General features: G+C 35.7%; 2 pseudogenes; both read right to left on the bottom strand.

Annotated features, from left to right (window-relative positions):
• Positions 1 to 17,959: 17,959 nt before the first annotated feature.
• LOC130680260 (olfactory receptor 14A16-like) lies at positions 17,960 to 18,941 on the bottom strand (annotated as a pseudogene).
• A 20,601-nt stretch (positions 18,942 to 39,542) lies between these two features.
• On the bottom strand, positions 39,543 to 60,417 carry LOC118928694 (olfactory receptor 5F1-like; annotated as a pseudogene).
• Positions 60,418 to 72,089: the final 11,672 nt, after the last annotated feature.

Here is a 72,089-nt window from a genome sequence, read left to right as displayed (position 1 = left end):
CACCCATGTACTTCTTCCTGAAGAATCTGTCATTCACAGATCTCTGCTACATCTCTGTCACTGTTCCTAAATTTGCTTTCAACTCCCTGATGAACAGGAACACAATATCCTTCCATGGATGTGTTTTCCAGGTGTTGTTCTTTTTGAGCTCTGCTGCTGCTGAATTATTCATCCTCACAGTGATGTCCTATGACCGCTTCGTGGCCGTCTGCCGTCCACTGCACTATGAGACCATCATGAACAAGGGGGCCTGTGGGTGGATGGTGTTGGTTTCATATGTCAGTGCAGGGATCTCTGGAGCCATGCATACGGCAGCAACATTTTCCATAACTTTTAGTTCCAATAAGATCCATCATTTCTTCTGTGATATCCCTCAGATTATTTTGATCTCAGACTCTAAAATGAACACGAATGAAGCATCAATGACTGCATTTAGTACAAGTATCTCACTAGCTTGTTTCATCTCTATTTTACATTCCTATGTGCACATCTTCTCTGCTGTGTCAAGGATCTCTTCCCTGGAGGGCAGGTCTAAAGCCCTCTCCACCTGCCTCCCTCATCTGGTTGTTGTGACTGTGTTTCTTTCAACAGGTGCTGTGGCCTACCTGAAGCCAGCCTCTGAATTGAAATCCATCGTAGACCTGGTTTTGTCTGTATTTTACACAGTGGTTCCTCCATCAGTAAACCCCATCATATACAGCCTTAGAAACAAGGACATAAAAGTAGCTCTGGGAAAACTCCTTGTAGTTTTGGTAATTAAATTAAATTAAATATATTTGGGTAATTTTGATTGAAATTTGCCCTTAGTCCTAACACATATCCCTTTCATGTATCATATTAATGTACTATCTTGGTCATTTGGGAACAGCAGTAGAGCTGTCAGTGCAGAAGGTTCTCCTGACAAACGGAAGAAATAAAGATGTCAGTGGAGCACTATTACTCTGGTATATTTTGGGCAGTGGCTAGCAAAATTTCTTAAGCAATATATGTTTTTTTTTAATCTACACTTCCTCATTATGAAATTACTCTAGGAGGGTATGAGTGATAACACAATATGCACTTTTTTTTTCAAAAAACTGGCCCTGCACAAGAGTGATCCTAGAGTTTAGAAAATATGTTGCTTACATTTCCTAGATTTTTATGGCCCTTACTGCTGTATCATTTCATGTCATGTGGATCTCACCCTGTTTTTATTGTGCCCAGAACCACAGATTGGAAAGCCTGGCCCAGGTATGAAACCATGGCCCTTGCTGTTCAGACTGTCAGAATGAGAGTTCATTTATCCTTGTAATGGAAAAGTGCAGTTTTCCTTTCTCTCTTAGGCTCACAATTAAATAGAAAATACAGAGGTGTGTGGGTAGAGAGACTCCTACTCTCTCCTAGTATTTTAACTTTCTTCCTCTTGCCAAGAGTCTGCCCAGTTATCTCCCACTCCAGGACAAGGAGGCGAAACCACCTGTGCACCACACTGTCCCACTGCACAATATTTTTACAATACACATTAAGTAAGTGCATCATGTCAATGGTGCTATTTCCCTGTGCTCTTCATGACACTTGCCATTACAAAAAAGCCTCCATTACAACTGTTTAAGAACATGTGATTATGATTGGGCAGTGTCAGAGTTAAAGTGACATGATACTTAAGGGTCATATCCTCATGGTCAGGAGCCCCTCATCCTCCCCACTGTAGTGCTCACAGGAATGCGGCTCTGGTGTGGAGGCATCTAGGACCATGCCATGGACATCCACTTACCCAGGACACAGCCATTTTTGGGATTCCAGCAAAATGCCTACCTACATTCATGAAAAGACATGTCCAGTAATTTATGTTGCCCACACTGGAAACTAACACAATGCTGAAACCCAGTTAAACAGTTATATTATGATTTACTGATGGTGACATTAGAAAAACATTGATTCAATCACAGTCATAATAAAAAGGAGACTGACAAAAGCAAACCTCATAGGATGATTCCATTAATAACAGATATGAAGTCATGCATGCTAATTGACAGTTTGAAGTCATTCAATTGTTTCACCTTGAAAGGTCAATGACTGAAAGTGGACAAAAACTATAATGTTGGAATGGTAGTAATTTTATTTTTGATTTGTTGGGCTATTTCAGTCCCATAGAAGTTTATAAAAATTATCAATCTGTATGGTTTACTTTTTTGTTAATTATTCATATTATACTTTGGTATACAGTAAAAACCTATAACACAGTATCCAAAAATCAAGAGATAAGATAAAATATCATGAGATGTAATAAAAATATTCTACAGTCTTTCTCATAGATATACCTGACTCATGATTAAGGAACAATAGTCTTGTTTAATTTTATTTATTAAAATTTTTAAAGGATGTGGAAAGAGGGTAACCATTCTACCCTGTTGGTGGGAATATAAATTGGTGCAGTCACTGAAATGAAATCATTTGCAACTGAAGAAAAATAATACAATTTTAAAATATTTTAATCATGAGGAAAATGACCTGTTTATTAAAAACTAAAATACTTTGACAAAGGAAATTTAAAAAGCACAAATAATTTTTGTGGTACTCCATGCTTGTAGATTAGAAAAATTAATATTGTTAAAATGTCCATACTACACAAAGTATCTACAGGTTGAATGTAATCCCTATTAAATTTCCAATGGTATATTTCACATAAATAGGACAAATGAGCCTTACATTTTTATGGAACAAATGAATCCAGATTGCCATAGAAATCTTGAGAAAGGAGAACAAACCTGGATATAACATGGTCCCCAGGTTCAAACTATACTGTAAGCCTATAGTAATGAAAACAGTGTATTTTCCTGAAAGGAAGCACATACATCAATGAAGAAACTAGAAAAGCTCAGATGTAAGCCCACATGTATAGTTGCTTAATATATAACAAAAGAGCCAAGAGTATACCTGGGATATTGCACAAATGAGGTTGGGAATACTGGACAGCCACAAGCAAGAGAATAAAATTATTGCCGTCTTACACATGATGCAAAAATAACTCAAACTGATGTCAACATGTCAATGTTAATCCTAAAATCATTAAACTCTTAGAGAAAAAGTTATGCAGTGAACACCTGGACATAGGTCTGGAAGATGATTTTTTGCATGTGACACCAAAACAAAGGAAAAAAATACCTAGTACACTCGATTTTTGTTGTTTTATTTTAACAGGTTAAATAAGTATGACTGAAGTACAATAAACTGAATATATTTCCAGTGCACAAACTGATAATGTACACAGTCAAGTGTATATACCCTTGAAAACTTTACTTCAAGTCAAAATAAACACAAACATGGACCTCTATAGTTTCCTTGGACCCTGTGGTCATCCCTCCATTTGGCTTTCCCTGTCTCCCAAACCCCCAATCTCTGATCTGCTTTCTCTGACTATATATGTGTTTGAATTCTTTAGTTATATATTAATGAAACAGGTGCTTGTTTTGGTTTGGCTTCATCACTTATCAGAATAATTTTGAGTGTCATCCATGAGATTATCTGAATCAACAGTTTATTCATTTATTGCAAAGTAGTTATTGAATGTAGGACATATTCACACTTCATTTATCCATTTTCTGTTGATGAACATATGTATTGTTTCTAGTTTCAGCCTAGTAAAAATAAACTTCTGGAAAACATTTATTGCCAGGTGTTTCTGGTTACCCTGCATAAATACTTAAGTGTGGAAGGGCTATACCATATTATTTGCCAATGTTTTAAGTTTACTTGTAATTGTGTGATGAGAATTATATATCCATTCTTCATTATATCTTAGATAAATTCTCTTATTTGGATATATTACTTGGAAAAGTTTCTAAAAATCTGTGGTTTGTTTTTTAATGTGTTATTTTTTCTTTTTGCATCATGGCAAAATTTGTTTTGACAGAAAAAATTAAGGAGTATTTCAGTGAACAACAAATATCTTACACAAAACAACAAAGGTTTAAAAACTGACAAAACATGAAACAAAAGGTTGAAATTCTTAATTCCCTTAGTTATTCAAGGAATTTACAAATAAAGTAATGAAACTATTATGAAGTATGAAGAGGGAAGAGACTCATAAATGTTATTATCTTGTAACTGTGGGTGTTCAGGTATCAGTTTGTATAAAAGCCAAGTCAAATCTGGAGGGGACTCCAGATTTCTGAGCCCTGAAAATATGACTGGCCTCTTTACTTGGGGACCTCAAGGCCCAGAGGATTCTATGATAATTCTGGGATCTGTGAGCTGGGTATAGAACAGTAGGAGCAAAAGTGCCCTGTGGGAAAGGCTGAACTTGTACTTGAGGTTAGCAAGTATTTCCCTGATGATTTCTTTTTTCAGCTCCTTGAACTTCCTCTAGTGGACAGAGATGCCAAACAACTTGAGAATTTCTTACAGAAGAGAATCTCCTTTTGATAGAGAGAAGGGGTTCTTTCTAATTCTTTGTTCTTGATTTCAGCCTTCTTGTAAATGTTACATATCTGAAAAGTATGTCACATATCTACACACTTTGGGAAGCTATTTCTAGATTTCTAAGCAGTGCATCCCCTCCTCAGACAATTTTCTCTGGAGTTGAGTTTTATGTTCTTTAGGTGGTTCAGGCAGTTTTAAAAGCATCTCCTACTCATTCCATATTTGCAATTACTACTCTTACTTTTCATCACGTTAAACAAAAGAATAACAGAAGATAACATGTTAAATAATAATCACATCTATTTCAGCATGAGCAACTAATAATTACATCAAATTAATCATCCCTCCAGAAAAACTATCACTAGATCCTTATTTTAAATCATTAATATCTGTTTGGAACATAAATAAGTAATATTTTAGAAAAACCAAGGTAATATAATTTTTAATGTAAAACCAAAGAAACATGCACAATGAAGACAGAAATTAGCTCAATGGATATATGTTGTGTAAGATATAGAGACATTTTAAAGACTTAATATATAACTTTTAATTATGAAAATTCTTATTCTAGACAACAGAAAAGGTTTTGCATTTCTAGGTATTGAAAAAATGAAGTTGGTAGATCAGCACTAGGGATTTTAACTCTCTTAGAGGCTTACTAGCTTAATGCTGAATTGCTTTGCTAAGCTGGTCTTTTTCCACCCAACCAGTGTCACAAAAGAAACACTTTTCCCTGAAGCAGACCTGTGGGTTTATTCCCTGGTCTGATTCCCCAGGTCCCTGACTGGCAACTGCCCCTCCTGGTCTGCTCCTCTCCTGGGAGTTCTTGGGAGGACTGAGGGGAGACCCCAGATCCTCAGAGCTGCAACAATCTGCCTTTTCTTAGGCAGCCAGGTAGTGATCTCTCAGTGAGAGGATTACTGAGTTCCCCACAGTTCCAGTTGAGATACAAGCCTAATACTATTTCCTGTTATAATAGATTGGATCAAATTTTCCTGAAGAGAATGTTTGAAGATTGGAGAGATCAAGTCACTTGCAAAATTACTGTACTAAGGAAACAGTCTCTTTTACAGCCAAGTTTTTCACAGATTAATGCATGGTCAAAATGTAAGTAACCTTTATTTAGCACTTTTGGATAGGATAAAATACTCCTTGTCTATAGAAAGGATTATTTTTCTAACATATGATCCAATTGAAAAGTTAGGTGTAATCCTTTCACCTGTAGATTTTTAGATCCTGATTCAAAACCTATTTGATGATCATGAGTTTAATTGAAAATTTTTATTATTTGGTCGCAGACACAGTTAAAGGAGAAATGTCCTATAATCAAAAAAACAGATAGTTGTGAGCATAAGTAAAAGCAGGCACACACATATACACATGCATGCATGCTAAAGCACACTCATACATGCATAAATAGGAAAGTATAAATAGGAATGTGGTATGGATAAAGCCGATTGCAGAAAATACACAGAAATACAGTAAGTAGTACTTTCTTCTGTCCCAATGTGTTCCCCAAAACAACAAAAAGTCATAAAGTTAAAAATCAGAATACCTTTCAGAACCTATAAGAATCTGTAGTTTTTGGTACCTTTCATTATGTATTCTTGAAACCAACTTCCAATTTCATTTTGAAAATAAATTATGACAATTTTTTTGTATTTAATTTATGAGAAAGATCGTAAATATTTTAAATTTACATTACATATTCAAAATGTATTCTGATAAGTATGTTTTTATTTCCATAAAAATTAACCATACAGTAAGTCAGAAAGGACAATGACTCATGAGCTCTTTCCAGTCAAGATTAAACGATGATTAGAAACATTTATCAAAATTATAATACAGGATAAAGGGTTTCTCTGTGATCATTTCTTTTTCCAATGCTCTTTTTAAAATAGATTTAGAAAGAAATATCTGACCCCAGAGTACACATAGACTGGGAGTGGCTCAACCTGGGAATGAGCCTGCCCACAATCTTTGACAAATTCTGCATCATTGGACAGTCACGATCCAGACTCCAGACACACCACAGTGTTCTAAGCCACAGAAATACTTGATGCTGACATACCCTAGGGGACTGAGTTATACTTGCTGATTCATATAAGCATGCAATCCATGTTCAAATGAGACTTGGAAATATATAAGTGTACTCAGGGTTTATCAGAAATGTTTCCATCACTTTCTTCATGGACACCATTTCATGGATGGATCCTTTGTCATTTGGACTTTATAAAGCCACGTAAAGATAAGGAAAGATTGCTGTATTATATCTGAGATAATTAAGACAGAGACACTAAACAAAAGTCAGAGACGAGTCAAGAATATTGTTTTCAATAATAGGCAATGGTATTTAAGGCTACGGCCAGAGGAGGAGGAAATGTAATTTTTGTTCAGTCCTGCAATTTTGAGTTAAAAGTTTTGCCATTCTTCATATTGAACTAAGAAAATTTCTTATAAATTGGAAAAAGCTGAAATTGCAGGTGGAGGATCCTGTCATCTAGACCCAGGGTGAAGTAAACAAATAAACCAGAAAGAATATATTCTGAAAGTGTAAACACAAGTAGTATGTGATGCATAATTAATTCTTATTAAAAACCAGAACAGAAAGAACTTGAACATACCTCAAATTGAGGCAATGTTCTCTTTTCCTGCCCTTTATACAAAATACTAAGTGCAGTAGCTGCACATGTACTTAAGCACCCTTTCCATCAGGTAGAATGGCAGGATCTACTGAGAAGAAGTTGTTGGCACCTATTAAATGGCATGGTTCTAGTTTTCTATACTTTAACATTCATGTTGGGCTAAAATTAAACTTATCTTCTATTGTTTTCTAAACTACATCTATTGCCTTCAGCCTGCCAAGATCTCCCTATGCTGCATGTCTCTTCAAAGAACAGGAATGCATAGAAGTCAGTGAGAAACCGTCCTCTCCCATCTCTGCCATTTACTGGTTATGTCCCTTTACAGTGGGGCCGGAGGTGGGGGAACAGTCACCCTCTCTCTGTCTTACTATCCTCAGTGGGGAAATGACAGTAGTATTGGCACCTTACTCTCTTGTTCACTGTGTGGACTAAAATTTTTAAGAAATAACAACTTCAACATCTTCAGCACTTCATAGTGATGATGACCATCACCACTGCCAAAATCATTTTATTAGTAAATTGCTTCAGAGACTTCTAAATATGTGCTAATTTAGTACCAAAAACAGTCCTGTATCAAATTCATGACTTAGGCACAGAGGGTTCAAGTAACTTGTCAAATGTCTGTAACTAGTAAGGAACAACAATAAGGGATGCATGAAAAATTCTGGTAGCCTTGCCTTTAACCCACCACATTTAACTTTACCTGATGCAAAATAAACACTGAGTAAATGTCTATAATCAAATCTTATAATAAATTATAATAGTAAATAATAAATGTCTAATAAAAATTCTTATTTTAACTGTCTTATTTACCAGATGCTAACAGACATTGATGTTTACTTAATTCTAGATGTGATATAAAAATAAGCCTTTTACTTTTTATAATCTCATGGAATTCCACATATAATCTTTTGCTAACTGTTGTAAAACTTGATCACATATAATGTAAAGCAAATACCACGAGGTAATTCATCCACTACATGACAGGTTCAGACTGAAAACAAGAACTTTTCTAATCCCTGATCTGTCCTTTCTCCTTTATTGAAAGAATCTCAGAGTCCTTCCATAAACCTGCAGAGAATTGTTTTTCCCAAAATTAGCAGACTAAAATTCAGAAATGGAATGAATTATTTTATACCTTCTGTACAAATAAGAAATGTTCCAAAAAAATCTGACAAAGTTGAAAATAGAGCATGTTGTTTTCTGCTGTGACTTTACAGTAAGAACTCATATTTTCTTTCTTCAAACATTCATATCACAGGAATCTTTTCTGAGTCTTAGAAAACTTTGGTCTATCAGTGCTAAATTACTTTTAATTGTGGTAAAATATAGGTAATAATTTTTCCATTTTAACCATTATTAAGTGTACAGTCAAGTCATAGTAACTCTATTCACACAGTTGGGCAACCATCTCCACTACCCATTTACAGAACTGTCTCTTCTTGCAAAACTGAAACTGTATTCATTAAACATTGACTCCAAGTTCCTTCATCCCCCCCAGCCCTTCCCATCACCATTAGTCTCTGTCTATGGACGTTTATTCCAGGGAAACCATAGACATAGAGTCATACAGTATTTGTCATTTTGCAACTGGATTACTTTAATGACCATATGTACTTAAGACTAACTCATGTTTTAAGAGAATAAAACCAAGAAAAAATGTTAATGCATTGTTATATATGCATATAATGAGAATATTTTAATAAGTTTCCAGGACGACCTTGGTTTTGCCTGTTGCTTGGGTTTTCTTGGACCTGTTTTATAGTGATGAGCTGGAGTTTCCTGCAACAGCTTGGAGAGAAATTTGCAGAATTTATTCCTTACTCTCTGTTAGGTATGACCCATTGGAAAGCTGACACAGCCGTAATGGTGATGACCCCCCACAGGACTAGACAACCATTAATTGGTCACCTCATCCATCCATCCCAGCCAGTCATTACACAGCTGTGCACCCATCTTCACAATAGAAAATCGATGAATCCCTGCAATTTGGAATCACTACAGTTAATTACACTGCTAGAATTACAACTTTAACATCTTAATTTTTTCTTGACACTATTCCTTTTATTTTCCACCTTCTTGACATTAAATGTCAAATAATATATACATATTTATTTAATGTGTATAACTGATATGGAGATACACATATGTGCTATGTAAATTCTTGAACAAATATTGTGAAATAATAACCAAAAAGAAGATAATTAATATATCCATTAGCACAATTAGGTACCATTTCCCTTTATTTCTTTGATTTTGATTACAGAAAACAGTTAACTCCTGGAAACATGCCATTGCAGGAAATGAGCAACCACACAGGTATCACTGAGTTCCTCCTCCTGGGATTCTCTGAGGACGCCAGGATGCAAACCCTCCATGGTGTCCTGTTTCTCGTGGCTTACCTGGCAGCCCTGTTAGGAAATGGACTCATCATCACACTCATTACTGGGGATCCTCAGCTTCACACACCCATGTACTTCTTCCTGAAGAACCTGTCACTCATAGATCTCTGATACATTTCTGACACTGTTCCTAAATTTGTTCTCAACTCCCTGTGGAAAAGGGAATGAAATAACCTTCCATGGATGTGTTTTCCAGGTGTTGTTCTTTGTGACTTTTGCTGCTGCTGAATTTGCCATCCTCACAGTGATGTCCTATGACCGCTACGTGGTCATCTGCCATCCGCTGCACTAAGAGACCATTATGACCAAGGGATCTGTGGGCAGATGGTGGTGACATCATACATCACTGTAGGGGTCTATGGAGTCATGCAAACTGCCGTGACTTTTTCCACAACCTTTAGGTCCAATAAGATCCATAATTTCTTCTGTGATATTCCTCAGATTACTTTGATTTCAGAAACCAAAATGAATATAAATGAAGTGGCAGTGACGGCATTTAGTGCAAGTATTGCCCTGGTTTGTTTCATCTCTATCTTATATTCCTATGTGCACATCTTCTCTGCTGTCTCAAGGATCTCCTCCCTGGAGGGCAGGTCCAAAGCCCTGTCCACCTGCCTCCCTCATGTGGTCATTGTGACTGTGTTTCTTACAACAGGTGCCTTGGCCTACCTGAAGCCCACCTCTGAATTGAGGTCAGACCTAGCTATCACTCTATCAGTCTTTTACACAGTGGTCCCTCCATCACTGAATCCCATCATTTACAGCCTTAGAAACAAGGACATAAAATTAACTGTGGGGAAAGTCCTTGGAATTGTAGCATTTAAGGCAAATTAAATATATTTGATTATTTTAGAGAGAGGTCCCTCCTTAGTTCTGAGATACATCGTTTTCTAATTATACCATTTAAATAATGGGGATGTATCTTAAAATTACCATAGTATTTTAGCCTCTCCAGAATGTTCTTCAGACACATGGAAATAACACCTGGAGACATCAGTGGAACACAACTATTGTGGTATGTTTCGGGTAGTGGCTAACAAAATTTATTTAGCAATATAAATAAAGATATTTCAAAGTAATCTAGAATTCCTACCTGAAAAGCCAGCATGAGAGGATATTAATAAAATTTTTATTTAATAAAATAGTTCTACCATGAGGGTAGAGCGAAAGCAGCAGCCAGAGGCACCTGAAAGAGGACAGGCAGGCTGTTAGCAAGAAAAATGGTTTCCCCCAGCCCACACTGACCCTTGAATTATTTCCATTTTACCAGTCCCATGGGGGATTCACCCCAAGCTGGAACCCCCTTCCCCCAAGAGCTACACATAGGAAAACAACTTTATGGCCTTGGGGTTAGGAAAGATTACTCCCACAAAACAAAGAAGCAATAATTATAACCTAAGAAGTAATGATGGTACATAAAATTTTTAAAAATACCGCAAGAATATCAGAAAACAAGTAGCCAAACACTGTCACTCTAAGAAAAGCTGCAAACATTATATAGGCTTATATATTTTTTGATGGCTCTGTCAGCACAAGGTGATATATATTTGGGCATTTTCTCCAAATCTCTCTTTTCCTTCATGGTTAGAAATGACTGTTAGAAACACACAAACACACAGGAGAAGATGCACACAACCCATCTAAATCTACACAAAATATACATTATATACAATATTTTCTTATCTATCAATTCTTATGAAATCAAGGAGCTATTTGCAGTGTTTAGAATGTCCAAGAAAAGGAGACAAAATTTTAACTATTAAAATACCTGTCTTGTATTTATGCAAATTCTCAACCTGAAATCCCTAGCCTGATATTGAAAAGTAAAGTGGCTATGGCTTTAGTGCATGGCTTTTTTTGGTATGTTGGCTCTAGAGACCCTGCACCTTCATACACTCTACAACTCCATGTTTATGGATACAAATAATCCTCATGTGGAGGGCAAAGATCAGTTGCCCACATCCATTAGTGAAAAGCTCATTTTGCTTAAGACAAACAATTCTACATTCTCCTGATACTTGCAAATTCCAGTGCAAGACCTTAAGCACAACACATTTTCCCAACTCTTACCTGGTAAGTGGGAGGCCCTGGAATAACAGAATCTGCATCTCTTGCGTTTGTACTGAGTAAAATGCACAGAGGCACAGTGTTGTAAAAGAAAAGTATATATTGATTGTTTTAATAAAAATGATCCTCATTTATCCATTCCTTAGTCCGACTTTTAGAATCAGGGTTTAAAAGAATATTCATGAAATACTATTCACAATCGCCTCAAATTTTAGGTCCAAGTATCAAAAAATTGAAAAACCAAAATTTCTGGTAGATTTGTTCAGTGTCTTAGATTTTATGACATTAAAAAAGAAAACTCTACTGATATGTGCAATAAGTACATAGTATCAGTGCGATCTCCATGTGTTCACTCCGTTTAAAGAAGATCAGAATAAACTAACCTATTCAGGAAAAACCCCAAGAGTTTTTGCTTATGTAGTGATAAATTTGTAGGTGACTGAGTGGAGCACGAGGATTCCATTTTTAAGTCACTTCCTGTCTTCTGGTATTGACTTGGAATGACCATCTGCATGTATTTTTGAAAACTCATGAAATGCTAGGTTTCTTACATGAAAAGTAAACAGCAATAAAATTCACTCAACATGGATCATATGCCAAATTGTAAAGCACAAAGTATAACCTCCTGGATTAGAGTTCAAGATGGCAGACTAGGAGGACCCTGAACTCACCTCCCATAGACACAGCAAATTTACCCCTAAATGTGGAATAGTTATCCTCAAAAAGACCTGAGAACTAAATGAACAGCACCTCTACAAGAAAAGACGAGACACATTGAGAAGTTAAAAGAGGCAAAAATGCAACCTCTCTTAGGAACCCACAATCAAGAGGGATCCCAAAATACTGAACTCTCATGGAGTGAAGGGACTGCCCACATCAGACACCTGGAGTCTGGAGTGTCCAGACCATCACCACATGGCAGCTGCAGCTATATCTCCACCAGCGGGCATTGCCAACCATAAAGGGACACCAATAGGGTGTCTGGCTCTTGTGGCAGGGGCAGACTGCACTTTCAGACCATACAGATGAGACACCAAAATGTCAAGTTTGAAGATCAACAGGATTTAATGGAGAACCATGGACCTATGGGGAGTTTACCAAATGGCCATAATTTTACAGTGACTGCTGTAGAGGCAGGAATTGCAGGGACTACCCTCAAGGGGAGAAGCACTGGTGGACATTTTTGCAGTCTCATACTAACTTGTGGAGATGGAGCTGATAGAATCCATTTCTGGTGCCCTCCTTCTGGCCTGCAAGACACAGCGAGTGTGTTCTGCCCAACTTGTGCTGTAATTGGGTTGGGCTACTGCCCCACCCACCTTATGCATAACTCAAGCTTCAGCAGGGCCGCCAGCACCAGCCCCGCCCCATGCCATGCAGAGACAGGCAGACAACTGGTCCTGAGCCCCAGCCTCCTGTATCAGCAGTGAAGGTGCAAACAGGCCATGTCAGTGCACCAAGCCCAGCTTCCCCATATACTGGCTCGACCCCAACTGGATTGGCAGTCACCCTGAGCATCATCTCCACTGTACAGGTAGCAAGTTGCCCTCAGCAGGAAGAGCACCCTGAGATCTGGCCAACTTATACAGAGACCCTAGTGCAACTGGGGTGAGAAAGCGGCCCAAACACCACTCTCCCTTTTTAGTGGCCAAGCTACAATCAGGTGGCCAAGTGCACCAAGCCCTGCTCTGCACACACAGCAGCTGCAGCTGTATCAGAACCAGCTGACACTCCCAGACACACAAGAGACTCCCACAGGGTTCCTGGCTCTGGCATCCAGGGTAGGCTGAGCTCTGGGCCAGCAAACAAAGCTTCTACAAAGACCACTTTTTCAAAATTGAAAGAGGTTGCCACTTCCCCTAATATATAAAGACAAACACAGAGAGATAGGAAACATGAGGAGACAGAGGAATATGTGTAATACCAAAGAACAAGTCAAATCTATAGAAAAAAAAGTATTAATGGAACAGATGAGCATTCTACCAGAGTTCAAACCAATGGTCATGCAGATGCTCACCCACCTCAGAAGAATGGGAGAACACAATGATAATTTCAATAAAGTGATAAAAAAAAAGGAAGAAATTACCAAAGAAAAGTTATAACTGAAATGAAAAACGTTCTAGAAGGGTTCACCAGCAGAATGGATAAACTCAAACACAAATTGGTGACTTGGAAGCCAAAGCAATGGGAAATACCCAGGCAGAGGAGCACAAGGACAAAGTAATGCTAGGAAGTGAGGCCACCGTTAGGAACCTTTGAGACAACATTGAGAAGAGCATTTTCATTAGAGGGGCCCCAGAAGGAGAAGATAGAAAGAAAGGGCCAGGAGAACTGCATGAATAAACAATGGTGGAAAACTTCTGTTATATGGAGAAAGGAACAGACATCCAGGTACAGTAATAACAAGAGTTCCAAATGCCAGGAACTAAAAGAGAAACACATGGAGAAAAATTATAATTAAAATAGTGAAAGTTAGGGATAAAAAGAAAGGAACCATAAATGCAGAAAAGAAAACCAGCATATTACCTATAAGGGAAACCACATAATACAGAAAGCAGATTTAACAGCCAAAACTTAACAGGCCAGAAGGGAGACATGGCATAATTAAAATAATGAAAGGGAAGAAATAATAACAACAAAGAATTCTCTAACTGGCAAGGTTATCATTCAGATTGATGAAGAGAATAATAAGAGTTTTCCAGATAAAAAAAGCTAAAGGGTTTTATCATCACTAAACTGGCCTTGCAGGAAGTATAAAAAGGAATTTTCTGAGCTAATAAGTGGAACTAGTTAAAAATAACAAGACATACAAAAGTAAATATCTAACTGGTTAAAGTAAATAAAGGTAGTTGATTAATCACTTACAAATCAAGTATGAAAGATAAAAGAACAAAATTATAAATTAAAATTACAATAGTTAAGGGATACATAAAATAAAATATCAGATGTGTCATCCAAAATACAACACATGAGGCAGTGAGTAAAAATGTAATGCTTGGGAATATGCTTAAAATTATGTTACTATCAACTTAACAGAGACTGTGATATACATAAGATGTTTTATGTGATCCTCACAGAAAACACAAAGATAAAACCTGTAGTAAACACACAAATGAAAAAGAGAAAGGAATCTAAACATAACACTATGAAAATTCTCAAATAACAAGGGAATCAAGAAAGACGAAAGGAACAGAGAGAAACTACAAAAAAAGTGAGAAAAGCAATTAACAAAATGGCAGGAAGTACATGCCTGCCAATAATTCATTTGCCAATAAATGGCTAAATTCTCCAATTGAAGACATAGGTGGCTGAATGGAGGGGAAAAAAAGAGGCCCTTCTAAATACCACCTGCAACAGACTTACTTAAATCCTAAGGACACTCACAGACCTAAAGTGAAAGGATGGAGAGTTACCATGCAAATGGGTACCAAAGGAGGCTGGACTCATATCGGACAAAATAGACTTCAAAACAACTACCGTAACAAAATACTTATAACAGTTACGAATATCTACGCAGCCAAGCTAAGAGCACCTAATTCTAAAGAGCAACTACTGAGATATAAAGGGATAAGGAGAAGCAACGTGATAATAGTAGGGACTGTAACACCTACTTACATCAATAGATGGATCACCCAGACAGAAAAAATCAGTGAGGAAATTTTGACCTTTAATGACCCATGAGAGCAGAGGGACTTCACTATATACATATATACATACACACACACACAGATCATTGTATTCAAGCAGCAAAATGCACATCCTTTCCAAGTGGAAGTGGAACATTGTCCAGGGTAGATCAGTGTTAGGCCACAAAAATGTCTCAATAAATTTAAGAGGACTGACACAATATGAAGCAACTTTCTGAACACGGTGGTATAAATCAAGAAATCAATTACAAAAACGAAACTTGAATGAAGTGCAAACACGTGAAGGCTAAACCACATCTATTAAACAACCAAGAAAAGGTCATCCTGTGTACACTACCCACTATTCCTTTGGAACCTTAGCTGAAGTTTTCCATATGGGGTATGTGGTCTGAAAGACGAAGGTCTCAGCTCCGGGTGGACACTTCTGTCAACTCAGTTCAACTCTGGGCGAAACTGCCGTATCAGCTTTCCTCTGGGAAGACCTCTCAGCCAGCTCAGCCATCCCGTGGGATTCCAGCAGAAATGCCTCCCTACATTCATGAAAAGACATGTCCAGTAAATTATGTTGCCCACACTGAAACAAAGTGTCTCTTCATTCTTTCCTTCTTTATTCTCTATATAACTTTATATTTTACTCATGTGTATATGTTTGTGTATGGGTGGGTGGTGGTAAAATGTTATTTCCTTCTCTGTAAAATGTTCTGGCTCATCTTCATATTGAGTTCATTAACTTGTTTTAATCTTTAATTTTTCATTTAATTTTTAATTTAAACAACAATCTGTTTCCATTTAGGTTAGTTCTAGTAAGTTTTTTCAAATCTTTATAGTCAATAATTATTATTCACACTTTGTTTTATTCTTTTTAATATTTTTAGTTTTAAAAAATATGGCATATGTTAATCTTATGAGTCAACTACTGGAATGAATGGACCACTTGAATACTTGTCTTTTTAGATAAATATGTGTGTGTATAAACATATATGTATTTTCATGTATTATTCTTTAACACATAATTATATGAACAATAAATTATAACCCATTAAAATTATAAAAATAAATAAGTGTTAAATTATCCATTGCTCATATATCATGCAAATGCTCCGGAATATCAGTGACATTAAAACAGGAAGCTATGAGCTATACACATGATGGATATAAAGCTGAATCCAACTGAAGCATATTTGCTGAACACTGAGGTTTAAATCACATTTTGTTGCACTTCTAGAGAGAGAGCAAAATGGGTAATCAACAGAAGAAAAATAGATGACTTGAAGTTCGATTACTTCCCTTCATATATACAGTATTGACATACATCTCTGTATTGAAAGAAGAAAATATTAGAGCTAAATATATGTATAAACAACATAATGTATTTACTTTAAAATATAGACTGAAAGAAAATGAGTACATATGTGTATATATGGAATTATAAGTAAGTGTAAAGTATAATGTGAAATTCAAATTAAGTGACCAGTATTGAAGTCATAAATTTATTAACGCTTGTACATTTTTGAAGACATGATCGTAATATGCTAAACTTTTCTTCTAAAACATAAATATTTACCAATTATACTAGTGGTGAAAAAATATTATACTCAATGTCAAAAACTAAGTGAATCATTTCAAAAGGTGAAGATTTGGTAATGTAATAAAAGCATAAGCAGACAAGGCTCTCATCATTACCACTCACTTTTCTCCAGTAAATTCTAACACTTCTTTCATTGTAAAGATTTATTTGATGCACATTAGCTAAGATCATGAGCCAGAAAAGTATAGAAACTTATGCACATATGTGTATATATATATAGATGTATATTTCAGCAATATTATCTGAGAAATTTGAGTTTGTTCTTTAGCAGATTTTTCTTCCTGTAGTTATTCGATATAGAGTTTGAATTGGCCGTGCCTAAAATGAACTCTAATAAACACACATCAAGGAATCCCATATCATTTATATTTGTGTCCTGGTCAGTTATAATGGAAAATTAACACCATTTAAATATGTTGTATAAGAAGTAGATTGTAAAGTGAAATTTCTTAAATAAATAAAACAACTAATTCTGCAATTAGACCACAAATTATTAATGCATTCTTAGTTGTTTCCATATGTTTTACAATCCAAAGTTGTTGAAATGATGTACACACATGGGTGTAGTAAATACAAAGTTTATGGAGAGGTAGAAGAACTGCCTGTCTATGGAGAAGTGAATCTTCCAGGAAGAAGTGTCTCTCCTCTTTTATTCTCTTTATGAATTGCTTTTGAGATAGAAGCAAATGTTTTATTTGCCACTGTTCCAGGTTTTAGATTTAGATAATACAAAAGAACCACTATAATCCGCCAGTGCATGCTAAGGAAAGATTTGTTAAACAGTATAGTGCAGGAAGAACACAGACATTTAAGGCAATATTAAGGAGATTCAGAACACCCAGACTGTTTCCAGGAGCCATTCTTAGTCACAGAGGACATGTTTCCTCTGGATTGCAAACCAGAACACCTGGGAATCCACATTCCCTTTCAAGTATGAGACTTTTCTGACTACCTACTCCAGTACCCAAAAGCAGGATGCATGATCAATAAACAAAAATCAAGACAGCCTAACAGAAACCAGGTACAAATATGAATGTGCACATTTTTTCTACCAATGCTTGAAAGCTGTAACTGTCAGACCTGAGGACAACTTCATTCATTTCCATTAGAATACTTTATTCCAATTTGCTGCAGAATCACCACCAGGGTTCCAAGTAACCCTGGAGATAAGCACAGATTTGCAACTGAGCAGCTAAATTAATCTTGGACTTACACAAATCTTAAGAATAAAATGCCTTTATTCTTGGAGAAAAATGATATTCCCTTCACCCAGAGCTTCTTAGTGATAAGCTTCTCCAAACCAGCCCTCATGGCTTTGTTTCTTAGGCTGTATATGATGGGATTAAGGGAAGGAGGCAACAAAATATAGAAGGATGATAGAACATGATCAGTGACTGATGTAGACCCTAAGATAGGTGTCAGATAAGCAATAAAAGTAGTTGAGAGAAAAAGTACAACCACTACCAGGTGTGGGAGGCAAGTGGAATAGGCTTTTGACTTTCCTTCTGTGGATGGAATCTTTCTGACAGTGGAGAAGATGTATATGTATGAGATTATGATGCAGATAAAGCAACCTAAATCCAAGACTGCATTAATAAGAATGAGCACGATTTCTGCAGTTACAGTCTGAGCAAGTAATAGCTAACAACTGGGGAATGTCACAAAAGAATTGCTGGATTTCATTGGGCCCACAGTAAGTTAGGGAAAAGGTTCCTGCTGTATGTATAACTGATATCAGGCCACTACTGAGACAGGACAGAGTCACCATGTGCACACACAGGCCCCTGTTCATGATGAGCTCATAGTGCAGAGGATGGCAGATGGCAGCATAGCGGTCAATGGACATCCCTGTGAGCAGGAACAGCTCTGCCACTGCGGCAAAAGGCACCAGGAAGACCTTCATGACACAGCCAGAGAATGAGATGGAATTAATGTGTGTCAAGGAGTTGGTAACAGTTTTGGACACAGTGGAAGACATGAGGCAAACATCAGAAAGGGACAGATTCTTTAAGAAGAAGTACATGGGTGTGTGCAGGCAGGGATCCAAGGATGCTATGGTGACAATGAGGCCATTCCCCACTAGGGCCATCAGGTAGATCACTACAAAGATCCCAGATTGTAAGAACTGAAGCCTCGATGGGCCAGAAAAACCCAATAGTAGAAATTCTGTCACCACTGAGATATTCTTCATTCTTGATGAAATATTCTGCATTTAAAAAAAGAAAAGGTATGTTTAAGTGGTCAAAATCCTACACCTACTTAATTTTACTTCAGTACAGCTAAAGAAAAACTGTGTTCCTATTTAATGTTTGTCACTTGAATGTGTGTGTGTCCATGTGTATTTGTGTTTGTGTGAAAGAGAAAGTGAAAAACAGTTTTAAGAGTATATTTTCTCCAACAACATAATCCAATTAATTAGTCATGTGTTGTATATGTACCTTTCTTTTCAAAGTTTCTGTTTCTCTAGGTGTCTAAGTGTTATAATGCAATGGAAGCATATGTACAAATTGTTTACCATATTCACTGCACCATGCTATCTATCCCTCATGGAGAAAAATCTTAATTTACATGTGGAAGGAAGTGAAGAGATAGATATGAAAATGCAAACATTGCATGCCATGTCCTTTATCCTTGTGCTTTACAATTTTTGACTTTTAATCAATGGATTATTTGACTAAAATTAATTGTTCTCATTTTCATCTTAAATATGAACTTTACAAAACAATGGGCATTCTCTAAGGTCATTTCATACAGTTTTGATATCTATATGCCTAGAAAGATGATAGAAAGATTGGCTCCCTCCAAAAGCCCTCTGATCTTTTAAATAACAGGAGTAAACAATAGCAATCATTTCAAGCCGGTATTTGTCATTTTCTTCAGTGCACAAGTTTTATTAAAATACTCCTTCACTTAACTCTCATAATACTATTAGTGTATCTTTTTATTTACTAGTTTTGGTCCAGGCTTCTTTTTATTTCATTATCCCACTAATGCTATGTGTTCTCTCCCACTCCCATTCTCTCTGCACATGTATAAATAAACACACATACACACAAGTTTTAGGCACTGTATGTGTGTGTGTGTCCTGTTTTATACTTTGAGTAATATACATAAATAATAAATACATACATAAATAAATAATGATTGCAATTGGATATTTGAAACACAATATATCTGCTCTCATCCTTTACTAGAAGAAAACCACTTAAAACCACAATTTCAAAATTATATTCAATACAGATTATCAGATTTAATAGTGGAGAAGAGATTTATAACTGAATTATACCAGAATCTTCATCACACATAATCAAATGCTTAGAATTTTAAAAGTATTTTTCTTATCTAACCCATAATTTAAGACACGTTCCCATTTCATATGAATCAAAATTAAGCAATGTTTAAGACACTAGCTTATGATCCAAGTTATATTCTGTATATTTTAGTGGTATTTATTTCCAAATTAGCTATATTTTAATTACTTCACATCATTATTTTACTTCATTCTTCATTACTTTCTGCTTATAACTGAAATAAAATGTACCTAATATCTTAACCGATTTTAATTGATTCCAGTGAACTCAGCATCCTTTTATGCTTTAAATAGTTCTGTAAATAACTGTTTCAAAGTCTAATATGTATTTGTATATAAACTCATGTTTTGGAACATAATTAAATATATACATATAGTTTTCCTGTGGTCTGTTAGCAAACCCATAGTTTAGAAATCTTAAAATTAACATGTAATGACCCAAGAAACTTTTGAAGAATTTAAGAATTTTCTAGCAGGTCTATGCTTTTCTGGCTGAAATCATTATCAACTACCAGATTAAAAGAAAATAAACTCACTAAAGTGTCTGTTCTGTAGAAGATTCAAGACATCAGCAAGATTTGAGTATAGTTTGTGGTGAAAGTATTACCGATGATTAATCCAGAAGGACATCACTAATTCTGACTTTCAAGAATTGAGAAAGTCTTTTTCTGAAAGTCACTTTGATTCTTGATGTCTCAACTTTCGCACAGTTTTCATAAAGAGCAATCAGAACGAGTATGACGATGATATCAGTTTTCCATCTCCCAAAGACTTGAACTCTGGAATATTCCAAAGGGAAATGATGCCACTTTCATTGGAATTGACTTATGTGATCTGTCCCTCACTGTTATGGGACAAATCTTGGCACTATGCAACCTGTGAAAATAAAGTAGCACAATGGCCTTTCCTTAATTAATGAGTCACTTCCTATGTTGGCATACAGTCAAGAATCTCCATAATTGGTAAGAAGGCACTGAAGAAATATATTTACCCAGACACGCACTGAGCTCTTATGGAGAAGAGCAATTTACCTGGCACTTTTCCAGGTGCTGGTCATCTTACTCCCAGTACAATTACACTTTTATTAACTAAGGATATTGAAATCACAAAGTCATATTTCCACTTGTAGTGTTGGAGTGTCCATTCATATTGTAGAGATCTGGGCTGACAAATACGTGATTTCAATGGTTGATATCAGTAGCAGTCGGGGACTGCGAAAATGAGAAACTGAGTCAGAATGACGTTTTTAAGCAGAGGGCTTAGACTTCTTCTGGAGACTAAGCACCAAGGCAGCATTCCCCTGTAGTTTTATTGTTACAGCAAGCAAAAAGACAGGCATTGATTAGCAATTATAGGATGAGTTTTTTCATCAAGCTAAATAATTGCAAGCTAATTATTTCTTAAGGTTTCTCTTATGTCTCATCAAATCATCCGGCCCCGTGAGCCTCATGGTGTGATCCTCATCTGAGTTTGCCTTGGAAAGGATCCCAAGGACTGTTTGCAGTCCTTGTCACACTGCTCATGACTCGCAACAGATTCCAACACGCAGCGCCTATAGTTCTTCTCTCTTAGATTAGTTTCAGCTGTAGACTAAGCTTAAGCAGGAACTAATTTACAGCAAGGTTAACTGCTGGGGTATCTACAGATATCAATCAATATTACAAACTTAAAAAAAACATCCATTCCATACAGGCAGTGGGGCATATGAAAGATAATTTAACCAACTAACAATTAATTTACTTATACTTAGCACTGACTACATAAATTAGCTCACATGTAGAGAATGTTCGATAATTGATAGGCCGTCATGTACACAAATTACTTGAGACTGAGTGCAATGGAAATGCACATTACTATCTATGATGTGCTAAATTCCAGAGTCAGTTTTAAAACTCCTGTGACATTTTTGGAAAAAGCTTAGCAAATACCAACTAACAATATTCAGAAAATAATATAAGGACATTTAAGAAGTCCTTTAAATTTGAAATCAAAAAGAAGTTCTTTGAGAAAAAAAGTTTCTCTTTCTTCAAGAAAGTAAAGTTATTCAAGTTCAAGAAAGAATCCACTTACTCAAAAGAGAAGATCTTTGTAAATCCAGACAGAGGAAAATTAACAACCAAAAAGCAAATGAAGAAAGCAGCCTTCTGCATTTATGGAGCTTCATCAGAGGAGTTAATATATGCTTTAAGGATGTGTAAGAAGGAAAACATACAGAAAAAAGGTAGAAAAGCTTACTTTGAAAATATAGTGACTGAAAACTTCCAAACTCTGGGGAGAGAGATAGGCCTCTGTGTACATGATGGATAAATGCCCCCTACAGGTTCAAATTGAAGACTTCATTGAGGCACTTTGTAATCAACAGTCCAAAATTAAAGAATAATAGTTTTTAAAACAGCTTGGAAAAAGAGGCTTCTCACATACAAGGGAATTCCCACTAGGTTAAATGGACATATTCATTTTATTGTGTTTCACTTTACTGAAATTCATAGATATTGTGTTTGTTCCAAAGTGAAGGCAAACCTGTATTGAGCAAATCTTTGGCAATAACGCTCATTCGCAATAATACTCATCTTTGCATTTGTCCACTTATTTCCATTTCCTGGAACTTAATAACTTTGTAAAGCATATAATTACTCTCTAGTGTCTTTTCATTTCACAACAAAAAACTCAGTTTAACATTGCTTTAAGGGAGGTTTTGAAGTAATGAGTCTCTCTGTTGAATTTCTGGGGCTGTTTTAATTTCTCCTTCATGTTTGAAGGATAGTTTTCAGATATAGCTCTCAGTTGACAGCTTTTTTATTTTCCTTCGGGCACCTTAAATGTATAATTTGGCTGCCTACTGTTCTATAGGTTTTCTGCTAACAGATTCCTTCATAGTCTTTTCTGTGTGTGATTCCTTCAAATGTCACTCTTCTCTTGCTGCTTGCAAGACTGTTCCTTTTGTCTTTCAACAGTTTGATTATAAAGCATCTCAGTGGGTGCCTATGTGAAGTTCATTGACATTCCTGGATTTGCAGATTTAAGTATTTCCTCGATTCTGAGAAGATTTCATTTATTATTTCTTCAAATAATCTTTGTGGCCTTTTCTTTCTCTCCTTTATTTCTGGGATTCCCATACTGCATGCATTTTTCCGTTTGGTGTTCTCCAAAATTTTCCTTAGGCTCTGTTCACTTTTTTCGTTCTTGTGTCTTTTTTCCTCAGCCTCAAAAGTTCAAAAGTCTTATCTGCAAATGCGTTCAATTATTTTTCCTGCCTGTTAATGTATGTTGGAAACCTTTACTGATTTTGTTTCAACACAGTTAATATTTAATATTAGAGAAAATTCTGTTTAGCTCTTTTATACAATTACTATGTCTTTGTTTATATTCTTTGTCCATATTATTTTCCTTCAGTTGCTTTTCCGTGTCTTTCCTTTAGCGTTTACCATATGTAAGGCAATTTAAAATATCATTGTCTTATATCTATTGCCTGCGTTCTTTCATGGGTAGGTTCAGCTGTTATTCCTATCATAATACATAATTTTGATTCCTTGCATAACTTTTGATTTTGATTGAAAATTGGACATAAAAAAGAGCCACCTCTCCCAAATAATCCAATATATATATATATATATTATAAATCTACTGTAATCAAAATGGTATGGTCATGGAATTAAGAGTTATGGACAAATGGAAAACAATAAAGAGTTGCATGTGTTAGCAACTAATCTTTGACAAGGACTCAAAGAGAAAACAATACAGAAAATATCTTCAATAAATTGTACAGAGAAAGATGGATAGTCAAATGCAAAGAATGAAATTTGACATATTCTATTCCTACATAAGAAGTAACTAAAAGTGGAAGAAAGACTTAAATGCAAGACCTGAAAGTAGAAAACACTTCAAGTAAAATATTGGGAAAACTTATATTGACATGGGCAATGATTTTTGAATATGACAGCAAGTGTACTGAAGAAAAAAAGCAAAAGTAAACATTGAGACTAAAGCAAACTAAAAATACTCTGTACATAAAAGGAATGAATAAAAAAAACTATAGTGGAAAATTAAGGAAGGGAAGATTATATATACAAATCATATATCTGACAAGGTGTTAAATCTAGAATATAGAAGGAAGTCCTATGACTCAGGGGCAAAAATACCCCACAGAACTTGATTTAAAAATGGGCAGTAAACTTGAGTAGAAATTTTTTCAGTGAAGACATACAAAATGCCAGCAGGTATATGAAAAAATGGTCAATATCAGTAATATCATAGAAATAAAAACCACACAGAAATGAAATAATAGGATGATTATTAACAAAACAACAAAAGATAACAGTTGGCAAGGATCTGGAGATTAGGGATTTCTTGCATGCTGTTGGAAATGTAAATTGTTACAGCATTTACTGAAAATTGTATTTAAGTTCCTCAAAAAATAAAAACAACTACCATATGATACATCAACTCCTCTTCTAAGTATAAACCTAAAAATAATACATCCACTCTCCCATGTTTTTTGTAGCATCATTCACAATATCCAAGACATGAAAAAACCTACCTGTCCAACAATCTATAAGGAGAAAAAGGAAATGGGATATAGATGTCCACACACACACACACACACACACACATACAGGGACTATTCAGGGGCTAAAAGAAATGTTGCCATTTGGACATGTATGAATCTGGAGGACATTATGGCTGTTAATTCAGACACAGTATGAAAATACTGTATGATTTTACTGATAAGAGGAATCTCAAAATGTCTAGCTAATGGAAGCAGTTAGAATGGTGACTGCCAGGGCCTAGGGGATCAGGAAAAATGGGGAGATGATACACAAAGGGTGAAAACATTCATTTATAAGGTGAAAAAATTGGGGCATCCAATGTACAGCTTTGTGATTTTAGTTAACAGTACTATAGTGTATACTGAAATTTGCTCAGAGAATGCACAAAATTGTGGTAATTGTGTAAGATGATGGGTGTGATAATTATCTTGATTGTGGCAGTCATTTCACAGAATATAAAGATATCAAAATACCAAATTGTGCACCTTAAATATATATAATATTTGTGAATTATATACCAATAAAGCTGGAAAAAAATAAACATATGGCCATCTCAATAGACACAGTAACAGCATTTGACAAAGGACAGCATATATTTATCATAAGAATTCTCAAAAAATTAGAAGGATCTTATCTCAGTGCAATTAAAGCCACCTATGAGAACCCTAAAGCTTAAACCATAATTAAGAGGGACAATAGAAAGTTTCCCCTATAAGATCTGGTGCATACAATGTAGCCAACACTCACCACTTCTTTTCTGAATAATAGTGAAAGTCCAACACAGAGCAGTTAGAAAAGAAAAATAAATAATAGACATCGAAATATGAAAAAGAAGAAAATAAATTGTGTGTTTTTTCAGATGATGTATTATATATAAATATGTAACACCAAGAGACTCAATTTAGAAAAGAGTACTGATAAATTCACTAATGTTGCTGAACACAAAATCAACATACAAAATATGGTATGTTTCTATAAAAAAATAAACTATCAAAAATTAGAAAAACAATCCCATTCACAATGCAAAAAAGAAGAAAAGAAATACTGAAGAAGATACATACCAAAAGAAGTTTGGTTTTATTTCAATATTCTTAAATTTGCTAAGACTCATTTTTGTTCCCCATGTATGATAGTTTTACACTGGGACGTGTTCTGTGTGTGCTTAGGAAGAATGTATATTAAGGGTCTGTTGGATGGCATGTTCCATATGATGTCTGTTAGGTCTGTTTGGTCTAAACTATAATTCAAGTCTAATGATTCCTTACTGTCCAAAGGATCAATCCAATGTTGAAAGTGGGGGGAAAAAAACTGTTTCCTGTTTCAAGGACTGAAGTTTTAACTATGCTATTGTAATTCTGGTATTTATTCTCTCTTCTGTGACCTGTTAATTTCATACTTTAAAAGAAGCCCATAAAATAGGATGAATCCTGCATAGTATGGTTGATGAAATAGAAGTATATTTAGATAATGTCATGAAGACCAAGAACTTCTTTCCTGAGAGTATCATAAAACTGGGTAGTTGTTTCCAAGGATAGCTCCTTTGGATGTGAGTGCCTCTTGGAAAGGAAATATGTGCTATTTTAGGAACAGAATGTTATATTTATATCAGTTCTCTTCAATTTTTCAAATATATCTAGGACATAGTCCAAGAAAACATACAATTGGATCATTTGGCTAATAACATATCTGATTAGATGGTCTGTTCAGATTGGGGATGATATTTGGCCTATTGGTTTAATCTAGGATCTATGGCTCTTGGCAATAGATTCAATTTTGTCTTACCAGCAGCCCTACTGATGATGTTTGTAAAGTCAGATTTTAGAGGCCAATTTGATGCCTGATATTATATATTGTGTCATTTGTCTTCGTGTATGATTTGTTTCTCTGACTACAATGTAAGTTTAAGTGTTATTTTGGATAATTTAACATGTTCAGTAAGTAAATAACCCAGTGATTAATTTTCTCTGATGAGTGTGATCTTCATATTAGAGAGACCTCTATTAACATTTTAAATAGTCCCTAACTTTTTATTTTATATACAATGGCTCTTTTAGAAATTGTGCTGTTTTCTCTCAGGTGCATCTTATTCTTTCTTGGGAATTTATTTTAATATAGTTAATCTAATTTCCTTTACCTGCATTTTAAATGTTTCCTGCTTAATATGGATTATATTTCTGAAGAGTGGTGGAATTTGGTATTTTATGTATTCAAAAATATGGTATTTGTATTTATAAATATTTTATTTTGCTGTTATTAGTTCTCCCCGAATAAGAAAACTGACTACAAGTTCCAATAAAGTTTGGAGCTTATCCACTTGTAAATTTCACCATTGTGTACATGGTGCAGGGCAGATAAATAGGTGAGACACCCTTTTAATTACATAAAAACTGGGCAAAATTCTTGGGAACCAGAAATTACTCTAGGATTCCAAGAATTTCATACACAGATTGTTGGCCTTTAATGGAATATTCATGTAATTGCAGATTAGGGAAATGCCATAATGTATAAGGGCTAGAAACAATGTCCAATACTAGAGGAATAGAAATTATATGCAATAATTCATCAACATAGACAGACAAACGAAAACCTCTCTTTGCCCTGGCATCAAATACAATTAAATAAAAACAAGCCAAAAAAAAATGCATATACTGTATTTGATCTTTGTGTAGGAAGTATTGTAAATTCATTTTTATTTTATATGACTGTACCCCTGACCTCCCCAAGATTAAATTGAGAAGAATATCAGGTAAAAACTGGACCTGTATAAAAGAAAACACTTTGAAGTTTTTATCCATGTAAACAAATAAGAACAGGATAGAAAAGTGTAGGTAAAATGTCAATATTTCCAGAATCTCTAACTTGGCCTCATTGCATCTCCATATCAATAGGTGTTTCCAGAGGGTGGAGAGAAGTAAGCCATCTCCATATGAATAGGTGATTACTTGGTGGATTGAGGACATATCTGGACCAGAGAGGTTGGATGGGGCCTCTTTTTGCAGCTGGGTCATGAGAGATGTGGGCAAGCAGAAGTGGATGACTGCTTGCCCATAAATGGCAATAAATGGTTTCTCCCCCTTTATTTCTTGCTTTGACTGATGTTTGGTTTTACAGATAATTTGCCCTGTGTTGGGAACAGGTTTCCTCCAGAGTTAAAGTAAAATAAAGCATTGTGATTTCTGAATATTTATCATTCATATAGCTTTTATTTTTTTAAACAAATGACAACTTAGAAAGGAAATAAAATAAGATGAATTAAATCCCATGATCTTATAACTGTGGATTATGTGAAAATACAGTTGAGCATAGTCTGACTGGCATGATGATTCCAAGCGTACATGTGGTTCTGCAGGAGTGAGTAGGGGCAGAAGCCCTTTCCATTTGCTTTTTCTTCTGGTTCACTGGTTAAAGAAGCAAAGAGAGGTACAGTATGGAGGCAGAAGCGATAACCTTTTTTCTACCTGTTTATCTTTGGCAAGATGAGTGAGGAAGTAAGGAAAGAAATAAGAAAGGCATATAGGTCTTCCAGTTCAGGGTGAATGGTTTAGTTTATATTGTTAAAGCAGGACAAAGATCTTTTTCCATCTTATAAGGAAGTAAATGTGTTCACATGCAGGTTATGTTGGATGACATCCTTAAAGGCAAGTGTCAGACCCTTGAAGAGAACACTGCTGTGTTCAAATAAAGACATATCTAGTACAGATTATGCTAGTGTCTAAGGAGACGAAAATATGTTAGTGCATATGAAAATAACTTGGCAACAAAAGTACAAATTTGTGATGATTAGCTATGAATAGTTATAAAACAGGGGATAACAGGGAAAATGCAAAGCTTCCAGGTTTCTGATAAAAATAATGAGGGGCCACTACACAATGTAGTTGTTTTATTTTTTCCTTGAGGATAGTGCCACAAATCTGACTTCAGTTTCCTACGTTTAAAGATAATCCATAATTCAACCCTCTGTTAACAAGGAAATATGAAGCAGACGTATTTTATGTGCAATTCAGTACACCTCCATTTCAAGGGAACACATGAGTGTAAACTTAATATTCAAAGTATAAATGGTTTTTATAAACATTTTTTAGCAAATTTAAGCCACAGGAAAAGGTACAGCCATATAAATAATATGTTTACAATTTTCTAAGTCAGGAAGTGGCTTAGTTATACAGATTACCTTATATACATTGTCATTCCCATTCATAAAATGTCTATAAATATATTGTCAAAATTTAGAAAACAATTTACAAGTATGTGTTATTCTCTATATAAAATATTCTTTATGTTCTGTCTAATTTCATCAACTACCCTTCTAGTGTTATAATCAAAATAAAATTAAATACTATTTGAATTAAATTTTTATTTTTTATTGGGATTTCTTATATTGACTCATGTTTGCATTTTGTTTTATGCTGTTACCATGCTTTTGAAGACCATCACCAAAACAGATTCTGAAATTTCATAATAGTCTGATTTAATGCATCCTTCTATAAAGTCATACTTACTTTATTTCCAAGTTCTCTTATTTCCAGAGAAACCACCATTATTTCAGCTTTTGAAAGTAAGACCAGACTTCACAAAAATATAAGAATGATATAAAAATGAATACATGAATCAAGCAGGCTTCTTTAGTATGTCTTTAAATTTTACTTGGTGTAGACAGCATACTATCTCCTTTATGAATATTTCAAAATCATGCACTGTTTCCGACTTCCCCTAGAAAAAAAACCATTTATAATTTTGGGATAAGTGGACTAATAAAAGGAGGAAGACTTATATGTACATTCTGCCAAGGAATTGGACTTGAATGATACCACCGTTACTGAGATCAGTCTCTCCTTAGTTGTGAGTAGTTAAGAACATGGAACATGGAGGGGCGGAAGATGGCGGCGTGAGTAGAGCAGCAGAAATCTCCTCCCAAAACAACATATATCTATGAAAATATAACAAAGACAACCCTTCCTAGAATAAAGACCAGAGGACACAGGACAATATCCAGACAACATCCACACCTGAGAGACAATAGCGCCTTTCGAAGGGGGTAAGATACAAGCCCCGGCCCCGCGGGAGCCGAGCGCCCCTCCCCCCAGCTCCCGGCGGGAGAAGAGCAGGCAGAGCGGGAGGGAGACGGAGCCCAGGGTTGCCGAACACCCAGCCCCAGCCATCCGGGCCAGAGTGCAGGGCCCTCGATACTGGGAAAACAGGGCAGCAAGAACAGTGAGCAGGCACTGGAGGCTGGGCGACAGAGGACATAAGAAAAGCGCGCGACCATTTTTTTTTTTTGCTTTTTTGCTGCTTTGTTTTGGCGAGCGCTTTTTGGAAGTCTTAAAGGGACAGGGACCCCAATACTAGGGAAACAGGGCAGAAAGACCGGTGAGCAGAGGCCTGAGGCTGGCACCGGAGAATAAAGAAAAACGAATGAACACCTTTTATTTTTTTAATTAAAAATTTTTTTTTTTTTAATTAAAAAAAGTTTTTTTTCTTGTTTTTTTTGTGGTCGTTGTTTTGTTTTGGCGGGTGCTTTTTGGAAGTCTTAAAGGGGCAGGGCGGGTCACTTAATCCAGAGGTAGGGAATCCGGGATCTCTGGGCACCCTAACCCCTGGGCTGCAGGGAGCAGGGAGGCCCCTTACGGAGATAAATAGCCTCCCAGCAACTCCTGCTCCAACGCGACTCCACCATTTTGGAGTAGCTGCCCGAGCCAGGCCACGCCCACAGCAACAGCGGAGATTAACTCCATAGCAGCCGGGCAGGAAGCAGAAACCCTGTCTACGTGCAGCTGCGCAGCACAAGCCACTAGAGGCCGCTGTTCTCCCAGGAGAGGAGGGCCACAAACCAACAAGAAAGGAAGTCCTTCCAGCCGTCACTCGTCCCAGTTCTGCAGACTATTCCTATCACCATGAAAAGGCAAAGCTTCAGGCAGACAAAGATCACAGAGACAACACCAGAGAAGGAGACAGACCTAACCAGTCTTCCTGACAAAGAATTCAAAATAAGAATCATAAACATGCTGACAGAGATGCAGAGAAATACGCAAGAAAAATGGGATGAAGTCCGGAAAGAGATCACAGATGCCAGAAAGGAGATCGCAGAAATGAAACAAACTCTGGAAGGGTTTATAAGCAGAATGGATAGAATGCAAGAGGCCATTGATGGAATTGAAATCAGAGAACAGGAACGCATAGAAGCTGACATAGAGAAAGACAAAAGGATCTCCAGGAATGAAACAATATTAAGAGAACTGTGTGACCAATGTAAAAGGAACAATATCCGTATTATAGGGGTCCCAGAAGAAGAAGAGAGAGGAAAAGAGATGGAAAGTATCTTAGAAGAAATAATTGCTGAAAACTTCCCCACACTGGGGGAGGAAGTAATCAAACAGACCACGGAAATACACAGAACCCCCAACAGAAAGGATCCAAGGATGACAACACCAAGACACATAATAATTAATATGGCAAAGATCAAGGACAAGGAAAGAGTTTTAAAGGCAGCTAGAGAGAAAAAGGTGACCTATATTGGAAAACACATCAGGCTAACATCAGACATCTCGACAGAAACCATACAGGCCAGAAGAGAATGGCATGATATATTTAATACAATGAAACAGAAGGGCCTTGAACCAAGGATACTGTATCCAGCACGACTATCATTCAAATATGATGGTGGGATTAAACAATTCCCAGACAAACAAAAGCTGAGGGAATTTGCTTTCCACAAACCACCTCTACAGAACATCTTACAGGGACTGCTCTAGATGGGAGCACTCCTAGAAGGAGCACAGCACAAAACACCCAACATATGAAGAATCGAGGAGGAGGAACAAGAAGGGAGAGAAGAAAAGAAACTCCAGACAGTGTATATAACAGCTCAATAAGCGAGCTAAGTTAGGCAGTAAGATACTAAAGAGGCTAACCTTGAACCTTTGGTAACCACGAATTTAAAGCCTGCAATGGCAATAAGTACATATCTTTCAATAGTCACCCTAAATGTTGATGGGTTGAATGCACCAATCAAAAGACACAGAGTAACAGAATGGATAAAAAAGCAAGACCCATCTATATGCTGCTTACAAGAAACTCACCTCAAACCCAAAGACATGTACAGACTAAAAGTCAAGGGATGGAAAAACATATTTCAAGCAAACAACAGTGAGAAGAAAGCAGTGGTTGCAGTACTAATATCAGACACAATAGACTTCAAAACAAAGAAAGTAACAAGAGATAAAGAAGGACACTACATAATGATAAAGGGCTCAGTCAAACAAGAGGATATAACCATTCTAAATATATATGCACCCAACACAGGAGGACCAGCATATGTGAAACAAATACTAACAGAACTAAAGGGGGATATAGACTGCAATGCATTCATTCTAGGAGACTTCAACACACCACTCACCCCAAAGGGTAGATCCACTGGGCAGAAAATAAGTAAGGACACGGAAGCACTGAACAACACAGTAGAGCAGATGGACCTAATAGACATCTATAGAACTCTACATCCAAAAGCAGCGGGATATACATTCTTCTCAAGTGCACATGGAACATTCTCCAGAATAGACCACATACTAGGCCACAAAAAGAGCCTCAGAAAATTCCAAAAGATTGAAATCCTACCAACCAACTTTTCAGACCACAAAGGCATAAAACTAGAAATAAACTGTACAAAGAAAGCAAAGAGGCTCACAAACACATGGAGGCTTAACAATACGCTCCTAAATAATCAATGGATCAATGACCAAATCAAAATGGAGGTCCAGCAATATATGGAAACAAATGACAACAACAACACTAAGCCCCAACTTCTGTGGGACACAGCAAAAGCAGTCTTAAGAGGAAAGTATATAGCAATCCAAGCATACTTAAAAAAGGAAGAGCAATCCCAAATGAATGGTCTAATGTCACAATTATCGAAATTTTAAAAAAGAAGAACAGATGAGGCCTAAGGTCAGCAGAAGGAGGGACATAATAAAGATCAGAGAAGAAATAAATAAAATTGAGAAGAATAAAACAATAGCAAAAATCAAAGAAACCAAGAGCTGGTTCTTCGAGAAAATAAACAAAATAGATAAGCCTCTAGCCAGACTTATTAAGAAGAAAAGAGAGTCAAAACAAATCAACAGTATCAGAAACGAGAAAGGAAAAATCACGACGGACCCCACGAAATGCAAAGAATTATTGGAGAATACTATGAAACCTACATGCTAACAAGCTGGGAAACCTAGGAGAAATGGACAACTTCCTAAAAAAATACAACCTTCCAAGATTGACCCAGGAAGAAACAGAAAATCTAAACAGACCAATTACCAGCAACGAAATTGAAGCGGTAATCCAAAAACTACCAAAGAACAAAACCCCCGGGCCAGATGGATTTACCTCGGAATTTTATCAGACATACAGGGAAGACATAATACCCATTCTCTTTAAAGTTTTCCAAAAAATAGAGGAGGAGGGGATACTCCCAAACTCATTCTTTGAAGCTAACATCACCCTAATACCAAAACCAGGCAAAGACCCCACCAAAAAAGAAAACTACAGACCAATATCCCTGATGAACGTAGATGCAAAAATACTCAACAAAATATTAGCAAACCGAATTCAAAAATACATCAAAAGGATCATACACCATGACCAAGTGGGATTCATTCCAGGGATGCAAGGATGGTACAACATTCGAAAGTCCATCAACATCATCCACCACATCAACAAAAAGAAAGACAAAAACCACAAGATCATCTCCATAGATGCTGCAAAAGCATTTGACAAAGTTCAACATCCATTCATGTTAAAAACTCTCAGCAAAATGGGAATAGAGGGCAAGTACCTCAACATAATAAAGGCCAGCTATGATAAACCCACAGCCAACATTATATTGAACAGCGAGAAGCTGAAAGCATTTCCTCTGAGATCGGGAACTAGACAGGGATGCCCACTCTCTCCACTATTATTTAGCATAGTACTGGAGGTCCTACCCACAGCAATCAGACAAAATAAAGAAATACAAGGAATCCAGATTGGTAAAGAGGAAGTTAAACTGTCACTATTTGCAGATGACATGATACTGTACATAAAAAACCCTAACGACTCCACCCCAAAACTACTAGAACTGATATCGGAATACAGCAAAGTTGCAGGATACAAAATCAACACACAGAAATCTGTGGCTTTCCTATATACTAAAAATGAACCAACAGAAAGAGAAATCAGGAAAATAACTCCATTCACAATTGCATCAAAAAAAATAAAATACCTAGGAATAAACCTAACCAAAGAAGTGAAAGACTTATACTCTGAAAACTACAAGTCACTCTTAAGAGAAATTAAAGGGGACACTAACAGATGGAAACTCATCCCATGTTCGTGGCTAGGAAGAATTAATATCGTCAAAATGGCCATCCTGCCCAAAGCAATATACAGATTTGATGCAATCCCTATGAAACTACCAGCAACATTCTTCAATGAACTGGAACAAATAATTCAAAAATTCATATATAAACACCAAAGACCCCGAATAGCCAAAGCAATCCTGAGAAAGAAGAATAAAGTAGGGGGGATCTCACTCCCCAACTTCAAGCTCTACTATAAAGCCATAGTCATCAAGACAATTTGGTACTGGCACAAGAGCAGAGCCACAGACAAATGGAACAGACTAGAGAATCCAGACATTAACCCAGACATATATGGTCAATTAATATTTGATAAAGGAGCCATGGACATACAATGGCGAAATGACAGTCTCTTCAACAGGTGGTGCTGGCAAAACTGGACAGCTACATGTAGGAAAATGAAACTGGACCATTGTCTAACCCCATATACAAAAGTAAACTCAAAATGGATCAAAGACCTGAATGTAAGCCATGAAACCATTAAACTCTTGGAAGAAAACATAGGCAAAAACCTCTTAGACATAAACATGAGTGATCTCTTCTTGAACATATCTCCCCGGGCAAGGAAAACAACAGCAAAAATGAGTAAGTGGGACTATATTAAGCTGAAAAGCTTCTGTACAGCAAAAGACACCATCAATAGAACAAGAAGGATCCCTACAGTATGGGAGAATATATTTGAAAATGACACATCCGATAAAGGCTTGACGTCCAGAATATATAAGGAGCTCTCACGCCTCAACAAACAAAAAACAAATAACCCAATTAAAAAATGGGCAGAGTAACTGAACAGTTCTCCAAACAGAAATACAGATGGCCAACAGACACATGAAAAGATGCTCCACATCGCTAATTATCAGAGAAATGCAAATTAAAACTACAATGAGGTATCACCTCACACCAGTAAGGATGGCTGCCCTCCAAAAGACAAACAACAACAAATGTTGGCGAGGTTGTGGAGAAAGGGGAACCCTCCTACACTGCTGGTGGGAATGTAAGTTAGTTCAACCATTGTGGAAAGCAGTATGGAGGTACATCAAAATGCTCAAAACAGACTTACCATTTGACCCAGGAATTCCACTCCTAGGAATTTACCCTAAGAATGCAGCAATCAAGTTTGAGAAAGACAGATGCACCCCTATGTTTATTGCAGCACTATTTACAATAGCCAAGAATTGGAAACAACCTAAATGTCCATCAATAGATGAATGGATAAAGAAGATGTGGTCCATATACACAATGGAATACTACTCAGCCATAAGAAAAGGGCAAATTCAATCATTTTCAGCAACATGGATGGAGCTGGAGGGTATTATGCTCAGTGAAACAAGCCAAGCGGAGAAAAAGAAATACCAAATGATTTCACTTATCTGTGGAATATAAGAACAAAGGAAAAACTGAAGGAACAAAACAGCAGCAGAATCACAGAACTCAAGAATGGACTAACAGGTACCAAAGGGAAAGGGACTGGGGAGGATGGGTGGGTAGGGAGCGATAAGGGGGGGAGAAGTAGGGGGGTATTAAGATTAACATGCAATGGGGGGTAGGAGAAAAGGGAGGGCTGTACAACACAGAGAAGGCAAGTAGTGATTCTACAACATTTTGCTATGCTGATGGACAGTGACTGTAAAATGGTTTATAGGGGAGACCTGGTATAGGGGAGAGCCTAGTAAACATAATATTCGTCATGTAAGTGTAGATTAGTGATAGCAAAAAAAAAAAAAAAAAAAGGGCAGTTCCTGTGTGGTAACCTCCAACAAGTTCTACACAAGGGTATAAAGGGCATATAAAAGTGTAGGCAAAGGGTCTGTTTGTGTTTATACAGAGGATCAAAGCCTAATTGGGCTACCCCGAAAATGAACTAAGATATGATATGAAAAAGAACTTCCAACATCTGCACTCTCTGGAAGACTCATGCCAGAAGATGATCATCAAAAAACCAAAACAAAGATCCACGCACTGCTACTGCTTTAGATGCACTCATCCCACCAGTTCCTGGACTTGTCATGGGAATGAGGAAGGAGATATCTAAGCTGGCCTGTGTATACAGTAAAACAACAAAATTGGACTGGATCTATACTGTTGGAACTCAACCAAGAATTTGGAGAAGTGCAAATTGTAGCACTCCAAAGTCTTACAACTACAAACTATTTACTGTTAAAAGAACATATGGCATGTGAACAGTCCCCAGGAATGGGTTGTTTTAATTTGTCTGATTTCTCTCAGACTGTTCAAGTTCAGTTGGACAATATCCACCATATCATAGATAAGTTTTCACAAATGCCTAAGGTGCCTAACTGGTTTTCTTGGTTTCAGTGGAGATGGCTGGTAATTACAGGTATGCTTTGGTTATGTAACTATACTCCTATTATGTTAATGTGTGTGTGCAATTTAAGTAGTAGCTTAAAACCTATACATGCTGAAGTTACTCTACAAGAAGATATATCAAAGAAATAATCAATCTTCCCATGTTTTCTCCCGCCTGCTACTTCTATAGCTTTTCTTCTTCCTTCCTAATTACAACGAATTCTTAAATAGAATTCGTGCCTCATATCAAATTTACCGAGTATCATAACTCCTCCAAGTGGTAAAGATACCTCAAGACAAATGCTGGGCATAGAAGCCACAGGGCATAAATATGCAAAGAAATAAAAAGCTAACCATTTCAAACAATAAGTCTTCTCTCTCACTTACCAACTTCACATTTCCCTGTATGGCCCCGGAAGATGACTGGTTAGCCAGAGACGGGTAAGATTCCTCAAGGGAGGAACAACCTAAGACAGGCACAGTCGCAGGGGATCATCAGGTGAGAAATTGGGGATCAACAGAGGTGAGGCTTAGAACCTCACCCTCCCTGTTCTGAGAGAAATCTTCTGCATACGTGGATGTTTTATTGCCCTGGTCTAGCTTGGATTAACACATAGTCTACAGGCACACACCTGATCATCTACATGTGCTCTCTTACAACACTAAACTATGTTTTCTACTTTTATCTTGTATCTACCTACCACTTCAGCATTTTATTAAAAATAATAATAATAAAGAGAGAAATGTGGTATCCACATATAAATCAAGTATAAAAACCAAATAAGTATTCATATTTGAACTGACTGTTTAGAGTTCATAATGCATGAGCAAAACCGAAAGTTTCTGTGATGACTGCCCTTGTACTGTTCACTATGTAACTTATTCATTATGTAAGAATTTGTTCTACATGTAAAAACTTGTTTGTTATGCCTCAGAAGATTGGAGACTGACAAAAATTAGGCTTGGGGTGGATTAATGATTGTGCATTGAGCATTGACTCCCCTATACAGAATTTTATTGTCGTTAACAACCATTTGATCAATAAATATGAGAGATGCCCTCACACACACAAAAAAAAAAGGACAGACTTCCAATGGTAAAATAAATTAGTAACCGGGATGTAATGTATAGCATAAGGAATATAGTCAAGATATTGTAACAGCCTGGTAGGGTGATATCTGGAACCTAGAATTATGTATATAAATGTTCTACCACTGTGTTGTACACTTGAAACTCATGTAATGTAATACTGTGTGTCAACTACCCTTCAATAAAAAATAATTATTTAAAAAAAAAAAAAAAAGAAAGAAATGTATGAAGAAATGAAAAAAAAAAAAAAAGAACATGGAACATAAAATATTCTGCTTTGGAACACTGAATATTTTGAGCTGAAGGCACTTGAGAAAAAGTGGATGCACTCAGGACTCCCTGACCTGCCCAAGTCTGTCCAAAAGCAGATCATAACCCTTGTTATTGGAAAGTGCTCTCCCTGCGAATCTTATCATTGCAAACTGGGAGTTGATGCCAAAATGGGCCAGTACAACTTATCTTTTTACTTAATTTTCTCTTTATATTTTTCTATTTCTTGGTACTTTCCTATAATTTCCCATCCTGATCTCAAGCCCTTTACTTATTACACACCCACAGCTTATTATTCTTTGTTAAAAGTATATACGATTATGGTTATAACAGCTTCTTCATGTTCATTTTCCTTTTGAAGTCACCTATGGACACATACAAAATAAAATAAAATGTGCGTGCTTTTCTTCTGTTAATCTGTCTTATGTTAGTCCAATACCTAGTTGAGGCATACAACCTAAGACAGTAGAAGCAATCTGGCCTCCCCTACACGAGGATGGCACACAGAAGTTCCTGTGTGAGAATACGGAATTTTTCCCTGTTATTGTGAGAGTTTGCATATGGATTTTGATATTCTGATGGAAAAGGAAGGGTTGGGAAAAAAGGGTAAGGTGCAGTATGTTTTCCATTCAGATGTACAGGTATTTTTTATGATAATTTCCATTATGTGTGCTATTAAAAAAAATTAATTGGATATTTGAGAGAAAATTTAGATTTAATTTATCCTAGAAAATGATGTGATGAAGTTAAACTAAGAAAAATTTCAAGTATTGGCATGTACAAGAAACTCCTGATTTCATTATATCCTTTTGCAACTACAGTAGGCAATTTAAAACTTTGGTTGTCTAAAATGGTGCTTTTAGTGATTTAATCTGCCTACGAGGCAACTGGGGATCTTGTTGCCATGCTTAGTATCCTTCAAGATGTCTGGGTTTTGATATGCATTTCTAACAAGTTCCACATTACTCTGATTCTTCTAGAACACTGTTTATGCTTTGAATAGCAAGATTTCAGGAGGCAATTGAGTGGAGAACATTCATCCTAAAAAGCTTGGATAGTTTTTTCTTCCAGCACCCTTGTCATTTGTTTTGTTACACACTGTGCTGAAAACCTGAAAATTTTTGGTTGTTAATTAACATAGAAAGTGAACATAGCAATGGAAAAACCATTTTCTTTTCTTTCATTTTTATTCTCCACTGGTAAATTGAAATGAGTGCTTGAACATTTTTGTACTGTCTGTTCTAAGTTTTTCCTTTTGGTCTCCCTCCAACATTAACCTTAACTTCTGGTTCTTAAAATCTATATATGTTGATAATCAGTTATATTATCCAGAAAAAATCCTAATTAATACTTTCCTACTATTTTGTAAGAAAATCTACATTTATGTTAAATTCACTATTAAACACATCCATGTATAGAACACATGGCTGATCATATACATTTAATACTTTTATTGAATAAACTTTGAAAAACAAAATGTTTATTTAATCAATTATATGAAACTGTTTTATATATGTTAGTCAACGACCAGATTCCATGACTCTGCACCATTTAGCAGAAGTAATTTTTGTCCCATGATTGCTGATAAGATTAAAATATTAAAACATTCAATGGAAACATTGCATGAGACTAAGCCAGTCTATTTCTGACTGGGGATGGCTTGTGGGCAGTGAGTTTGTAGTATCTACATCTTTATCACTGAGCCGTTACACAGTGACAACATTGAAACAAGATATTTACAGAATTTCTACTTTAAAATAATTCAATCCAAAATGTAAAGTGCAGAGAGATGTCCATATCAGGTGGTATCAATCTCATAATTTTCAGTATTTACTGTTTTGAAATGTGGTATGACAATCCATTCTAAATTGCTTCATAGAGTTGATCCCTCAAATCTTATGTATGTTTCTGACCAAGAGGAAACTATTTTGTGCTACAACTTTGCTGAAAGCTTTCTTCACATCTTTGTTTGTCAGGGTGTATATGAGAAGATTTACCAACAGGGTGACCACACAGTAGAACATGGAGACCACTTTACCAATGGTGAAGTTGCACTTGGCTGGAGGGCGGACACTGGCAAAGATGATGGTGCCATAATAGATGGTGATGACAGTGAGGTGGGTGGCGCAGGTGGAGAAAGCTTTCTTCGAGCCTCCAAGGAAGACAGTCTGATTATTTTTACCACAATGTGTTCATAGGATGACATGGTGAGAAGAAAAGAACTGAGAATCACAACAGAGCTACATGTGTTGCCCAAGGCCTCCACCAAGAATGTGTCTGAGCAAGAGAGTTTATAGATGGGGTTTGAGTCACAAAAGAAATGGTTGATCTTCTGGGGGTCACAGAAGTTCAGATGAGAGATTAGTATGGTAGGCACAAGATGGGTGATGAAGCCCCCAGTCCAAAATCCAGCAGAGAAGTGCAGGCACACTGGGATCCTCATGAGCAGTGAGTATCTTAGAGGGTTGCAGATGGCCAGGTACTGGTCATAAGCCATCACTGCCAGGAGGATGCACTTGGTAGTTCCCATGGAGAAAAAGAAGTAGTACTGGGCTATACAGCCAGACACAGAGATGGTGACACCCATGACAGGCAGGTGGCCAGCAGTTTGGGTACTGTGACTGCGGTGTACCAGATCTCCAGGAAGGACAGATTTCCTAAGAAAATGTACATGGGCGTCTGGAGTGTGGGCTTCATCACAACAGTGAATATGATGAGGGTGTTTGCCAGAAGGGACAGCAGATACACAGTGAGAAACATCACAAACAATGCGAGCTGCAGGTAGAGAATACCAGGAAACCCAATAAAAATGAATTTGGTCACTGTGGTCTGGTCTGTCACCTCCACAGCTCATCCTCCCTGATCTGGAACCAACAAAGCCCGGATAATAGATGAGCAAGAATGGGATATTTTAATATTCATTTACTTCATGATGATAAAGGCCTGCCAAACATTATAATTACTGGCTTCCAGAAACATAATTGCTGTCTTTATAAACAGTTTGCATGAATTAGCTCATTTAATTTAAATAATACATCTCCAAAGTAAATAATCTAGTAATCTACTCTGCAAATGAAGATATTAAGGGAGGAAGCAGTTTTCCTTCAGTTTCATCACATTAAGTGTTGGGGTAGAATTTGTATCCAGGTAGGGGAATATGAAGGGTCACAATCTGAGCTAATCCATGCAGAAACGTGGCTACTAGAAGAACATGGCATTGTCCGTCCTGGAGGAATACACACCCTAAACATTAGATGATGAATATATCCACAACAATGCTGGTCAGAGACCTGGAGATCCAGTAAAGAGGACTTTAGAACAGAGGTCCTAAGCCATGCCAGTTTCCTCATGAAGACAGAGGGCTGCTTTGGTTTTAACATTGTGACTCTCATTATATGCCATCTTTCAGAATTTAGGAGTAAATTTATACATGAATGAACTGTATATCTAGAAAACAGAATAGTAGTCAGCATGTATATGAAATATATTTTGTTAAAAAGAAATACAAGTAATCCAGATTGGTAAAGAAGTCAAACTGACATTATTTGCAGATGACATGATATTGTACATAAAACCCTTAAAGACTCCACTGAAAAACTACTAGAACTAATATCGGAATTCAGCAAAGTTGCAGGATACGAAATTAACACACAGAAATTTATGGCTTTGCTATACACTGATAATGAACTAACAGAAAGAGAAATCGGGAAAACAATTCCATTCACAATAGCATCAAAAAGAATAAAATACCTAGGAATAAACCTAACCAAGGAAGTGAAAGACCTATACCCTGAAAACTATGACACTCTAAAGAGAAATTAAAGAGGTCACTAACAAATGGAAACTCATCACTTGCTCCTGGCTAGGAAGAATGAATATTGTCAAAATGGCCATCCTGCCCAAAACAATATACAAATTCAATTCAATCCCTATCAAATTACCAACAACATTCTTCAATGAACTGGAACAAAAAGTTCAAAAATTCATATGGAAACACCAAAGACCCCGAATAGCGAAAGCAATCCTGAGAAGGAAGAATAAAGTGGGGGGGGATCTCACTCTCCAACTTCAAGCTATACTACAAAGCCACAGTAATGAAGACAATTCGATACTGGCACAAGAACAGAGCCACAGACCAATGGAACAGAATAGAGACTTCAAACATTAACCCAAACATATATGGTCAACTAATATTCGATTAAGGAGCCATGGACATACAATGGGGAAATGACAGTCTCTTCAACAGATGGTGCTGGCAAAACTGGGCAGCTACATGTAAGAGAATGAAACTGGATCACTGTCTATCCCATACAAAAAAGTAAACCCCAAATGGATCAAAGACCTGAATGTAAGTCATGAAACAATGAAATTCTTAGAAAAAACATAGGCAATAATCTCTTAGACCTAAACATGGGTGACCTCTTCTTGAACATATCTCCCCAGGCAAAGGAAACAAAAGCATAAATGAACAAGTGGGACTATATCAAGCTGAAAAACTTCTGTATAGCAAAATACACCATGAATAGAACAAAAAGGTATCCTACAGTATGGGAGAATATATTCATACATGACAGATCCGATAAAGGGTTGACACCCAAAATATATAAAGAGCTCACACACCTCAACAAACATAAAGCAAATAATCCAATTTAAAAATGGGCAGAGGAGCTGAATAGACAGTTCTCTAAAGAAGAAATTCAGATGGCCAACAGACACATGCAAAGATGCTCCACATTGCTTGTCATCAGAGAAGTGCAAATTAAAACCACAGTGAGATATCACCTCACACCAGTAAGGATGGCTACCATCCGAAAGACAAACAAAAACAAATGTTGATGGGGTTGTGGAGAAAGGGGAACCCTCCTACACTGCTGGTGGGAATGTAAATTAATTCAACCATTGTGGAAAGCAGTACAGAGGTTCCTCAGAATTCTCAAAGTAGACTTACCATTTGACCCAGGAATTCCACTCCTAGGAATATACCCTAAGAATGCAGCACTCCAGTTTGAAAAAGACATGCATCGCTATGTTTATCGCTGCACTGTTTACAATAGCCAAGATATGGAAGCAACCTAAGTGTCCACCAGTAGATGAATGGATAAAGAAGATGTGGTACATATACACAATGGAATATTACTCAGCTATAAGAAAAAAACATATCCTACAATTTGCAACAACATGGATGGAGCTAGTGCGTATTATGCTCAGTGAAATAAGCCAGGTGGAGAAAGACAAGTACCAAATGATTTCACTCATATGTGGAGTATAAGAAAAAAGAAAAACTGAAGGAACAAAATAGCAGCAGAATCACAGAAGCCAAGAATGGACTAACAATTACCAAAGGGAAAGGGACTGGGGAGGATGGGTGGGAAGGGAGGGATAAGGGCCAGGAAATAGAAAGGGGCATTATGATTAGCATGTATAGTGTGTGGGGGCACGGGGAGGACTGTGCAACACAGAGAAGACAAGTAGTGATTTTATAGCATCTTACTATGCCACTGGATAGTGACTGTGAAGGGGTATGTGGGGGGGACTTGGTGAAGGGGGGAGCCTAGTAAACATAGTGTCCTTCATGTAATTGTAGATTAATGATACCAAAATAAAAAATATATATATATATATATATATATACACATATATATGTATATATTATGTGCATGTAAGCAAAGAAAATAAAAATATTTTGTAAAAATCTTACTATTCTTAGATACTTGTTTTTTAAGTCAGTGTATCCCCCAGTTTTTCTACATTGGTTGGAAACAATCGACCATAAAATTTTCTTTTTTTAAATTGAGAACTACTTAATATACAATACTATATTTGTTTCTCATGTACAACATAGTGACAAATGTACATTACCAAATGATCACCATGCTAAATATAGTTATACACTGCTAACACACCAAAATATTTCAGTATTATTAGTTATATTATCTATGCTGTGCTTCCATTCCTATGACTACTTTATTTTATAATTTGAAGTTTGTGTGGAAGAGGATGAAGTGGTGGGTGGTAAAGGTGAAGGGGATAAAGAGGTACAAACTCCAAGCTAATAATTTTAAATTCAAAAGTCCATTAATCCTTTAGAGGACATAGAGTTTCTTTCCACAGCATAAGAACACTTTATATGAGACATAGAGTCATAGCAAATATAAGAATACAATATGCTAGTTATAATTATGTTGCATTTTTATCAAAATAAAAAATAGATAAGTATCATTTTTATAAAAACAATTTTTCCAATGGATACATGTGCTTTAGGGCCAAAACATCCAGATGGTAGCTGTAAAGTATAGTGGTAACGTATTAGTAGCAATAATAAAAGCTTTTTTTATATATATGTATTATTTTCATACATAAATTATTTCATATGCAATATGCTAATGTTAGGGGGCTTCGGTTTGCTCTCCTAGGTTCCTGTTTCCACTGCACCAGAGAACTGAGGGGCGGAGACACAGCAGGGAAGCAGAGCAGCAGTTTTACTTGCATACAGTCCAAAGGAGGAGCAGACGAGAGGCAAGGTAGGTGAAGACAGACTTATCATAGGGATTTTTATATATAATAATTTTTATTACAGGGATTAACTCTTACTTTTCTGGCTCTCTAGTTTTATCTTGTTAACTCTTTGAGTCCCTTTTAGTGAGCTTTACTGGCCTATTCTCTCTCCACCAGCTCATATCTATTTCTTCCACGTAACAATAATACATATTTTTTACCATTTTTAAAAATTCCTATAATAAAGATACAGACTTACTATCTCTTATATCATAATGAAAAACTGGCTGAAAAAATTGTGAAGACTATTGGATTCATATTCACATATTTCTGGATTAAACTTTTATGGAGATTTTGAATCTCGAAATACTATTGAAAAATATGTACAGATTTTATGCAATAATATTAATGGTCTCTGAGGTGCCCTGTTGACACCACAGAAGTTTTCAAAATATACATTATAAAAATTTTAGTTACATCTGGTTAAAATTTAAATTAGTATGGCCAAGGGATATTTTATTTGTCTCGGAAACCCAATCTGTAGATCTTAATACTATAAAAATCCTGACTTTTTGTAAAACTAAAATTTGTTTCTTGCAGGCTATACCACTATTCAAAATCTTTGCAAAGTATTATGACTAGCAACCAATGTAGAATTTTAAATTTAAGAAAATTTCAAGGAAAGAACTTAGACTTGTTTTTTAAAAAACCTTTCCCTGATTTTGTTTTTGGTTCCATTTGTAAATTATTAGCATTTATATTATTAATTTACTGTCAAGATTCCAAAGTATTTCTTACTGCTATTATGAAAAGGATATTACATAACACTTCTTCTCCTACCTTTAATCACATATTAACTATTTGGAAATTATATAAGTGGAGGTTTAGAACAGAATCAAGGGCACATCATCACAAAGAGAAATCTATTTTCTTTTGTAAAAGATGTGATGGTTATCTAACTCTGCCTATAGCAAAGATTAGGGTTATACACTGTCTATCTATATAGAACCTTAGGAGGAAACTGGATGATGGGGATATTTCATTTTAAAAAAATATACACTTTTATAAAAATTAAATAACTTTTACTTATAAAAAGTATCTTACATAGAATTTTTATTTATTTCGTGTTTTAATTTTTAAACTATAGTCACTCATCCTACATGCTAAATGAATACCTGAGAAAGTATATTGCCTTAGATTACACATTATAAAAGTTATAAAAGAATTGCTATAGAACTCTATTACTCTAGACAAATGAATTACACAGATTAACGCTCACAGATATACACACAGCATATATTCTGTTTGAAATATTTTTCAGGACTGGGATGTTATTAGTTAAATTTCTTTTAAATCCTCCCTTTCAACAAGGCTGTACAATAGAGTACACCACATTCAATTGGATCTTAATGGAATTAGCCATGGAAGCTCCTCCCTGCTGTGCCTTTGGCTGTGGGTCACCATCTGTGCTATAGATAAACATCAAATTTCTTTATTTTTTTTCTTTTTCTCCTCTGCGATCAAGCTGCAAAGAAAGGCATTACCTCAGATCCCATTGTGAGAAGAATTAGGATTTCATCAATCTTGAGTTTCATTAATCTGCTCTCTCTTTTGGGACGTCCACATAGATTCCCTGAAGATTTTCGTGTGGTGAGGGTCAGAGAACTTTCCCCTTCGGATCAAAGGAAGAATAAAGAAACTTTGGGAACCATTAGAAATGCCTTCATGGTAGTGGAAAGAATGTCTTCCCAACTGGCGGCATTAGAAGCCACTGCCTCTGGTATTAACCCTTCAAAATATGATTGTAGAATGGCATCTCTCAATATTTCAGTCACCACAAGCCATGACCAGAATATAGCATTCTCCAACATCCAAAGTACAACATAGATCAGAAATAGTCTTCTTTTCCAATAAGAAAGCCACAAAACAAAGTCAAAACCAGACAAGCAAATACGTCTCTCGTTACTTGACATCTCTTTATAGCAAATAACTAAACTGAAAAGCACTTGCTGACTGAATGTGGAAACTGTCATCCACTCTAGCAGATGGAACCATTTCATGTAACAGTTATGTTCTAGGGCCTTAGTGAATATGTGAAGAGGGTATAAAAGTCTGTAAAAACTTGGTATTAAAAGAGAACAAAACAGCTACCTATAAGACTGAATAAAACAAATCTAGATGATATCTTTATGTCTATTAAAGAAAGTATCAACTAGAGGCTGTCAGGAAGTGTAAGTCACCAGGAGATATTTGAAAATGTGTGGAGGTGGTGTGTTTGCAATAACATGGAATGTCAATTTCATGTATTGGAATGGGCATGAAGAAAATTGTCTTGAAAATACCAAAAGCCCTCTGAAGGTATTAATAGAGATCCCACTAAGGATCACTGTGCTAAGGGTATAGAGGATAATTTTTAAATGAACTTTTAGAGCTCTAATTGGCATATGATAAAATATACCTATTACACATATAGGTTTGATGTGGCAAATTTATGTAATTACAACTGCTATCAAGAAAGATACATTCTTATTCATTCCAGAAAGTCTCCTCATGCCTCATGCACTCATTCAATTATCCCATTAGGCCCAACCAACCAAGGCTCTCGTTTTTGTTACTATTGCTTAGCCCTGCTTACTCCAGATTTTCACACATACAGAAGCATAGATCATGTATTCTTTTGTGTCAAGCTTCTTACAACATCATAATTTAGAGATTTTTCCATGCTGAGTTGTTTTGTAAGTCTGTTCAATTGCTGAGTTGCATCCCTTTAAACAAGTACACAATAATTTAAGCATCTATTTACCTTTTGGTAGATATTTAGACTGCTTCCAATGTGGGATTAATAAGAAAAAAGCCACTGAATTTTCATGTACAAATCCTTGTCACAATCATTCGCCCTTCCATTTGATTAAATAGCTAGGAGTGCAACTGCCAAGATGTGGTAAGTGCCTATTTTGCTTAGTAAGAAACTACCATGGCTTTTCCAAAATTGTTGCAAAATTTTACATTTCCATATTCTCATCCACCCTTGATATTGCCCCATTTAAATTTTAGCTGTTCTAGTGTGTGTGCAGTGTATCTCATTTCTCACTTTTCATTTCTGATGACTAATGATACATCTTTTCAGGTGTTCACTGGCCATTTATTATGACATTTTGTCAAGTGCCCAAATGTGGGCATTTAAAATTGATTATTTTACCCCATTATTTAATCATTCTAGTTCCATTTATAGGTATGTGTGATGTGTTTGTGTATATTTTTCTTTCAGTTTTTATTTTCTTTTTCATTTCCTTGGCAATGTTTCCTAAAGAACAAAAGTTTTAATTTTCATGAAGTCAATATTACCATTTTAATCTTTTATGATTTATACTTGGTGGTGTGGGTCTTATATAAGACATACTACTACAAGTTTATGATGTTTTTGATATTTCTTCTAGAAAATTGTAGTTTCAAATCTTACATTTAGGTAATGAGTCTTTTCTAGTGAATTTTGTGCATGGCATAAAGGGAAATTTCAGATTTTATATTTCCAGAATCGATTTTCTATGCTATTTTAACAAGTACAATTCTTTATTCACTGAATTTTTGCTTTTTTATTGGAAAATTATGAAACGGTGGGTCTATTTCATGACTCTATATGAAGCATTTGTTTAAATTTAGGCAAATAATAGTGTTTACTAACATCACTTTATATTTCACCTGGAAATCAGTAAAAATCCTCCAACTTTATGTTCTCAAAATAGTTTTCCTATTCTAAACATTTCAGAAGCATCTCATAAATTTACACACACACACACAGACACACACACACACTGGAATTTTGAGTGATCTGATGCATGAATATGGTATATCTTACCATTTATTTGGCTGTTTGAATTTCTCTTAGCACTATTTTATATATGTAAGCACAAAGCTCCCCCATATATATTTAAAATTAAAGACCTTCTATACACTTTGTTAAAATGTGTTCTATTAAAGTAGTGTTTTTCATATTTCACTTTCTAATTTTTGTTATAAAAATGCAGTTGATTTTTGTTTAATGACCTTTTGATCTTTGATCTAACTAAATTCATTTTCTAGTTCTGGTAGTTTTTAAATACATTACTTATGATTTTATATGTAAGCAATATTATATACAAATAAGCCTATCTTCCTTCTTTCCAATCAATATTCCTACTTATAAGAATGATTATATTAAATTAACTTGCCATATTATGCTTCCCAGGACCTCTAGTAAAATATTATGATTAGATATTGCTCTCTTGTCCTTAATCAGAAAATAAGGGATTTAGTGGTCAACTATTAATTGTTGTATTAGGTACAGGTGTTTTGCTTATTTTTTAACAAATAGGATGTCTTTCTTAAATTCATGAAAACCATTTTTATTATAGTTTGATAAGTGTGCTTTTTGCTGTTAAAACACAAAAGGTTTGAATTTTTCCAATGCTACAAATGCTTCTATTGAGATATTTATAACATTCTTAAGATTTATTATTTCTATGTGCTTTATTTCTATGTTAAACCCCCTTCACATTTCTTGCTTACATTCCTTTTGGCAATGATTTATGATCCTTAATATATTGCTAGATTTTATTTTACTGTGTTTTAATGAGGATATTAATGGCATATTCATGAAGATATTCCTCTTGCTTTTATTCACATAAATGCCTGCCCAGTGATACTATTTGGGAGGATATTTAATTACAGAATATAGTTACAAAATATGACTAATCAGGTTTTGCACGTTTTTATAGAGGAAATTGCCATAATTTGTGTCTTTCAAGAGATTTTAACGTTTCCGTGATATTGCTGCAATTAGATACTGAGAAGTGACTGCTGGTTACCGTGGCGGAGGGGCTGGAGTGAGTAGGTGAAGGGGATGGATAAAGAGGCTCAAAATCTCGATCAAAAAATAAATTGCTCATGGGGATGAAAGTACAGCATAGAGAATACAGTCAAAGGCTCTGTAACATCTTTCTATGTTGACAGTATCTACACAAGTTGGGATGAGGATTTAATAATGTGTGTAACTATTGATTCACTATGTTGTATATTTGAAACCAATATGTTATTGTATGTCAACTACATTTTAATAAAAATATATATAAATATTAGCTAAACCCAAACTATAGTGAACTAAAGCACAAAGAAGCAGTAAAACATAAAGCAAAAGTGTTTAAAGTTGAGTGGTACTTAAATAAATGGACAATTAGAACCATCATCGATTTAAAAAATCAGAAAAATATGGGAAAGGGCAATACAACTTCTGGTATTAACATGTTATAAAAAGAAAACATCCATAATCCACAAAAAATAATGAGGCATACAAAAAAATAGCAAAGGGTATCTTAAAGGAAAAAAATTAATTGGCATATATTTCTGACAGAGCTTAATATTCTAAGTGATTAGAGTTTTAAAAAGTACTGTCTAGAATAGCCACTATCCAAAAGATCAGAAATAACAAGTGTTGGTGAGGATGTGGAGAAATGGGAACCCTCCTACACTGTTGGTGGGAATGTAAATTGGTGCAGCTACAATATGGAGGTTCCTCAAAAATTAAAAAGAGAAATATCTTACCACCCAGTATTTCCACTTCTAGGAGTTTACTCAAAGAAAACAGCATCTCTGATTTTAAAAGATGTATAAGCCCATATGTTTGTAACATTATTTACAATAGCCAAGATATGGAGGCAACCAAAGTGTCTGTAAATACATCTATTGGCTATAAATAAAGAAGATCTGGTTCATATATACAGTGGTATATTGTTCATCCATAAAACATAAAGAAATCCTTCCATTTGTGACAACATGGATGGGCTTACACGGTATTATGCTGAGTGAAATAAGCCAGGCAGAAAAAGACAAATACCTGATGATTTCATTTATTTGTGGAATCTAAAAATAAAACAAAAGAAAATGAGCAGAACAACAGTATAGTCATAGACATTGAGATGTAGCCATTGGTTACCATGGGGGATGGGTTGGGGAGGGTGGGTGAATCAGATGAAGGGGATAAAGAGCACAAAATCTCAAAACACAGTATAAATTAGTCATGGGGATGAAAGTACGGCATAAGGAATGTAATCAGTTCTGTAACATCTTTATATGTTGCCAGGAACTATGCTAATTGGGGTGAGGATTTAATAATATATATAACTGCTGAGTACTGGAAACCAATATGATATTGTAGGTCAACTATATTCAAAAATAAATTTAAAAATTATACACATACCCAACTTTGGAGCACCAAATGATATTAAGCAAGTATTAACAAATCTGAGCGTAGAATAAGGCAACAATAAATAATAAGGGGAGACCACACTCTCAGCTATCGAAAGAAAATCAGAGGCAGAAAATCAGAAAAGGAAACATTGAAATGAAACCACACTTTAGACCAAATAAACTTAACAGATGTATGTATAGAAATCCCACCCAACAACAGTACAATACACACTATTCAAACATTTACCTTTGGGTATAGAATTTGGCTGCCTTAGATAATTATAATCACTCATGCCCATACCCATACATGCCACCAACATTCCATATCACTGTAAACAGATTGTTCCACACATTTTCAAGTATCTCCTGGTGACTTCCACTGCCTCGTTTATAACCACTGGTTTACAATTTCTTTCCCTAATGGGTAAATGTCTGATGTACTTGGCGTTTATGCCTAAGAATTGAATTTTTATTTGATTTTATATAGGGGTTAACTAATGTCCACAAAACATGCTAAACAACATATTCTTTTTCTTGAACTATTTAGGCAAGCTTAAAGTTATATTGTAAATTCCCTTGTCACTATACATATGTGGATATCATCTAGACTTATTCTATTCAGTCTTCTACGTTGGTGTTCTCTTCTGCTAACAAATTTCATCAGGTTTTTTTTTTTACCATTTTCATATAGGCACTCTGCTCTCATACATAAATGTCTCATGAGGTGGCTCAATCTTGGTATCTACTCCAGTAGGAAGCATAATTTTCCTGAACATCTGATTAATGCTTTCTCCATTGAAGCATTTGCTATAGAGATGCAAGCCAGGGTTGTTTTTTGCAGTGTATTACTGTAAAGGGAGATATCCAGGCTAATCTCTTAATTAGCTTTTTAGCTAGAGAATATGATTTTCTGGCTGTGTTTATGGTGACTGAAATATTGAGGAATACAATTCTGCAATCAAAAATGAAGGGTAAATAAGATGGGGAATGGGAGCTAAAGAAACCACTTAGGACATTATTCCTTCCTTTCCTGTGAAGTCATTTTTAATAGTTTCCATAGTTTCTTCTTCCTTTGGTCCCTAAGGAAGAGGACTCTGACCCTCTCCAAAGGAAAGTCCTCTGGGAATCTACACGAATGTCTCAAGGTGCAGGGCAAACTTCTGAGTCTCAAAGCTGACATGAGCCCATTCATCCTCACAGGGGAGATCGCAGAGCAGGCTTTTCTGGGCATCTTGGCCACAGAGGGGAAAATTCAGAAAAAAAATGAGGAATTTAGTGTTCATTTATTCCATAGATGGGACGACACAGCCAATGATGCAGCAGGGCATAATTAATTAGCTTTCTTCTCTTATGAACAAATTGAAAGTAGTGTGCTCTAATACAGAGCTCGGTGAAAAGGAGAGTTTAAACAAAATTTTCCCATAATATTCCATTTCTGAAAATAACAAATGGAATAACGGCTTGTGAGTATACCTGGGGACACATAAACAATGTCATTTTTTACTTTCCAGGGGAGTAATGGATTTACATAACAGAGTATTATAATTTTGGATATTCTGTAATCTGAGGCACTGTTCTTTCTCAGACATTCCTTTGTCATGCAAAATGAGTAACTAACTTATATATGAACTGCAGCTTATGTCATATAACTGTACCTTATAAGCTATAGTTCCTCTTTATATGTAATTTTATTTTTATCAAAAGTGTTAAATGATTTAAAATTAATTTCCTCTATCTTTTTGTCCCTTCTTTAAGTTACATACAACTTGGGAGTGTAGAACCCTACTTGTGTGAAAGGCAGAATTAGTAACTGGGATGTCTTTTAGAAAAATAAGAGGGATATTGTCTTTGGGATGATGTTCACCTGAATCTGTTGTCAAAGAACTACATACATTATTTCCAAATAGTTATTTGATTTCTTTCTGTGAATGCTAGGAGAAAGATAGTCCTGCTATGTTCATTAAATAATCACAATAAAAGATACCTTGGACTTCTGGTCTTATATGAATAATATAAATGTTAATATATTTCCTATGGAACTAAAGAATCAAAATCAGGAGGGGCAGAGCTAAGATGGTGACGGGAGTAGGACAGTGGGAATCTCCTCCCAAAAACATATATATTTTGGAAAATACAACAAATACAACTAATCTTAAAGAGAGAACAGAAGACACAGGACAACAGCCAGACTATATCCACACCTGGGAGAACCCAGCGTCTGGTGAAAGGGGTATGATACAAGCCACAGCCCGGCGGGACCCGAGCACCACTCACACCAGCTCCCAACGGGAGGAGAGGAGTTGGAGTGGGGAGGGAGAGGGAGCCCAGGACTGCTAAACACCCAGCCTGATCCATCTGCACCAGAGCAGAGACACAGTGCATACATGGGGTGCTGGAAACTAGGGAAACAGGCCAGCAAGAACTTTGAGCAGGTCCTGAAGCTGGCAACCCTGTGACAAAGAAAAGCGAATGCTTTTTGAAAGTCTTAAAGGACAGGGATACCACAGCTGGATGGAAGCTTCCCGGGTCACAGTACAGCAGCTGGAAATTCCAGGGAACCCCGGGTGCACTAAACCCCTGGGCAACAAATCTGAGACCCCCCCATGGAGGTAAACAGTCAAAGAGCCCCCTGTCCATTAAACCTCCGGGGCCCCGCCATAGCAGAGCAGCGGCCTGGCGCTGGCCACCCCCACAGCAAGGGAGATTCCTCCATACCGGCAGGCAAGATACAGAGACCCAGTGTATATGCAATTGCCCAACACAAGCCACTAGGGGTCGCAGTTGTCCCAGGAAAGAAAGGCCAGGACCTATTGGAAAACCTTGGCTTTCCCAGAAGACAGAAAGTCAATTAGCTCACCAATGCAACTATCAACATGAAAAGGCAAAAAATTTGATCCAGAGAAGGCTAACCCAGACAGCTTTGACATCTGTTACATCTTCCCCAGAGAAGGAACCTGGGGAGATAGATTTAACCAGTCTTCCTGAAAAAGAATTCAAAACAAAAGTCATAACCATACAGATGGACTTGCAGAGAAATGTGCAAGAACTAAGGAGGGAGAAGACAGAAATAAAACAAGCTCTGGAAGGACTTCAAAACAGAATGGACAAGATGCAAGAGACCATTAATGGACTAGAAAACAGAGAACAGGAGTGCAGAGAAGCTGATGCAGAGAGAGATTAAAGGACATCCAGGAATGAAAGAATTTTAAGAGAACTCAGAGCCCAATTGAAACAGAACAATATCCGCATTATAGGGGTACCAGAAGAAGAAGAGAGAAAGAAAGGGATAGAAAGTGTCTTTGAAGAAATAATTGCTGAATACTTCCCCAAACTAAGCGAGGAAACGCCCTTTCAGACCACAGAGGTACACAGAACTCCAATGACAAGGGATCCAAGGAGGGCAACACCAAGACACATAATAATTAAAATGGCAAAGATCAAAGAAAAAGACAAAGTAATAAAGGCAGCCAGAGAGAAAAAAAGGTCACCTACAAAGGAAAACCCATCAGGCTAAAATCAGACTTCTCAAAGAAACCCTACAGGCCAGAAGAGAATGGCATGATATACTCAATGCAATGAAACAGAAGGGCCTCAAACCAAGATTACTGTATCTAGCATGATTATCATTTAAATAGGAAGGAGGGATTAAACAATTCCCAGACAAGCAAAAGTTGAGGGAATTTGCCTCCCACAAACCACCTCTACAGGGCATCTTAGAGAGACTGCTCTGGATGGGAGCACTCCTAAAAAGAACAGAGAACAAAACACCCAACATATGAAGAAGGGAGGAGGAAGAATAAGAAGGGAGAGAAATAAAGAATCATAAGACCACGTCTATAATAGCTCAACAAGTGAGTTAAGTTAGACAGTAAGATAGTAAAGAAGCTAACCTTGAACCATTGGCACCACACACTTAAAGCCTGCAATGGCAATAAGTACATACCTTTCAATAATCACCCTAAATGTAAATGGACTGAATGCACCAATCAAAAGACACAGAGTAATAGAATGGATAAAAAAGCAAGACCCATCCATATGCTGCTTACAAGAGACTCACCTCAAACACAAAGACATGCACAGACTTAAAGTCAAGGGATGGAAAAAGATATTTCATGCAAACAACATACAGAAAAAAGCAGGTGTTGCAATACTAGTATCAGAGAAAATAGACTTGAAAATAAAGAAAGTAACAAAAGATAAAGAAGGACATTACAAAATGATAAAGGGCTCAGCCCAACGAAGGATATAACCATTATAAATATATATGCACCCACTACAGGAGCACCAACATATCTGAAACAAATACTAACAGAATTAAAGGAAGAAACAGAATGCAATGCATTCATTCTGGGAGACCTCAACACACCACCCACTCCAAAGGACAGATCCACCAGACAGAAAAAAAGTGAGGACACAGAGGCACTGAACAACACACTAGAACGGATGGACCTAATAGACATCTATAGAACACTACACCCAAAAGGAACAGGACATACATTCTTCTCAAGTGCACATGGAACATTCTCCAGAATAGACAACATAATATGCCACAAAAAGAGCGTCAGTAAATTCCAAAAGATTGAAATGCTACCAAACAACTTTTCAGATGACAAATGTATAAAACTAGAAATAAATTGTACCAAGAAAGCAAAAAGGCTCACAAACACATGGAGGCTTAACAGCACGCTCCTAAATAATCAATGGATCAATGACCAAATCAAAATGGAGATCCAGCAATATATGGAAACAAACAACAACAACAACAGCACAAAGCTCCAACTACTGTGGGATACAGCAAAAGCAGTCTTAAGAGGAAAGTATATAGCAATCCATGCATATTAAAAGAAGGAAGAAAAATCCCAGATGAATCGTCTAATGTTACAATTATCGAAATTGGGAAAAGAAGGACAAATGAGGCTTAAGATCAGCAGAAGGAGGGACATAATAAAGATAAGAGAAGAAATAAATAAAACTGAGAAGTATAAAACAATAGCAAAAATCTATGAAACCAAGAGCTGGTTCTTTGAGAAAATAAACAAAATAGATAAGCCTCTAGCCAGACTTATTAAGAAGAAAAGAGAGTCAATACAACTCAACAGAATCAGAAATGAGAAAGGAAAAATCATGACATACCCCACAGAAATACAAAGAATTATTAGAGAGTACTATGAAAACCTATATGCTAACAAGCTGGGAAACCTAGGAGAAATGGACAACTTCCTAGAAAAATATAACCTTCCAAGACTGACCCAGAAAGAAACAGAAAATCTAAACAGACCAATTACCAGCACCAAAATTGAAGCAGTAATCAAAACACTACCAAAGAACAAAACCCCGGGCCAGATGGATTTACCTCGGAATTTTATTAGACATACAGAGAAGACATAATACCCATTCTCCTCAAAGATTTCCAAAAAATAGAAGAGAAGTGAATACTCCCAAACTCATTCTATGAAGCCAACATCACCCTAATACCAAAACCAGGCAAAGACCTACCAAAAAGAAAACTACAGACCAATATCCCTGATGAACATAGATGCAAAAATACTCAACAAAATATTAGCAAACCAAATTCAAAAATGCATCAAAAGGATCGTACACCATGACCAAGTGGGATTCATTGCAGCGATGCAAGTATGGTACAACATTCTAAAATCCATCCACATCATCCACCACTTCAACAAAAAGAAAGACAAAACCACATGATCATCTCCATAGATGCTGAAAAAGCACTCGATAAAATTCAACATCCATTCATGTAAAAACTCTCAACAAAATGTGTATAGAGGGCAAGTACCTCAACACAATAAAAGCCATATATGATAAACCCACAGCCAACATCATACTGAACAGCGAGAAGCTGAAAGCTTTTACTCTGAGATTGGGAACATGACAGGGATGCCCACTCTCCCCACTGTTTTTCAACATATTACTGGAGGTCCTAGCCTCGGCAATTAGACAAAACAAAGAAATAAAAGGAATCCAGATTGGTAAAGAAAAAGTCAAACTGTCACTATTTGCAGATGACATGATATTGTACATAAAAAACCCTAAAGACTCCACTGAAAAACTACTAGAACTAATATCGGAATTCAGCAAAGTTGCAGGATACAAAATTAACACACAGAAATCTATGACTTTACTATACACTAACAATGAACTAATAGAAAGAGAAATCAGGAAAACAATTCCATTCACAATAGCATCAAAAAGAATAAAATACCTAGAAATAAACCTAACCAAGGAAGTGAAAGACCTACACCCTGAAAACTATAAGACACTCTTAAGAGAAATTAAAGAGGTCACTAACAAATGGAAACTCATCCCATGCTCTTGGGTAGTAAGAATTAATACCGTCAAAATGGCCATCCTGCCCAAAGCAATATACAGATTCGATGCAATCCCTCTCAAATTACCAACAGCTTTCTTCAATGAACTGGAACAAATAGTTCAAAAATTCATATGGAACACCAAAGACCCTGAATAGTTAAGCAATCCAGGGAAGGAATAATAAAGTGGGAGGATCTCACTCCCCAACTTCAAGCTCTACTACAAAGCCACAGTAATCAAGACAATTTGTTACTGACACAAGAACAGAGCCACAGACCAATGGAACAGAATAGAGACTCCAAACATTAACCCAAACATATATGGTCAACTAATATTCCATAAAGGAGCCATGGACATACAATGGGGAAATGAAAGTCTCTTCAACAGATGGTGGTGGTAGAACTGGACAGCTACATGTAAGAGAATGAAACTGGATCACTGTCTAACCCATATACAAAAGTAAATTTGAAATGGATCAAAGACTTGAATGTAAGTCATGAAACCATAAAACTCTTAGAAAAAAACATAGGCAAAATTCCCTTAGACATAAACATGAGTGACCTCTTCTTGAACATATCTCCCTGTGCAAGGGAAACAATGGCAAAAATGAACAAATGGGACTATATCAAGCTGAAAAGCTTCTGTACAGCAAAGGACACCATCAATAGAACAAAAAGGTATCCTACTGTATGGGAGAATATATTCATAAATGACATATCTGATAAAGGGTTGACATCCAAAATATATAAAGAGCTCACACACCTCAACAAACATAAAGCAAATAATCCAATTTAAAAATGGACAGAGGAGCTGAATAGACAGTTCTCTAAAGAAGAAATTCAGATGGCCAACAGACACATGAAAAGATGCTCCACATCGCTTGTCATCAGAGAAATGCAAATTAAAACCACAATGATATATCATTTCACACCAGTAAGGATGGCTACCATCCAAAAGACAAACAACAGCATATGTTGTCGAGGTTGTGGAGAAAGGGGCACCCTCCTACACTGCTGGTGGGAATGTAAATTAGTTCAACCATTGTGGAAAGCTGTATGGATGTTCCTCAAAATGGTCAAATAGAAATACCATTTGACCCAGGAATTCCACTTCTAGGAGTTTACCCTAAGAATGCAGCACTCCAGTTTGAAAAAGACAGATGCACCCCTATGTTTATTGCTGCCCTATTTACAATAGCCAAGATATGGAAGCAATCTAAGTGTCCATCAGTAGATGAATGGATAAAGAAGATGTGTTACATATACACAGTGGAATATTACTCAATCATAAGAAAAAAACAAATCCTACCATTCACAACAACATGGATGGAGCTAGAGGGTATAATGCTCAGTGAAATAAGCCAGGTGGAGAAAGACAAGTACCAAATGATTTCACTCATATGTGGAGTATAAGAGCAAAAGAAAACTGAAGGAACAGAACAGCAGCAGAAGTACAGAACCCAAGAATGGACTAATAGTTACCAAAGGGAAAGGGACTGGGGAGGATGGGTGGGATGGGAGGGGTAAGGGTGGGAAGAAGAGAAAGGGGGCATTATGATTAGCATTTATAGTTTTGAGGGGGGCACGGGGAGGGCTTTGCAACACAGAGAAGACATTTAGTGCTTTTACAGCATCTTACTATTTTGATGGACAGTGACTGTGAACTTGGATGTGGGGTGTACTTGGTGAAGGGGGGAGCCTAGTAAACATAAGTCCTTCATGTAATTGTAGATTAATGATACCAAAATAAGAAAAAGTAAATAAAGAAAAAAATAAAATAAAATAAATTTTAAAAAAAGAATCAATCTCAGGGAAACTATTTAAAAAATCAGTCCTGGTTTTTTCATCCGAATGATTTTCTTAAATTATAAATTCTAGGTGACTGTTAGTCATAATATTTTCAAATATTTTTGAAAACTGCTCTAGCCTGTGAAATGCATGTATTTATTTTTGTTACTTAGAATAATATGGGAAGTGTTAATATTTTTAGGAAATTAATATTTAGAGGTTCATTTAGTGGGATAAATAAAATATCCCTAGACCATACTAACATACTTTCAATTTTAACCAGGTCGAACTAATAATTTCAATCATGTATGTGTGTGTATATATATATATATATATATATATATATATATATAATAATACATCAATAGTGCACAATAGGAAACAGTAATGGTGTGGCATGAAGCCTTCACACATCTTTCCATAAAGTTTTATGTTTGGGAGTTTCCTAAGGGTTTAACACAGAAATGTGTAGACATGAACATAATTGCCTTCATGTTTCATTTTGCTGATTTTTTCACTGTGATATAGGAGCTATCAAGTCTTCACCTTTATGGCAAGGAATTTTTAAAATAGTAAAAATTGTATTGAATATATACCGCAAAGTTCTTACTATGGAATCAAATAATTTTTTCTACTATACACTTATCATGTGGATATTTGGAGCTAAAGTACTGAAGTACATGTGTATATTACATTCATTGGAAAACTTTCTCTACAAAAAGGATTTCTGTATTTTTTTTATTTTAGAAAGAACACTTAAATATAGTTATAAAATCTGTATCATACACTCAAAAATTCATAAATGGGTATATCTCATATTAAATGTTCTTTCATAATAGCTAAGCTATAGAAAAAACTGTATATCCATTGAAGAAATATTAGAATTTTGACTTTAAAGTTATTTGCTTGACTGTTCCCAATCAGTGTAGGAAAATTGATGGTTGAACTTATTCTGAAGCAAAACAAGCCAAGAATAGAATTTAGAAGAATATTTATGAAAAAATCATATTTGTATAGATGTTGAATCTTACTTTCTGCTTTGTTTACTGGTGATGGCATTTCCTCCAGTTCCTATCTTGCACCCAGCCCTGAGAGATGATGTGGGATAGGGGCCGTAATGTCCATACTGCAGCAATGCCTTGGGTTCCTAAGGCAATAGGTGTGGCCCAGGAGCTCCATCTGAGATCCAGCTGTGATCACTGGCCTTTGATATGCATGGTGCTGATTTCTTCACCATCTTAAGTGTCTGGAATGGGACGTACTTACTGATGGAACAATGTCATGTTCTTGCAACAGCCACTAATTTTATGAATTAATTTGCACTGTAGTATTCTAAAACACTCCACCTGAGTACAATGTGCCCCACCATATAAAGTGATGTAGCTTAGGGAAAATAATGTCTTTCCTTAGTATCTTCATTGGTAAAATATTCATGTTGGTCAAGTATTTACTATTAACCTTTAAAATTAATTTTTTTAATTAAATGACCTGTTCCATGTAAAATGTTTATAAAGACAACAATTATGTTTTTGGTAGCCATTAATTTTAATATGTTTAGAGGTCTTTTATCATCATGAAGTAAATGAATATTAAAATATCCCATTCTTGCTCATCCATCATCTGGGCTTTGTTGGTTCCAGATCAGAGAGGATGAGCTATGGAGGTGACAGACCAGACCACAGTGACCAAGTACATTTTTCTTGGGTTTCCTGGTATTCTCTACCTGCAACTCACATTGTTTGTGATGTTTCTCACTGTGTATCTGCTTTTCCTCGTGGCAAACACCCTCATCATATTCACTTCTGATGGAGCCCACACTCCAGATGCCCATGTCCATTTTCTTAAGAAATCTCTCTTTCCTGGAGATCTGGTACACCACAGTCACAGTACCCAAACTGCTGGCCACCTGCCTGTCACATGGTGTCACCATCTCTTTGTCTGTCTGTATAGCTCAGTACTACTTCTTTTTCTCCATGGGAGCTACCGAGTGCATCCTACTGGCAGTGATGGCCTAAGACCGGTGCCTGGCCATCTGCAATCCTCTAAGATACTCACTGCTCATGAGTATTCCAGTGTGCCTGCAGTTTACCACTGGATATTGGATTGGGGGCTTCATTGCCCCTCTTCTATCTACCGTACTTATCTCTCATCTGAACTTCTGTGGTCCCCAGAAGATCAACCATTTCTTTTGTGACTCAGACCCCACCTATAAACTCTCTTGCTCAGACACATTCTTGGTGGAGGCCTTGAGCTACACATGTAGCTCTGTTGTGATTCTCAGTTCTTTTCTTCTCACCATGTCATCCTATGAACACGTGGTGGTAACAATAATCAGACTGTCTTCCTTGGAGGCTCGAAGAAAGCTTTCTCCACCTGTGCCTCCCACCTCACTGCCATCACCATCTTCTATGGCACCATCATCTTTGTCAATGTCTGCCTCCAGCCAAGTACAACTTCACCATTGGTAAAGTGGTCTCTGTGATCTACTGTGTGGTCACCCCTTTGGTAAATCCTCTCATATACACTCTGACAGATCAAAGATGTGAAGAAAGCTTTCAGCAAAGTTGTAGCACAAAAAAGGTTCTTCTTGGTCAGAAACATACATAATACTTGAGCAACTAACTCTATGAAGCAATTTAGAATGGATTCTCAGAACACATTTGGAAATAGTAAGTACTGAAAATTACATTATGTAATTGATACCACCTGATACAGACGTCTCTCTGAACTTTACATATTTGCATTGAATTATACTAAAATAGATATTTTACAATGCATAATTTTGTTTTTAAGACTCTTTTCATACAACACACAGTGATAAAATGATAGCACAAGATTATTTATTGCCCACAAGGTATTCCCAATAATAAAATGGGCTGGTTTAATCCCATATAGTATTTCAGTTAAATGTTTTCATAAATTACAACTCAGCAGTTGTCCTAGGCCAAAAATTGAATCTGTTAAATGGAACAGTGTTAGGCCATGTGGTACAAGGGCTCTTACAATAGTATCTCTCTGTACCTCAAAATAATTCACTCAATAAACATATACTGAACACATATGAGCCAGGTATTGCTCTTAATTATGGATTTTAATATAACTATGAATATAGGCAGAACTGGGACCTTTATTAGAAAACACAGATACAACATTTTTCTCAACAGTAGGAATAATAAGGAAAATGACAGATAAGATTTTTATGTTTATGATTTTGTTTATTTTTATCTTATGTTGTTTTTGAAAAGTGTGGCTGGGGGATTGTCTACTTTGCCTATCTTTGCAAAGAACCAGCTCTTAGTTTCACTGATTATTTTTCTATTGTTTTCTTATTTTCCATTTTATTTATTTATGGCACAATATTCATTATGTCCCTCCCTCTACTAACTTTGTTGTTTGTTTACTTTTTTTTCAGTTCCTTTAGTTTTGAGGTTAGATTTTTTATTTGGGATTATTCTGGTTTTTTGAGTTAGGCCTGTATTGCTGTTCTTCCATCTTAGAATCATTTTTGCTGCATTTCTCATACTAAACTATTTTTTGTGTGTTTTCATTTGTCCCCAGGTATTGTTTTATTTTCTCTTTCATTTGTTCATTGATTATTTTGAAGCATGTTGTTTAGTTTCCATATATATATATATATATATATATATATATATATATATATTTTCATGTAATTAGTTTTGGTTTTCTTCATGAAATTAGTTTAATCTTTCATAGCATTGTAATGAAAAGATGCTTAATACAGTTTTAAACTTGAGTTTGTGCTTTTTTGTTTCCTAATATGTGATCTGTTTTTGAGGATGTTCCATGTGAACTTGAGAGGAGTGTGAACTCTGCTGTTTTGGGATGGAATATTCTTTATATGTCTGTTAAATCCATTTATAATAATGTGGCATTCAGTGCCGCTGTTTATTTATTTTCTTTATGAAAGTTCTTTCCATTGATATAAATGGGGTGTTACAATCCCCTGTTATTTTTGTGTTGTTGTTTATTTCTCACTATAGGTCTGTTAGTATTTGTTTTGATATTATCTGATCCAATATTGGGGTGCAGAGATACTTATATTTGTCATATCTTCTTCTTGGATTGATCTGTTTATAATTTTATGTCTTTTTATCTCTTTTTCATTTCATTGTTTTGAAGTCTATTTTTCATGATATAAGTAATGCTACTCCTTTTTTTCTCTCTCTTCTATTTGTATGGGATATCTTTCTTCATCCCTTCACTTTCAGTCTATGTATGTCTTTATGTTGATATTAATATCTTTTACTAGCATGCAAATGGGTCTTGTTTCTTTATCTTGTTTTGATTGGTGCATTTAGTACATTCACTTTTAACATAATTACTGATAGGTATGTATTTATTGGCACTTTGTTAATTGTTTTCTGGTTGCTTTTGTAATTCCTGTCTCTGCCTTTCTTCTTTGTGTTATATTTGCATCCTTCCACTGTTGCACGCTTCCGTTGTGATTTGATGATTTTATTTAGTGTTTTGCTTGGATTCCTTTCTTTTCATTATTTTGTTTATCTATTATAGGCTTTAGATTTGTGGTTACCATATGATTCATAGACAGTTTATTAAATATATAAAAGACTATAATAAGTTGCTTGATTTCAAACATACTCCAAACATAGTAATTTTTTATTCCTATTCCTCCTCCACAGTTTATGTATATGTTATATCCTGCATCTTTTTTATGTCATTATAGTTGCTTTTCCTACTTTTGTGTTTTGAACTTCATACTTGTTTTGTAAGTAATTGGTATACTACCTTTACTGTAAGTTTATTTTCACTGATGAAAAATATTTTGACAAAATATTTCCATCTAAAGTTCCTTTAACATATCCCCTAAGGCTGTTTTAATATTCATGAATTCTTTTAACCTCTGTTTATCTGGGAAACTTTTAATCTCTCCTTCAATTCTAAATGACAGCCTTGCTGGGTAGCGCATACTTGGTTGTAGATTTTTCCCTTTCAGTAGTTTGAATAGTTCATACCACACCCTTCTGGTTTGTAAACTTTCTGCTAATAAATTTGATAGCTTTATGAAGTTCAGCTTGTAAGTAACTGTCTTCCTTTCTCCTAATGCTTTTAAGATTCTCTCTTTATCTTCAATCTTTGCCATTTTAGTTACTATTCTTCTTTGTATTGTCTTCCTGATGTTCATTGTATTAAGGGCTTTCTGCTTTCTAGGACCAGGATGTCTATTTTATTCCCCAGACTGTGGAAGCTTTCAGCTATTATTTATTACAATAGATTTTCTATCCCTTTGTCTCTCTCTTCTCCTTCTGGGATTAGGATATTTAATATCCTCCTGGGGCAAATATAGTTTCATTTGAAATTGTTGTGGAGCTTTCTTAGCATCTTCTCATTTTTAAATATGGTTATTTCCACTGTTCCTCAGCTTGGTTACTCTGCACTTGCCAATTTCTACCTCACTGATGCTTTCCTCAGCTGCTGCTGTCTACTATTCATTCCCTCTAGTGTATTTTTCATTTCAGTTATTGTATTTTTCAGCTCTGAATGGCTCTTTTTCATATTTTCTATTTCACTGAAATTTTCACTGACATCCTCAATTCTTGTCCCCATTCAGGTGTATATCCCTATGGCTGCTACTTTCAATTCTTTATCAAGAAGATTGTTTATCTTTGTTCCACGTACATTTGTTCCACGTACATGTGTCTATCTTGTCTTTTCTTTGAGACATATTCCACAGTGCCCTAATTTTGTCTAGGTTTCTGTTTCTTCCTTTGTGTTAGATAGATCAGCAATGCTGCCTGGTGTTGGACGTAGTGGCTGTGTGAAGAAGGTGGCCTGTGGTGCCCAGAAGCTCAAATGCTCTGCTAGACAGAGACCAGTTTTCTGCTGTGGTTGATTGGTGGCCAAGAGAGTCTGCCATTGGTGGTCTGTGGATGGGGCTTGCCTTTCAACTTCTCTGCCACTAATGGTGGGTCCACAACTAGCCTCTGCTTGTCCTTTGTCTGAAGTGAGAGATTTCTTTTGGGAATCCCAGTCGGAATGCCTATTATTAATGACAGACCTCTACTGGGCCTAGAGTTGTAGGTGGGGCAGGTCTCCAGGGGAAAGCTGGAGATGAACCAGAGGGGCAGGTGTAGAACATCAGAACTGGTTTCTGAAAACATCCGTCCAGTTGGTCTGAGGGCAGCTGGGAATGTGTTCCTCTCTCTAGAGATTGCTCCCTCAGACCCTGCCATTGTAGCACACTTCCAACATCTAGCACATCTTTCAGGCTGCCAGCTCTGGTTTGGGTCCCAGCAGGACTGACAGAGCACACTGGTCCTCCACAAGTGAGAGGAGCCTTGCTCTCCTTCCCATAGCTCCAGCTCTCCCTGACATCTGGTCCTGATGATCATCAAGCCCCAATTCAATGTGTACCCTTCTTCCCAGTTCTTATCTCCAGAGCCATTACCAATTGATTATCCCCTCCCTATTCCATTTCTCTCCCTCCTGATTGTGGACTTTTATAAGGGGATGGCTTGGGTCACAGATGATAATGGCTATGCCCCCTTACCCTTCTCAGTGTGGTCTTCCCTTCCTTGCCAGTTATAGATGGTTTATTATGAAGTCTGCAGGTCATTTTCAGTGTTATAGTCAATGTAGTTTCTTCCTTGATGTACAGGTATAACAGGTGATTGAAGTGATCTCAATTCCACATTTTTCTCCAAGTCTGATTTACTTTCTAAAAATTTTCTGCCCTATTTAAACCAATAGATTTCCATAAATATTTCACAAGAAGCTTATCAACTTAAAAACACACACACACAAACATCTTCTGGAGTTTTGAGTCTTCTGAATATGAACATGGCATATTTTACCATTTATTTGACCTTCTTTAATTTCTTTTAGCAATATTTTGTAAGGTATTCATCATGCTTTTTAAAAATTATCCTTCACATTTAATATTTTATTGTTATTAAAAGTGTTTTCCAAATATAAGTTTCAACTTTTTGTTGTTTGAATGTAAAAATACATTTGATTTTGTATAATGACCTTGTAATCTGTGATTTGTATAAATTAATTTGCTGCTTCTAGTAAATTTTTAAAACATAGTCTCTGTGATTTCATATATACACAATAATTTTATTTACAAATAAAGTTTTCTTCATTCTCTCAACTTAATATGCTGAGTTTTAACTGTGCCTTCATCATTCATCTTGCCTTATTTTGAGGATCTCTAGTGGAAATACTGAGTTTGGACGTACCTTGTGCCTATTCTTGAAAGAAGGATTTCAGTTTTCCACTATTAACTAAGATGTTAGGTACAGGTTTTTTTTTAATAGAAGCTCTTTAAAGGATTAACAATATCCCTTTCTGTTATAGTTTGCTGAGAGTGTTTTTGCTGTGACTGTTGTTATTGAAACACAGAACACTGCTGAAATTTTCATATGTTATAATCCTTCTTTCTATTGAGACATTCTTATCATTTTTAACACTTATTTTTGTATGGAAAGTAGCATTGCCTGTTTTCAAATGTTAAAGCAGCTTCACATTTCTTAAATATATTTCATCTGGTCATGTTGTGTTATCTTTGAATACTTTGGAATATTTGATATGCGTAGGGGTCCATGAGGGTATTTATTTCTTCACAAAAGGTATTAATGAAGGGTTCTATATTATTTACTTTTGATAAGTTCACATCACTGTCTGCTCAATAAAATGATTTGGAAGGATATTTTATTATTCAGTATATTTCCAAAATATGACCGATCAGGTTTTGTATTTCTTATAGAGGAAATTGTCATGATTTGTGTCTGTTAAGATATTTGTAAATGTCATTTATGTTTTTGCAATTATTGGCAGAGCAGGCTGTAATACTTTTATCTTTCTACTGCCTGATATATCTTCCTTAATTCCTGATACTGAAAGTGTTTTTTTTTCTTGATTAGTTAGGAAACAGACTTCCAAATTTTGATTTTAATACTTTTTGTACCAATTTTAAATTTCATTGATATTCTCTATGTTTCTCCATTGTATTTCATTGATTTCTGTTTTTATAATTATTTCTTTATATTACCCTACCTTGCTTTGATCTGTCCTTATTTCTCTAGTTCCTAAAGTAGAAGATTCATCTTATAAATTTCATTTCCCTGTGTCAGCATTTAAAACTGTATTTCTCTTTTGATAATACATTTGTTAAAAAGCACAAAATATTTATTATGTGTCTGTCATTTCTTCATCTATATTCATTTTAAATTTTTCAAAATATTTGAAGATTTTGACATACATTTCTCTTATGATCTCTGATTTGATTCAATTATACCACAGAAAATGCACCTCAGGTTGTTATTTGCACTTACTGAATGTTTTCTTTTGGCTTATATGTACTGAAAAAAAAAAACACTGAAAAAAATAATGTTTATAAATGTAAACTGGGTAAATATAGAGGATTCCTTATTTCAAGTCTTTAATTTTTTTCTTCTAACCATACTTATGAATGATTTCAGTGTCACAATATTTAAACTATATATTTTCTATTTTTTCTTATTTTTTCAGATTGTTTCGTAGCATAAGTAGTTTAACATTAATTTATTTTTAATTGATGATCACTTCAGAATATCTTAATAAGTATATTTAAAAATAACTTCACACCTGTAACTTTTTATTAGTTATAAAACACGAGGCACCCCTTTTATAAACCTTCACAGGGGTAACATACAAGTTCAGCAGAAAAACAAAAATTAAAATTATATGACACTATGTTCAGTAACACTGAAAAAACAATCAAACCAGCCATTAATTAAACAAAGACAAAGTATGTGTTGTAATATCTAAAAATGAAACACTGGCTTAACTTTTAAATTAACCCATTATTATTGATTATATTAACTGTTGAAGAAACAAAAATATGCTAAAACTTACACAGTTGGTATAAAGTATAAAATTCATTCCTAAGAGAGAAAACATTAGAAGTTAAAAACTAAAATATTACAATCACATTATTTAAAACTACAAAAAACCTGAAGTGTTATGTCAGCAAAGTGGCAGATTAAGCATCTCCAAGAACTTTTTCTTTTAAGAAATATTGAAAATTGAGCAGAAACTCTCAGATCAAGAGTGATCATAACTCCAGAAAAATGTCCAGCATTTCCCAGCAACCTAAGAAATGCTGGAAGTAGAAAAAAGGCAACTTGCACAGAGTAGGATTATGTATGTTATTTTAAAATTCCCTTATCCCAGCCTCCTCCATTGTGCAGTGGTCGATTATTAAATCAGCTACAGTCCAAAGCCGTGATAGACCACATTCCCAATAGGTACCCTAATCACTGGTTAGGGAAGGAACAGAGCAGCTCCAACTCACATATTATCTGTGTGTGTGTGTGTATGTATTCAAACCAGTGTGGGAACTATCTGAAAGTGAACCATAACGGACTTACCTGTTTTGCCTAACATGGAATGCAGACTGGAAGACTGGTAAACGTTACTAAAAAATATTGCAATTAACACTGACAGATCACAGAGAACTAGGAAAATATTACTGGTAAAACAGAATTAACTACTGAAGGCTTGGGCAAGAAAGCTCTGGAAATTCATTGGAAATCTTGGACATTCACAAGTAGTCATGCATACAGGGCACTATAGAAATCCATATGAATGGTCATGGCAACATGTGCTGAGGAAAGATTAGAGAAGATGCAAAGCTTTTAACATAGGCTGGTACCAGTGAGCAGTGCAATGCTGGCCCAGAGTGAAGGATGTATCTAATAGAAAGTCAGTGTGCATAGACCAGCAGTGTGCAGCTGTGTGTTTTACTTTTCTTCTCTTTTTCTCTTCTTCCTGGAATTCAACAGAATGTCTGTTAAAATGTGTGCTAAAGTATATTACAGGGCAGTATATATACAAAGGAAGGTATATTACAGGACAGACTTCAGTGACTTCACACAGGGAAAATTGTTTAAAAAAAGATTGGAATGGTTCTTAAACAAATTAACTATTGGAGACTTCAATAATTTTTTTAAAAATCAGCCATTTTTGAGGGAAGTTGTGAGAATATGACTTCCAGAGTTACCACATCATAATAAGAAAATGTCCAATAGTCACATAAACACAGACATACACACACACAAACCTAGGAAGTATACAAAAAAAATAGGAAATTGTGTCCCACAGGAATAAAATAAATAACAAATACCATTGCTGACGAAGCTCAGTGTTTAAAACGACTGAAGAGAGATTTATAACAAAGGCAAAATATGTTCAACTTGCTAAAAGAAACACTAGAACAAAAATAAAGAAAAATAGGAAAATGATGTGTTAACGAAATATTATTAATGAAATTATTGAAACTATGGAAATGAACCAAAAAAAATTCTATAGCTGAAAAACACAATCAGTTAAAAATTTAGTAGGAAAGTTTAACAACAGATATGAGCAGAGAAATAAAAGAACAAACTTGAATATACAACAATTGAAATTATTGAATCTCATGACAAGAATGAAGAATAAATGAAGAAAAATGACAAGAGCCTAAGAATACTCTGCCATCAAGGAGGCCAGTACACAGAGTGCAAGGTTCTAAGAAGAAAAGAGAATGTGACAATGTTTTAAGGAATATTGCACAAAATTCCCTATATTTGATGAAAGACACAAATTTACTCATGAAGCTTAAATAACTTTGAATAGGAAAAACTTAAAGAGATTGACAACTGAGATTACAAGAAAGGGGTTGAAGGCAAAAACAGAGACCACAAGACAAAGGCTGATTCTAGAAGAAGCCAGTACCACACAGATCCTCACAGACTGGGGATCTTCTGTGGACTGCAGTCAGTTGCTAATTAGAAAGTAGACAGACTGGATGGAAGCTGGATGATATTTTCAAAATGCTGAAGGAAAAAAAATCCTGTCAAACTAGAATTTTATATCCAGTATCACTGTTCTTTAAACATGAGGAGAAAATAAGCCATTCACAGAAAAATAAAACATGAGAGATGTCACTTGTTGGCTTGCCCTATAAGAAATGCTAAAGTGAATAATTCCAACTGAAATGAAAGGAAACTAGAGAATAAATCAATGCCCTGTGAAGAAATTAAAGATTTGATAGTGTTAAATATATGGGAAAAATGTAAATTCAGAATTATTGCTTCTTTAGAGAGTAATTGCATTATAATTTTCTACATGATTTCCAAAACAAATGCTAAAAATTAATGTCAATGGCCTCACAACATAAAAAGATGTAATTTGCAACAGCAATAACACAGAAACAGAGCATATAAACAGCTTTATGTTATTGATATTAAGTTCTCATAAGTTCAAATTTGATGGCTGTAAATTTATAATGGGAAAAATAAACTTCAATGTAACAGTAAACATGTATTAAAATATACAAAAGAAAAGGACATAGCAAAGGGAAATAAAACAATTCATTACAAAGGCAAATAGAAATGGAATCAGTGTTGGAGGATATAAAAAGTAAAAAAGACGTACAGAAAGAATAGCAATTGTCAGGCCTAAGTCCTTTATCAATAATCACTAAAAGTGTAAGTGGTAAACTATCTAATCAAATGTCAAAATTAGTGGAATAAGTGAAACAATGTGATCCTGTTATGGGACATCCATTGGATACTTGTTTTAGATACAAATTGACTGAAAATGAAAGGACCAAAAAATATATTTAATGCAAATGGTAGCAAACATGGAGTTAGGTTTACTAAACTAGCCTTGGAAAAAATAGGCTTATAAGACAAAAAAGTTTAAAAAGTGAAAAACATCTCTATGTTTTGATAGAGTATTAATTCATGAAGATGTAGCAATTATATAAATATTTGCACTACACCACAGAACCCCAAAATGTATAATGCAACTTTTGCCAGAATAGAGAAATAGTTTTATAGTATGTTTGGTAAATTCAATACTTCATTTCCAATAATTTATAGAACATCTAAGCATAAAAAAAAATTAGAGGGCTTGTATAGCACAATGAAACAGAGATATTATAAACATATATAGTGCAGTCTAGCAACAGTGATATAATTCATATTCTTCTCTAGTTCACATGGAATATTCCCTAGGAAAACTATGTGGTAAACACAAAACAAGCCAGGATATATTGAAAATTTTCTGATATTACATTAATACTTTCTCCAGCCAGAAAGGAATGAAGATGGAAATTAAAAACAGAAGGAAACCAGAAAATACACAAATACATGGACATTTAACAACACATTCTAAAAAACCATGTTGTACAAAAAAGAAACACAAGGGAAATTATGAGATATTTAGGGGTGAATAATGAAAACAGAGCATCTCAAAACTTACAGGACACAGTGAAGGCAGTCTTCAGTGGGAAATACATAGTTGTCAATGCATGCGTCAAGATGAAAGATCTCAAATCAACATCATCTATGCCCTCAATTAGAGGATGTTTTTTCCTCTTCTCTTCAATATGGATTACTTTGCCTTTTTTTTGTCTTGACTGCTCTACATCTTTTGGATTCATGTAGCTATAGTACTTACGATAAAGTTCATTTACAACACCCACTGTTTGCCTACAACAAATCTGAATCTTTTACTTCTTAAGAATTTTCTAATTTAGTTACCTTTGCTGCTTTTCTTCTCATACAAAACATTAATAATAGAAATACAATTAATATGCATAAATATACTTGATGGGAATAAATTACATTTGATGACACTAATACATATAAGGCTGTACTATGTAGTATTCAATATCAATTTATAATAAAGAATTAGTATATAACAGATATTTCCCTATTTTAATTATAGAACCTCAATTCCCAAAAGTGAATATTTTTCTTATAGTTTGCCATTCCTTACAATGAACAGAAAATAGAGAATTAAAAATAGCATAATGTATTCCAATTTCTTTAAAAAGCTGACTACCTTAAGAAGAATGGTGGTGAAACTTTTGAAGGATGCTAAATTCAATAATGTATCACTTTTTTCCCTCTCACCAGTCCAGTACTTACAGGGCTTTTCCCAAAGCTTCTTTCAATAAGATGGCAAATTCCTACTAATATTTAACAAAACCTCCAAGTCTGGAAATAAATCACAGAGAGTGAACACTTTGACATAATTATTTGGCTTTTGGCTACCAATGAATAATCACCTTGCACTTTTCCCTTGTCCTATCACTCACAGTATTTAAGGTACAGGACCCTAACTGCAGTGCCCAGAAATCACCAAAAATCCAAGATTTTGAGCTTGCTTTCCTCTCTGCTTAGCATACCATTCCTCAGACTTTTCCCTGCATAACATAGCAGTAATTAAATAAATAATTGTGGGAGGGATAGGGGGAGGGAAGAATGGAATGAAGCATGCTTATCAAAATGCTAATAAAATAGAAGCATCCTAGTAACTGTTTGAAATTCAGTTTATGAATATGTTTTGTAATTTGGAAAATATCAATAAAGCTATTCACAAGAAAAAGTGATCCTTTGGGATCACAATTCATAAATGGTCCAAACCAGACAATTAATCATAATTGCTGATTTGTTGAATTTCTTGGGAGTAAATCTCTGGAGCACTTGTTTTCATGTGACATAATCTGCTTTCCAGGGTGAGGCCCGTGCCTACTCTGGTAAGGGAGGGAGCTGGCAAACCTTTAAAAGCTGCTGAAGGAACAAAGAG

The sequence above is a fragment of the Manis pentadactyla genome, chromosome 13 (genome assembly GCF_030020395.1).
Source record: "Manis pentadactyla isolate mManPen7 chromosome 13, mManPen7.hap1, whole genome shotgun sequence".
In the NCBI taxonomy this organism is placed as follows: domain Eukaryota; kingdom Metazoa; phylum Chordata; class Mammalia; order Pholidota; family Manidae; genus Manis; species Manis pentadactyla.
This window is presented reverse-complemented; position numbering and strand designations above follow the sequence as displayed.